We start from the raw sequence: 71,374 nt of genomic DNA on the forward strand, positions 1-71,374 counted from the left end.
GCAAAAGGAAAATTTTAAAGGGTAGATTGCTGAAAGATTTGGTGGAACCAGGAATGGTTTGTTTGGTTGACACCTTAGCTGCTCAGGGCTGGAAGGACATGGTCCTTCAGATGGATGGGAGATTGGCCAGAAATGAAATTATTGAATTCATGGCAAATGCTGAAGTCAAAGAGGGCAGGGTTACTAGCAAAGTCAAAGGAGTTCAAGTGACATTTGATGCAGAGAAACTGGGAGAAATTCTAGACATCCCTGCTGAGGGATATGATGATTACACCAGACAGAGATGGCCAAGTCTGGATTCTCTTCCTTCTGCCCTTGAAATCACTAGGAGATTTTGTGATGTTGAAGAAGTGAATAAGGCCAAGTTTGTGCACAAAAGTGAAATAAAGCCAACACACAAAGTCATTTTTGAGTTTGTCAACAAGTGCCTACTGCCCAGGCAGGAGAGAAGGCATATTGCAAATTATATGGACTTAGTTCTGATGGAGTGTCTTGAAAGTGGAAGGCAAATTAACTGGAATGCATTCATCATCAAGCTACTAGACAGGGTTATCAATGGTTCCAAGGCTCATGCTACCCCCTATGGCTTTATTCTGACTACAGTTCTGGATAGGTGCAATGTGCCTCTGAAGAAATGGGAAATGGCCTCAAGCAAGGACTACTTTGGCATTAACACTCTGCTTGCTTGTGACTACTTAGTCGATGCCATCCCAAATGAACCTGGTTCACCCGAGAAGACTCCTATCAACAGTAAAGTCAGGGCTATTGTTCAGGAAAGTGAAGCCAAGGATGCTGAGATAGCTAGGCTAAAGGCTCGTGTGGCAGAGATGGAATCTGAGAGGGATGCTCTCAGGACTGAGCTTGCTAAGGAAAAGGAGAATAATGATGGAATTCTTCACAATATGGTGAATCTTCTCCAAGCCCAAAACCAACCCTCTAGCTCCCCCAAGCCTTAGAAATTCTAGCCTTTATCTCCTGAACCTGTCTAGTACCTTCAGTGACCCGGATTAGGGATTTTTCTTTCTTTTTGCTCATGTTTTGAATCCAAGCAAGCGAAGGTTTTCGGGGTAATCGCCGCACGTCCTTCCCATGCTCCGTGACAACGGAGGTACCCCGAAACAAAGGGGCCACTCTTCATCGTGCCGAGTTTTTTGTTTTCTGGTTGTGGATTGTGGTAGCAACATATCTTCTATCAATGATATCTACTGTCTTTTGCTCTTGATTAATGTTAATCTTTCCTTGGTAGTTTAAATATGTTTGCTTGATTATTGATGATTAATCCATGATTGCACTTGCAGTTGGCCCAGTGGCCATGAGTACTTATTAAAATCTAGGACTCACACTCTGTATGCAACTTTTCAATGATGCCAAAAGGGGGAAGAGATTGTGCTTTACATATTCTGAATGAGTGATATTTATAACCTAATTAACCCGGTCCTTGATGATAAGGAATTTTCTAAAAACTTTGTATTGGTGGTTAAGCTGAGTTCTTACAGGATCCAAGTAAGTAAAAAGCACAGAGTTTGTCATCATCAAAAAGGGGGAATTTGTTGGCTCAAGAACAGGTGAAGTTTTGAAGACTGACAAAAGAACTCAGACATGGACCAGGTCCATCTTGCGAAACACAGTCATGATCGACCCAAACATGTGAGATGCACGTAAAGGAGATAAATCTAACTTATCAGAAGTAATATCTCCTGATCTGATCGAAAAGGTTGCATACTGGATAAGGAGAGAAAGCCTCCTTACATGAAGAGAACACAGTTTAAGAAGAGGATAGTGTTAGAGTATGAGATCAACTAGAACTCTTCTACGATAGGAGAGTAGAATCTGTATCCTAGTTAATCTCTAATCACTAACCCATTAAATATCAGTGTTGTTCTCTTTTACAGGCAATGCACATAAGCAGAAGTTAAACTTAAATTGAGAGCAAAAGAGCAAGGCGATTTTGCAAGCAATTTATGTGTGATTCAAGCGTGCAATCCTGAAGCTACTTGAACAAGATAGAAGTACCAGTTCCAAGTGTCTATCTTTTATTCTAGTTCAATTGTAGTAGGTGATTTTACATTGTATCTTTCAGCTTTCATAGAAGCAATTGTATTAGGTACCTAGAGTGTTTAAGTTAGAGTTAACTTGAAGTTGTCGCAACAGTTGAGGCTGTGTGCCACAACAGGATTAGAGTTAATCCTTAGGTTTACAAAGAGTTTTATAAATGCTGTTTTGGCTCAGTGATTTTAGTGGAAGTTTGGAAAAATCCTACTGAGTAGTAGGTCGTGGTTTTTTCACCTTTTGAGCCAGGTGTTTTCCACGTAAAAATCTCTGTGTTCTTTATTTTTTGTATTTATTATTCCGCAAACAGCAGTAGTTGGAACACCTAGAAGAACCAGGTCCTTCTATAGTTCAGATAAGCGAAAATTGGGTACCACACAAATCACCCCCCTCTTGTGTGGTATTGACGTTTAGAACATCACAGCGCACAGGTAACCCGGACAGACTCAAAATCAAAGCAAAAATGTCAAAAATTGGGGTTTTAGCATAAATCTACTAGGGCTAAGGCAAACTCAACATATATCGACCAAGGAGCACATAAGAACAAAAGGTTAAACATTCAAAGTCAGAAAACGTTTGGAGAAAAGGATTTCCAGGAAACCCTAGCTTTAGCAAAAATGGAAAATCACTCGAAAAACCAGAAGAGTTTTTATGAAAAACATGTGAAATAGGTCCGATTCTTCTCATATCTGTTCAGATATGAGAAGATTAAAGACAAAATTTAGGGTTTTCAAAAGTAAATCAGAGATGAGAACATAGACTCAGGAACCCACGGGTTTAAGACGAAATAAGAAGTTCTTACTCAAAATCGAGCCACAACAGCCTGAAACAGGCAAGAAAGACCTAAATGCGTAAGCAGACTAGCGCCGGTCCCTTGAGAATCTTCTCAAGGACCTTAGAGATGGAAGTACCCAGCATAGAAGAGCCCATTAGAGGCCTGGGGTGGTGAAGAACCGCCATGAAAGGCAGTAGGTGAGTGACGGCAGTGGAATTAGGGTTCGAGTTGGAGAGCATCTAAGAGACGGAGAGGAGAGGAATTTAGGGCGGCGGATGTAACAAAATGACTAGGTTGGGGGGGGTCGTTTGAATTAAAAAAGGTAAGAAAAGATAAGGGTCGTTGATCTCGGAGATCAACGGCCAGGATTGAAAGGGGTCTGGGCCGGGTTGTATTTAATTGGGGTTGGGTTAATGGGTTATTTGGTTTGGGTTCTAAGAATTGGGCTAGGGATTTGGGTGTTTGGCCCATTAATTTGGTCTGAAATTTTGGCTTATTTTGGGTCAGCTCTTGAAACCCTTGAAAATAATAAAAATAAATTATTAAAACTTCTAATAAATGTAAAAAATAGTATTTATGTTGTGAACTACTTTAAAATAATAACTCGATATTATAAAAATATAAAAATGATACTTTGACATAGATAATATAATAAATGCAATTACTTGTAGAATATAGGCCGTTGTTGCAAAATTAGTTAAATAGCTTAATAATGCTATTGCAATTATAAAAAATAGGACAAAAATATGTGAAACATGTATTACGGATGCAAATGATAATTTTGGGGTAATTAAGTCATCACAAAGTAATTTAAAGGTTAATTACTAGATATTTTTATAATTTTAAATATAAGAAAAATTAATTTGAAGCTCTAAAAAAAATTATGAAAAATTATAAAAAATGCTTGTATAGGTTTTTAGGCTAAGTGATGATGCAAAAATTCTATTTTGGAAGTATATACGTATATTAAAAAAATATGAGGGCAAAATTGGGTATCAACAATGACGCTAAATTTTCAGTGCAAAAACCACCGCCGCAAGCTCTAAGTCATGTGTTGGATAGTTCTTTTCATGATTCTTAAGTTGTGGAAGCATAAGCTATAACCTGTCCATGTTGCATTAATACACACCCAAGCCCGATCCTTGAAGCATCGCAATATACCGCAAACCCGTCTGTGCCCTCTGGTAGGGTTAACGCCGGTGCCGTAGTCAATCTTGATTTCAACTCCTGGAAGCTTCTTTCACAAGCATCGGACCATTGGAATTTAACCGCTTTTTGCGTCAATATAGTCGATGGAGAGGCAAGAGTAGAAAACCTCTCCACAAACTTCTTGTAATACCCTGCTAAGCCTAAGAAACTACGAATCTCTATTGGAGTTGCGGGTCTAGGCCAATTCTTCACTGCCGCAATCTTTTGAGGATCAACTATAATTCCTTCTCTAGAGACGACATGACCCAAGAATGTAACAGATTCAAGCCAAAATTCACATTTCGAAAACTTCGCATACAATTGGTGCTGATGAAAAGTTTGCAGAACTGCCCTGAGATGATCGGCATGGTCCTCTCGACTTCGTGAATATACAAGAATGTCGTAAATGAAAACTATCATAAAGGAGTCAAGAAAAGGCTTGAAGACTCGATTCATAAGATCCATGAAAGCTGTCGGGGCATTTGTTGCCTAAAAGACATTACCAGGAATTCAAAGTGCCCATACCGGGTCCTGAAAACTATTTTCGGAATATCCCGCTCCCAGATCTTCAATTGGTGATACCCGAACCGTAAATCAACTTTGGAAAAGTACTTAGCACCCTGTAATTGATCAAACAAATCATCTATCCTTGGTAGTGGGTACTTATTTTTTATTGTGACTTTGTTGAGCTGTCGATAATCAATACACATCCGTAGCGATCCATCTTTCTTTCTTACAAAGAGAACCGGTGTGCCCCAAGGCGACACACTCGGTCGGATGAAACCCTTTTCTGACAAATCCTTTAATTGTTCTTTTATCTCCTTCAATTCGGCCGGTGCCATTCTGTAAGGTGGAGTAGATATAGGTTGTATGCCTGGCATCATATCAATCCCAAAATCAATCTCCTTGTCTGGCGGAATCCCAGGGAGCTCATATGGAAAGACATCCGGAAATTCATTCACAACTGGTACAGACTCAATGTAGGTGCCTCAGCATCGGTGTCTGTAACTCGGACCAAATGGTAAATACACCCTTTCTTGATCATCTTTGTGGTCTTAAGATAAGAAATAAACCTGTCCTTTGTCACCACATTATCCCCCTTCCATTCAACGACGGGCTCATTTGGAAATTTAAGCCTCATAGTTCTAGTTCGACAATCGAGCTTGGAAAAACATGAATAAAGTCAATCCATCCCCATTATTATATCAAAATCAACCATCCCCAATTCAATGAGGTCAGCTATGGTATCCCGACCACACACAGTGACAACACGACCTCTATAAACCCGCGCGACCATAATAGACTCACCAACTAGAGTAGATACAGAGAACGACTCATGAAGATGTTCCGGCTCTATCCCAAATTCCATAGCAACATAAGGGTTAACATATGACAAGGTGGAATCGGGATCAATAAGAGCATACACATCATGAGTTTGGACAGTCAATATACCTGTGACAACATCTAGAGAAGCCTATGCACTCTGGAGACCACTCATAGCATAGAAACGGTTGGGTCCTCCCGAACTTTGTGCACTACCCCTAGCTGCACCACATCTGCGGGTGCTGGAGTGCCTCGAGCTGGAGAGGGTGCTGAAGATGTAGCAGTTGCTGAAGTGGATGGCTGTGATGTACCTCTGCCCGCACCTTGGCGGGATAAATGACATTCTCTCTGGATATGTCCCCTTAATCCGCACCCGTAGCAAATGGGTAAGTCCATGTAGCAAATCCCTAAGTGCATCTTCCCATACCTGGGGCATGGGGGCCTCCGCTGCTGCTGGGATCTCCCTCATGGTCGACCCTGCTGATGGGGTCCCCTGTTGCCCTGACTGGCATGAAATGACTCCACTACTACTACTGACTGGGCCCTGATGGTGGGGCACTAGCTTGGGATGGCCCTGATGACCCTCCCCTAAAAGTTGATCTCCCCCCACCAAATGACTCCCCAAAGTTTCCCGCGGACTGGGCCTTACTGCTACCCTCTCGCTCCATCCCGTTCTTCAACTTACGGTTCTTTGTGTCCTGAGCAAATGCCACCATCTTCCCATAGTTCATATCAGAATTCAAGGCAGCTGTAGAAGCCTCATTAATTACCAAAGAACTAAGGCCTTGAACAAACTGGCGTACCATGGCCTCCATAGTGGGCAATACAGCATACTTGGATAGGCGTGCGAACTCCATGTGGTACTCCCATATACTCCTTCTACCTTGCTTTAGATTCTCAAACTCAGCTGCACGATCTGCCTTTGTCTCAGCAGGCAGAAATGATCCATGAAAGCGTTAGCAAACTCACTCCACCTTGCTGGAGGGCTCCCCTCCTCACGGGAGTCCTCCCACAACTCAAACCACGAATAGGTCACCCCTTTCAAGCGGTAGGCGGCCAACTCCACTCCCCTCGTCTCAGTTGCACGCATAACTCTGAGAGTCTTGTGCATCTCATCAATAAAATCCTGGGGGTCCTCCTCGGGATTAACACCCGTGAACACTGGAGGATCTAACTGGAGGAACCTGTTTACCCTGGAACTGGCAGAATCCCCTTGCTGGCTAGAAGAAGTAGGGGCAACATTAGATCTCTGGGCCTGAGAAGCCATTATCTGAACCAACATCTGTATGCCTCCCCTAAGGTCCCTATCAGAAACACTAGGACCGGAAGCTGGGGCTGGAGGTGGAACCGGAATGTTAGTTGGAGGAATCGTCGTACCCTCAGCAGATGTAGGAACCGGTGTATTGGAATCCGGCAGTGTAGTAGTCGGGGGAATATCCTCACCCATCGGGTTCTCACCCATATCATCAAATAAAGAGTCGACTGCCACTCCTGGGGCAGCGTTAGCTCCTTGGTCAGTTCTTGCTTTCTTCTTAGGTGCCATTTATTGAAAGTTAGAGCAATGCATGAGTTAGAGGAGGAACAGTTTCACAACCAGCTCTATCGCACGATATAGAATATCAAACAAAGGTATTATTACTAAATGTCCAAGTAGCCTCCAACTTATAGATGTGGTTGACAACACACCGATAAGAAGGACCTTAGAAGACACGGCTCCGAGACATCCTAAGACACTTTTAAATCTTAGGCTCTGATACCAAGTTTGTCACGCCCCAAACTCGGGGATCGCGACCGGCGCTCAACCGAGTGAACCCGGCCGAGCAAGCCTATCATATTCTTTCTACCCAACTCGCTCACGCATTAAGAGAAGACATATTTTCATTAACTAGGTAATAGGGAGATCATGAACACAATTCCAAGTCATTTTCATTAGTTGCTTCATTAGTTGGTGCCTCCAAAATATACATCTTTTCATAACATGAAGTGGATTAAATGATTCAAACACAATAATATTTCGTTTGACTTTCCCAGCACCCATATACAACCCACATAGTATCTACGGAGACTCTAAATAGATACAAAAGAGTACTATAAAAGTGCCGGAAACAAGGCTTCGGCTATACCTCAGGTGCAATACACAAGGAACAAAAGATGTATGACCCCGAAATGAATTGGGGCTCACCAAGACTGCTGGGAGGAGGATGCCGCTAATACTGATCGATGCCGCCTGTTGTGGAACCACCTGTATCAATTAAAGATACAGCGCCCCTGACAAAAGGGACGTTAGTGCCATCGAATAGCACTAGTATGTATAATTAAACACCATCTCATTAGAATGAACAATAATACAAGAAGGAGTAATCACGAAATCAATAGAAGCATTAAACAGTACCATATCATCAAATTAAGAGTCACATAAGCTTTCATGTAATTTCCACGAATTTTGGTTGGGAGGTCTTTAGTACCAATATACCATCATTAACAATACCACCGTATTCTTAAACGGAGTCCGATCAAGACCCGATTGGCTAGGTCATCTCTTTTGAGACATCTACCATAATTCAATTTCAATTTCAGTTTCAGTTTCAATTTTTCAGCACAGTCGCCAACCATGTGTGCGGCATGGCGTCCGATCACGGCCCGATCGGCTAGGGCGTCTTGCCTAAGACATTACCATTTTTTATCCATTATCTCATTTCATACTTGGCTCTTGGCCGCATTTCATAATTCAAGTTCCTTTCCACATCCTAGCATTTTTTATCATCAACAATAACAAGACTTTGTTTTCACATGAGAGCAATTCAGAATCTAAGGCACATAGAGACTCCTCACACAATTGAGCATAACAATCTTCATTCAAACTTGACATGAAGTCTTAACATTTTTGTGACACGCAATCCATACTTTGAACACATTCTTAAGTAATAACATAGCACGATGAAAGCCTTGGAATACATATTGTACACATATTTTTCAACACAAGCACCTTTGGAATAGCAATTCTATAACGATCAATTTGAGACTTACACCGATTGCATGAGCACCATGGGGTTCAATTCTAAGAAGAGGATTTTTAGCCATACATACCTCGATTCAGCTCCTTTAAACTTTAAGATGTTCCGAAATATTAGCAACTTCAATCTATTTTAATAATATAGCAAAATCGAACCAAAAATTAGGAAAGCGATCATGCATCTAGCTCTCTCGAGCATTTTATCAAACACTATGTGTATATTAAGGTTTCATGGCCCTTTTTATGAAAGGTTATACCAACCCACACCCCATTCTTTTCCATCTTTACTCACAACCTCCCCGCATACCTTAAGAATACATGCATGCAAGGTAAACACTCCCATCCCTATGAATTACCTTACTAATGGCCCATTTTAGTTACATTTTGAAATTAGGAGTTTGGGTGGTAGACCTTACCTCTTGGGAAGAAGACCTAGGTGCCTCTCTTGATAATCTTCAAGGTTTAAGCAAGAATTGAAGAGAAATTTTTGATGAAGAACACTTTCTCCCTCTAGGACTCTCTTTCTCACTCTAAAGATATCAGAAAATTTGCTCAAAATGGCCCCTTACATCTATTTTAACGAGGTTGGGTCGGGTTTTAAAACCCCAAAAATGAAGCTCCGGAACAGGTTCTGCAGTCACCTATGCGACCGCATAATGGTTATGCGGTCCGCGAAATGACCGCGAAAAGTGGCCCTGGGAACTAGGCTGGTCTGCTTCACTCTGTAGCCATTATGCGCCCCGCAGACTTGTTCTGCGGTCACATAATGCGCCGCAGAACCTCCCTCCGCAAAAGTCCAAGGAAGATTATGCGACCAAAGTGCATCCCCGCAAAATGGTTTTGCGGTAGCATAATGGGCCGCAAAAGTGACATAAAAATGGCCCAATCACTGCCTCACTCCGCGGCCCGCAGAGTGATTCTGCGACCGCATAGTGGACCGCAGAAATGCCTTATTCTGCCAACATTTTTCTTTAACTCCTTGGTGCACTGTTTAACCCAAAAAGTCCATACCGCGGCAAGCTTGCGAGCTACGAAGAATCTCTATACCTTTAACACATAAGCCTAACTCGGCACCACGAAATTCTGGGTTTTTAAGCAAAAATTTTACGGGGCCTTACACCTATCAAGGGCCATGTCCTCGAAAATCTGAAGCCTCACCATGTCCTACCTGATCACCTCTCCCCAATACTTTTAAGGCCGTCCTCTACCTCTTCTCGGGCCCTCCAAAGCCAGTCGCTCACACCTCATTCCTGGAGCATCTGGGCTTCTCCTTTGTACGTGTCCGAACCATCTGAGCCTCGCTTCTCGCATCTATCATCAATGGGAGCCACGCCTACCTTCTCCCGAATATCTTCATTCCTAATTTTATCCATCCTAGTGTGCCCACACATCCACCTCAACATCCTCATTTTTGCTACTTTCATCTTCTGGATATGTGAGTTCTTAACAGGCCAACACTCAGCCCCATACATCATGGTCGGTCTAACCACTGCTTTGTAAAACTTACCTTTGAGTATCGTTGGCACTCTCTTGTCACACAGGATTCCAGATTCTAACCTCCACTTCATCCACCCTACCCCAATACGGTGTGTGACATCCTCATCGATCTCCCATCCCCTCTGGATAACCTACCCAAGGTACCTGAAATTACCACTACTTGGGATAACCTATGATTCAAGCCTTACTTCCACGCCCACTTCCCTCGGCTCAGTGCTCAACTTACACTCTAGGTATTCCGTCTTTGTCCTTCTCAGCTTGAAACCCTTAGACTCAACAACCTATCTCCAAACCTCCAACCTCTCATTAACACTGGTTCTTGTCTCATCAATCGAAACTATGTCGTCGGCGAATAACATACACCATGGCACCTCCCCTTGAATATGGTGTGTTAACGCGTCCATCACTAGGGCAAATAAGAACGGACTGAGCGCAGAACCTTGGTGTAACACCATAACAACCGGAAACTGCTCAGATTCGCCTCCTACTGTCCTAACCCGAGTCTTAGCCCCAATCATACATATCCTTAATTGCCCAAATATAGGCAACTGGCACGCCTTTTGCCTCCAATCATCTCCAGAGAACTTCTCTAGGGACCTTATCGTACGCTTTCTCTAAATCAATAAACACCATGTGCAGATCCTTCTTCCCCTCCCTATACTATTCCACCAACTTCCTAATAAGGTGTATAGCTTCCGTAGTAGAACGATCCGGCATAAAGGATACAAAACTTGCATTCATGAGGGCTCTACATCCCAATTCAGACTAAACAGTAGACCATAGTATGAAGTTGTAGAAGAAATTAAATTATTCATAAAATAAATTTTATGATATCCGGGAGTTCTTGTTGAGATTTTTCAAGTTGTAAAATATTTATGATCAAACTTTATGACCAAATGGTCGGAGGTGGTAGCAGGGGCGGATGTAGAGTTTGGCCGTCGGGTTCATTTGAACCCCGTACTTTCGACGCAGAGCATAAATTTATATGTGAAAATTCATTAAAATTGCAACAAGTGGTAGGTCTGAAACAATAACTTAAAAATACAATGAGTTCAATGCTAAAAAAATTTAAAAGTTGAACCTATATAATTTAAATTCTGGATCCGTCTCTGGGCGGTAGCATGAATTTTCCATTCTTCCGATTGTGAAAGCACATGAGTTATGTTTGCAAAACTTTTTAAAATAGGGACGAAATATAAACAGGGCCTAAGGAGGGGCTATTTGAGAAAATCAGCACTAGGCCCCATTGGATTTTGAACTTAAGACCCAAGTACCTCTAACGGGTCAAATGGACCAATCCAAAACCTATTGATTTCTGCCCCCAACGTCACATTACGGCATTACACCAATTCTACGGCTAAATTGACATCATTCTCCCTCGGCGGCGAAATTGTTCCTCACAATCTCTCTCCGCTGAACTCCGGTGGATCTCTCTCCGGCGAAATCGAGCTGTAAGTTTCTCTAGATTCCTTCCTTAATATCTCTCATGAAACCAAAACCCTAATCCCATTTTCAAATGATTTACGACGCCTGGTGTATACTTTCATTGCATAACAGACCCTAGAGTCCGATTTGTATAGTTCTTTGCGATTTGTACTGGAATGTGTATACGATTTGTGCTAATTGCCTTTCCGTTTCCGTATTGCCAAATGAATTTGCAAATAGCTGTTACTACACTAAATGAAAAAGAGAAGAAATCCTAAAAGATTATATTTTTTTCCATTATATTGTTGATGTTCAGCTCTTGGCATATGTTGTTTTGATGAAAGGTAAAATTTTATATATTTAATGAACTGTACCAAGAGTTACTAAACTGTAAAAGAGATCATAGAGCAAATGGCCTGCTCCATTTAATTCAGCTCTTGAAATGTTTCAACTCGTTTGGACAATATTTGATTGAAGTTGAAAGAAAAGTTTGTGGAAGTTGACAGTTAACGTGTTTGCGGAAGTTGGGTATCTATCAAGTAGTGGTCAAATTTCAAAATTATTGGTTAACATGTTAGGGAAAAGTTTCGTATCTAAGCATTGATCTCTTTTCTTGGTTTATCAATTATCTACTAAAATGGGCTCCATTTGCGGATGGTTGTAGGAGGCCAGCTTTATTTTGTTGTAGAACTACAGGGGTGACTTTTTGTGTGACTCAACCTGGTTCTGTAAGCAATATTTTTTAAGCTATAAATTGGTGTTCATAACACCTCTATGTGAATTTCGTAAAGTATAGCCTGTCCCAAGTTAAAATGAAAGGTTGCGATACATTGACTGCTCCCATAAATAGTTTTACTTTTTCTATCGTCTGAATACTGAATTCATGGTGGCATAGGTGATCTATATAGAAGGGGACCCTTGGAGCAACGGTCAAGTTGTCTCCCGCGTGACCTATGGGTCACGGGCTCGAGCAGTGGCTGATCCCACTGATGCTTGCATCCCTTGGGGGTGTGGCCTTTCCTTGGACTTGCCTGAATGCGGGATGCTTTGTGCACCGGCTGCCTTTTTTTTAAAAGGTGATCGATATAGAGGATCATATAGCCAATACCGATTAGTTTGGGATGGAGACTTAGTTTGTTGATTGATTGATAGATCAGAGTTCTTGATAAATTTATCAACATGTGCTGTACAGAAATTAAAGGCTGCTCTATGTGAAGATCCCTGGCAGTATTCCCAAATTGTGTGTCCCTAGAAAGTACTGTACACGGAACACGAGATTTTAGCCCATTGACCTAGAATCCTGTACTCATAAAGGACCATAACCACTTAGCTCTTTTCTAATTTTAATACAGGATTACAGTAAGAAAATATTAGCTAGCAGCCTTTTGGCAAATTTTCCACCAAGTGGCATTTGTTTTCTTCGTCCAAACCCCCCAAAAAAGTGCTTCGTCCCACCCCACACCCTACCTTATATCAATTTTCTTCCTTTGTTTCCCCTTGAGTTGTGCTGGTTTGGTCCTTTGACTTACACATACTCTGGTGCTTTTCTCACTTGTTTATTATTGCCTGTGGTTTCTTTTAGGGACAGGGAAACTGTAGCAGGACTAATACTAGGTTGTTGCCTGATGCAGGTCTTGTGGTTTCTGTTGTTTCTTTGAATTTCATGAAAGTGGAGCATAAATGGCAAACTATTCAGGGAAAGGATCTCCACTAAATGGTTCTGTGTATGTCTGTAACTTGCCCCTTGGTACAGATGAAGATATGCTAGCTGAATATTTTGGCACGATAGGGGTGCTAAAGGTATGGTTGTGATCAGGTACTTAAAATTATGTTTGAGAATTTTTCTTATAAGCTTTTCCCCCTTTCCCCTTCTCTTCTTGTGCAAGCTTTCTTTGTCTGCTTTTTTCTAAGGAATTTTTTGTTTCATGCTGTAGAAAGACAAACGAAGTGGTAGGCCTAAGATATGGTTATACCGTGATAAAGTTACAAATGAGCCCAAAGGAGATGCTACAGTCACATATGAAGACCCTCATGCTGCATTAGCTGCTGTTGAATGGTTCAATAACAAGGACTTTCATGGGTCAATAATTGGGGTATTTATTGCAGAGTCTAAGAACAAAGACGAGGCTTCCTATGTCACAGGGAATCAAATTAGCGACCCCAATCTGAGTAGTGTTCTCGATGTGCTGGAAGAAGGTTCCAAGGATATAGATGGAGGTGGTGGAAGAGGTAGGGGCAGGGGAGATGCTTCTGCAAAGGCATGGCAACAAGATGGTGACTGGATGTGTCCGAATACAAGGTCTGTGATGCGATTATTGGTGAGCAACTCTTTCTTGCTCTACTGTATCTTTTGATTGTCTGTTTGTACCTCGAATAGTCCAGTATTTTCCTATGCTTACAGTTTTTCATAATTTATTTTGATAACAGTTGCTCTAATGTAAACTTCGCATTTCGTGGAGTTTGCAACCGTTGTGGAACTGCTCGACCTGCTGGTGTTGGTGGCGGCGGGGCTGGAGCTGCCGGTCGTGGTAGAGGACGTGGTAGCCAGGACCAGGGAGCCCCTGCTCGTGCAGTAGGTGGTCCTCCAGGCCTATTTGGTCCAAATGATTGGTCTTGTCCGATGTAAGAATCTTCATTTGCATTTGCAACTTATTTTATTAAAAAATAATGTAACTTCTCAAAAATAAGCTGTCAGCTCATAATCAGACTTGGAATCCCCTCTATTGCTCTCATCTTGAAATTAGTAAGTCTTCAGGTGTTTTGTAGTCTTTTTTATTTTCATTATGTATTCTCCCATAAAGCCGTGCTAGCTCTACTTTCCTTTTTGGACAAGTTACTTACCTGTACTTTCAACTGCTACATTGGCTTTACTTGGGCATTGAATTCCTAGCCTAGATTATGATTTGTCATACAAAGAGCTACCTGGTCGAAGATGACTCGAATTAAAGTTATAGCTGGAGTTTTGAGACGGGCTTGATTTTGATGTCATTCTTTCTTATTTAAGGGTGCATGGGTCAGTGCAGTTCTTTCCCCAAAATTTATAACCAAATCCTTGCTATTATTTAGAATAAAAATGAAATTCCATCCGAGAAACGTAGGGACTGTTAACTCTGTGTTCAGATTTTGGTTCGGTTTATTTGTTTATGGTGAATTTTAATCTCTGAGTATTTCACTGTTCTTGAAAGATATTTAAAAAAAGGACAGCCTGGTGGCACTAAGCTCCCGCTATGTGCGGGGTCCGGGGAAGAGCCGGACCACAAGGGTCTATTGTACGCCGCCTTACCCTGCATTTGTTCTTGAAAGATATTTCCAAGGTATAATTTTAACTCTTTATATGTGGGAATCATTCCCTTGGTTTTGGCGGTTTAGCACCTTATTGCCTAGGACAGGGAAAGGCATCACCAAGCAGCCAAGTTGTGACCTAGTAATTGATGGAGTGGGCTAAAATAATGAGAGACAAGGGTTCAAATTCTAGCAGATACAAAAAATGCTTGTTGCTTTCTTCCCATATGTCTAGCCTTTGGTGGACAGAGTTACTTGGTACCTGTGCTGGTGGGAGGCAGTAGGTACCTAATGAAGTAGTAGAGGTACGCGGAAGCTTGTTCGGATGCCACCATTGTGAAAAAAAAGAGAGGGGAAAACATCCCTGTGCGATCATTTCCTGGTTTTATCGATGTAGTAACTAAGATTTATATAGGAGCATTAACATAGTCATACAGAGAAGAGTAGATTTTTTGTTTTTGGCAGATGTCATTGTCAAATGCAAAGCCAAATGGCATCATTTATTTTTTCGTCTCCATCTTATCCGGACCCCTTTTTTTCAGTTCCAAAAAATGGGGTTTGCCGTGTGACAGTTTATCTATGGTTAATTTCTCTTTGTTGTTTAAAGGAATGGGTAAGAGATAGAAGTGGAGATCCCTGTTCTTTTGTACCTTTCTCTTTTAGGCTTGCCTCTTCTCTTTTGGGGCTTTAGAGAAAGGATGTATCCTACAAGAACAACAGGGTCGACTCATGGTAGAATTTCATCGAGTAAGAGAATGGCCATTAGAATCATACTTGTCATTCTGAATTGAGGATCAGTGTCCTCCATTATTTTAACCTAAGTTGCTCCGACATGGCAGTTTAGGTGCCGCACCCGTGTCAACACGACACTAGTATGGGTGTGAGTATGGGATTCGTACCGGATTTGGTCAAACAATTTTGGGTACCTTGACCACGACGGACGGAAAATTCGAGACGAGATACTATTTGGTTCCCGAAATCAGAACCAAAATTAGGATAAATTTGAAGAAAATAGCATACATCATCTAAGAAATCAATCCTCGACTTATCTACAACTTGAGAATAAAAAATAAATCCACACTTTACAAGCTATACTTGAGTATGTCATTAAAAAAAATCATAATTTAGAGACATTTTTTATTATTATTTTTTTTTGAATGATTTTTAGCCGGATCCCCGCACCCGTATCCGTACTAAGATCCGTATCCCCGAATCTAAGAATTTACATCTCGAAGGATCTGACCTCTAGATCTGCACCCATGTCCGACACCCGTACCCGTGTCCGAGCAACTTAGATTTTAACTAGCTTGGAACGAATTGCTTTATTGCTATTGATTGGCATTTATTATGTTGCCCTTTTTTGATAGGTTGAAATTTACTATATTGTGTTTGCCCTATTGTTCAGGTGTGGCAACATAAATTGGGCTAAGAGGAACAAGTGTAACATCTGCAACACCAACAAACCTGGGACCAATGAGGGTGGTGTGAGGTATGCAAAAGACGATGCAACATTGAATGTTTATTAAGATTTCTAAGAACTGTTATTTTCTCTAACCGCAGTCTGATTGGGTCAATTAATTTGGTTGTGTATGGTTTTCACCATAGATGTCTTGCTTATTTTTATTACAATTGCATATTTCTTGAAACTAGGTCTTGAGGCCCTCCCTTCCCCCTTCTCCTTATTGCTCTGCAACAATTAGAAAGGAATTTGCTGCATTGCTAGCAGCTGGAAAAGGAACAGAGGTGCACAAGACATTATGTTAGGTGGCCTTAACTTAATGTTGATGATTGGCGGTATTGGAGCTACTGGTGCTTTAGACTAATGTGCTACATGAATGTTATCTAACGAAATGTTCTTTACTTGGGATTTTATATATGGGATGTTCTTATATCAAGATAATCAGTATAGCTGCGTTATAGGCCTGCCGTTACAATTGATATGTTTTTCTTTATTTTGAAATGGTAAGTATTATCGATATAGCACAAAGATTGTCCTGAATACATCTCCAAAAACCCAAAAAAAGGAAAACCTTGACCTGACCTATCTATCTATATAAGGTTTCTATACATTTTTTTTGAGAATAGTAACAGTGATATAAGCTTTCTAGTTTCTATACATTGTAACAAGGTTTCCACATCATTTACAAAATCCATATTACACCAACTGGCTAAGTTGCTCGGTCTCTTCATTTCTGGTGCCGCACCCGTGTCGGCATGACATGTGTGCTGGTGTGGGATCCCTACTGGATTTAGTCAACTGATTTTGGGTACTTTGACCAAAATTGACGGAGGAATCGGGACAAATACAATGATTTTTTAAATCAAACAAAAGATAGGGTGAAATTGGAGAAAATAGAATCTATGTCAGTCCTTTCCTTTTATCTCCTTCTCGGATTCTCCTCTTGATTAACATTTTCTCCTTCTTGAAATACCTTGTAAGTTTTCCACGTAATGTCTCATAATTTAGACATATTTTTATAACTCTATTTTTAGATATTTGAATTACTTTTAGCCGAATACTTGCACATGTATCCGTTCTTGGATCCATACAACTGAATCTTAAAATTTAGATTGTGAAGGATCCGATCTCTAGATTGGCACATGTATCGGACACCCGCACCTGAGTTCGAGCAACTTAGCCAACTCGAGAGCAAAAAAATAAAATCAGATCTGATATTCAGTGTATTGCTGACTTGTCCTTTAAAACATCTTCTATTCCTTTCCTTCCATAGACACCACCAAATGCATGCTGATATTGTATTCATATGATCTTAAAAGAACTTTTCACTTCTTTCCTGCTCCAGCAACTTAAGAAGTCTATAGTTGATCTTGGCATCACCTAGCTCATGCCCAGAATATTATTAAACAGCTGCTGCACCTGTGTTGCAACAGGACAATGCAAAAGTAGGTGGTTGATAGTTTCTATGTTTCCATCACACATCACATTTGTTGCACAATTGGTAACCTTTTCTTTGCAAATTCTCTTTGGCAAGACATGCTCCTTTGGACACCAACCACACAAAACACATTGATCTTGACAGGGGCCTTTGACTTCGCTATCTGTTTCCAGGGGTTCGAAAAGGAGAACAGTTGGTTCCCTGTTTGCACTTTGTAACAAGACTTCACAGTGAATTGTCCATCTCCATTTCCCTTCCATATCAGTCTGTCTACATTGCTATTGAGTTCCTGTAAATTGGATAACACTCTGAATATGTGATATCTTCTAACTCCCAGTCCTTCAGATTTCTCCTAAAAATGATATTCCATGAGTTATTGTTTCTGTTCTGAGCTACAGTCATATCACTGCCCTGTGCAAGCTGAAAAAGTGAGGGAAATTGGTCTCTTAAAGGGGAATGACCATGCCAATTGTCATGCCAAAGGATAGATTTCTACCATTGCATTGCAATTTTTACATATTTTCTTAGACAATTTTGGGATTGCTTTTGTGTTAGTAAGCATATAAAATATAACTCTTAAGCCAGTGTTCTAATATGAAAATAAATATATTTTGAAAGTGATTGAATACAGTTTAATTTGATGCCATATTTATAGTTTGTGCCTATAATCTTATGGCTATGGCAGCTTCGATTTGAGGAAAGTGTATGGTGATTTAGCATAGTCTATCCAATAAATCCTATTCTTTAGCAACTCGTTCTTATAATTTCGCCTTCTAGGTATTAACTTTGATCTGTTTTTATTGTAATCGACAGAGGAGGACGTGCAGGAGGTTATAAAGAACTCGATGAAGAAGAAATAGAGGAAACTAGACGTCGGAGGAGAGAGGCTGAAGAAGTAAGATAAGAATAGCAGAAGTATATGAGTTATAATGCTTTATCCCTGGTGTCATTCTGCCTCTGACTTTCTGGTAAAATTTTCATCTCAATTACAGGATGATGGTGAGATGTATGATGAGTTTGGAAATCTGAAAAAGAAGTTTCGTGCTAAAATGCAGCGAGCAGAAGCAGCCCAGAGCCTTCCCCCTGGAGTAGGACGCGCTGGATGGGAAGCTGAGGAATTAGGTAGGGGCAATAGTTTTGTTGTATGTGTTGTCCATAATGAAGGATATAAGGTTCTTCATTTTCTATGTCTATGTTTTCCGCGCAGCTTCTACAGTATCAACCAGACTCCATAGTATCCCTAGGTGTTTCAGCGAGCAGTATTTGGCTATTTGCTGGAGTTTAAAAGTTCTATGCATCTTGTATAATTTTTCTTGTCTAGTGGATCAGACTGGTTCATTTAGTAGACGGATTTCAGCTAGTGTCTACAAGATTGGTTGGCTTGATCCTATCCACCCAGTTTTGTGATTGAGGCGTAGTTAGTAGTAGTATTCTTGTTAGGCAGATTATTAAAGTAGGTTTTGCCTCTAACAATTGATAAATACCTTCACTAAAAGCTACAAAACTTCACCAAGAATCTGTCACTCACATGCCATTGGAAGAATGTTAGTGTGGTCAGCTGAGGAACCATTGCTTGAGAGGAGGGTAATAGGAAATCCCCACAATGGAGTTTGAGACGCCACCCGCTAGTGCTGGAGCTGTCTCTTACTGGCTTCTAATGTTCTAATCGGGGCCTTTGGCTGACGAAAGTTATGTAGATGACTTGATTCTCTTGCCTATGTATAATCTTTGTCGAAATAAAATTCTTTGTTAAAATCTTATTCCAATTTATTTTATTTTCCTTAATTTGCTTGGCACGAATTTGTATTTCCCTTGTTCTGGTTCAATGCTCAATTATAGGAAGTTTAGTTACTTTGCTTTAATTGATTTAGATGAGTTTGGATCTTGGAGCGTCTTAGAAGATGATACAATGACATAGCGGTGGATTCAAAGTATATATAGCTGTTATTTATTGATATGACTAGAAAATGGAATTATTGATGTCTTGAGCCACCACAGTAGGTCATTATGATGGGATAGAGACTGCATATTACAATTCAGCCTTGGTTATGTTGGATATAAATAAAGATGCAAAGCTTTGACATATCTCAATTGTTTTGTAATCCCCTCGCATTCTTGTTTGTAATGTTAGATGAGCACACGTTGTTGCCTAAATAGGTTAAAAAAGAGAGAGGTAGAATTACCTCTCTACCCTCACATAGCCAGGCATTTAACCTTCCAATAGCTTGTGAGGAATATGCAATTCTTCGTTCTGTGTTTTGGTATGGGCAATAACAATTGGAAGGGAAGAGCCGGATAAACTATGTGAGTTTTATCTGCCAAGTTCAGTGAAAGAGGGGCATAAGTAGGAGTTTCATACAAGTGGGGCACTAAAACCTTACTAAAATCTTCTTTATCTGATTAAAAGATGCCCAGTTTTTTCGGGTGTTGGTCCTCACTAGTTGCCAACTTCATTTGGCTTGATGAGCCCTTTACACCTGAGCCTCAAGAGATTCCATATGAAAGCGCTTAGCGTGCTTCTGAAACGTAATTAATGGAAGACCTAAGTGTTCCTGACGATTACCCTTTAATTTGGCAGGTGTGGCTGACCGAGATAGAAAGGAGAGAAGCAGAGGAAGATCAAGAGATTATGATGAGAGAGAGAGATCTAGGCACCGGAGCAGAAGCAGAGAGAGGGATAGGGGAAGAGACAGAGACCGCTCCTACGACTATGATCGAGACAGAGAATATGGCCGTGACCGAGACCGTGAGCGGAGCAGGCATCGTTATTGAAGAGGTTGTGTTGGTGATTCCATGAAAATGTTGTCCAGTTTTGGTATTCGTCAAACTTCATTTGTCTCATGTTTACATGGGGCTATATTAGTATGTCACCTTCTTAAGGTTGCTTCACCTTTGTCAAATTCATATATTTGACTATTCGACTTTATCTGGGCTATCTTTGTCAAACTCATATGTTGGATATTCGTTTTGCTACAACACTTGTTTCTAAGGAGGCAATCAACTTTCTTATATCTTCTGATTTCTTTCCGTGATTTCTTTGAAAATGATTCATATAGTCGATCACAACTAGCTAGGGATTGGCGCGATGTTGGTGTCGTCTCTCTGATACAATTAGTATGATAAAAGAGTCTCTCCGTATGTAAAAATCAGTAAAACTCTTGTGAGGATAATTTCTGAAGCATAGACTGAGTTGTTTTGTCTCTTGCTGTAAGAAGTTCTTTTTATTTTTGGTGGAATATTAGTATATGTCATTTTCCATGTTACAAATTCACTCTTCGTAATCTTTGTTTTTTTTTCTATCCGACGTCTGACACCTTGGATTCCGATTAATTTTGATTCTCACTATAAGACTCATTAAAGGAAAAGTCGCTACCTACTAGGATACTTTTTATTTCTAAGACTAGAACCCGAAATATATGATTATCATACCTCATGTCACGAACCCACTATGATCAATCTATAACATTTCAAATATTGTAAATTAAAATGCAAGTTGTCGGTTCACAAGGAAATACAAATGAATTTGGTTACTTAATTAATGAAATTAAGTAATTGCTATATTTATTTATTCAATTCAAATAATAAGGTGTGTCCTGTGACATAATTTTGTGATTTTCTTAAGGGGGTCCTAGCTCACATGTCCAAGAAGTGACATCCCACATAAATACAAAAGGGAAGGCAACCAAAAACAACCAAAAAGACAATAAAATTCTCCATTTTAATTATTTGATAGCTATAGCCTTTCTTTTGACTTCCAGAGTTTGGCCCCTACATTAAACAAATTCTCCACCTATTCTTCATATATTCTTTGTACCAAATGCTTTTTTTAATTTCTTTCTTTTTGTGCTTACATTTCCTAATGTTATAGATAATATCTCTCCTTCTTAATTAGAGGTTTTGGACGTAAACCTTATGAATAACAATAATTTTGATAGGAAACCCTTTTTCTTTTTAGTAAGCCTTATCGTCTAAGTTGTTTCGAAATCAAAAAAAGAGCAATTTTTCGTGCAGCTTACTCATAGTTTAGGTGCGTATATCGTTTTTGGCTGAAGAAGTGACGATGCGAATCCAAATTAGTTATAGCACCCAAAGCACATTATCGAAGATCAGCTAAGTAACCAAAAAACATTTTCTTAACCCCCCCCCCCCTACCCCCCCTCGGTGCACGAACGCGAAAACATCTTATTTCCGCCACGACTTCAGACATTAATTCCTTAACGTTTTTAATTAAATTTACATATTTAAAATTTATAGAAAAGGTAATCGGTCAAATTTTTTATAAGTACAAATATGTGAAAGGTATTTGAGAAATATTGTTTAAAAATAGTACACCTAAGATAAATACTTTTATCATTGATCATTCAATACAATATCTTCCCATTTCTCTCCAAAAATCTATATCGTTGGATTTGTGGACCTAAAAGAATCTTAGCTGTTATAATTAAAACTCTTGGCTTGTCAACAACATAGCATTTTCATGCACGTAAAATTAGTACAAATTGTCACATCTTTTGTTTCTGGCCAAACACAGTCCATGTCTTCATTTGTAATTATGGATTCTAAAGTTAACATCAAAATTATAACTCGTCTTAATTATTGAGTTCGTAATTAAATATTTACTTCTATTTAATATAAATACAGGGTCTGAGACTTTAAGCAAACATTATTGAGTTTATCCGAACTCATACCTAAACGTTCCCTGTTGACCTTGTATTATCTAACAATGATGGGTTTCAAGAATTATTTTAACTTTATAATTTGAACAGAAAATTAAAAGAAACGAAAAATTAGAGCAAAGATTGAGATTACATATTTTAATGTGGAGGGGATTTATATTGACATAAAAAGAACCAAATAGGTAACGGCCTAATATTTTGGAATTATAAACTGACAGTAGAATTTTGAACTATAGTTTTTTACTTTACCCAACTACAATAGACAAAATAAGGAAATTTTTGAAAAGCTAACATCTTTTAACTTTTTTGCATGTTTCAAAATTGTTAATGAATCAAACATAGTTATATAACTAGAAAACATAGACTAAATTCAATCTAATCTTGGAAATATTTCTAGGATAAATTAATGTATTTTTCTTGATGTGTGTTTTAGGGTAAGAGACTCAAATTCTTTTCCCTTTTTGTCAACTTTAACATTCCACTGATCCCAAAATTATGCTTCAATTTCAAGCGAGCGAATATCGGTTAAATGAACCTTTATTGATTGTGTCGCTCTATTTAAGCTCATCTCATTGATATTATTTAAAAAAAAAAAAAAAATACTTGAAATTTTCTATATTTTCAACCATCGTGGCTTGCATACAATTAAATCTTTGATAGGACTAAAAAATCATTAGAAAATATAATAAACGTACAAACGTAGCTAAAATATATTCCCAACTAATTGATATAAATTATAGTAATAGCAAACTAGTAGCAAAATTCACATGATTAGCTATAGTGCCCTTTTCATTTGTATTCACACACAGACAGAGGGACAAAAATACCTTAATTATTTATGCGTCAAAAATCCACATACATATAAATAATTAAATAGGACCAAAAAAAAAAAAAAAAATTGTAGGGACAGTAGAATCAATTTATCGATGTTGCTAAGAATCATACAACACGTAGCCTCCTTTTATCTTTATGCTTTGAACTGCTCCCCTATACCACCCCAACCCCCAAACATCCACATACTACCAAAAGGGCAATGATTGTATCAGTAGAGACGGATTCCGGATTTAAAGTATCGAACAAAAATTTGAACAGATTCTGAAATAGGAGTCGTACCCAGGCAGCGCACCAAAAGTCAAATTGTGCCCTCCCCCCTCCAAATCGACCAATACAACAACCTAAACTTTAAATTTTAGGGTGCTAATCAAAATATATACTTGATATTTCAAACATATATACATATATGTTTCCTAAAATTAGCCACCTACCCTAAGGGTAAGTCCGCATCTGATTGTATGCGAATATATAGTTAAACTTATACACAACTGTAAAAAAAAAAATTACATTATTAAAATTTAAATCACCTAAAAATAAATAATCTGTAACATAAAAAAAGGAGTTAATTTAATCCATGGTCATTGAACTTTTGTGTTTGTTGCGCAAAAGTCACTTTTCTTTATTTTTGTTACGTAAAAATCATTCAACTTTGTGTTCATTACACAAAAGTCACTTTTCTTTCTTTTGTTACACAAAAATCATTTTACTTTGCTCTAGTTATCACAAAAGTCACATTTTTACTTGAAAAGTCTATTATGCCCTTGATATTATATAAACCTTCATATTTATTTAATACCTTCTATATTATATATTATATAATATATTATTAACTATGTATTTTATTTATAAATAAAATAACTTAATATTATTTTATTTATTATTTTTATAATATATTCTCATATTTAATTTTTCCTTAACGTTAATTTTCAAAATATATTAGTAGCGTTATTTAATTTGTCAGTAACTTTTATATATTAGTAGAGAAATAAATCGGCAAGTACATTTTCGTGAAAAAATCGCAGTCAAACAAAAAAAAAACTGAGGAAAAAATCATATGTTAATCTGAAGGAAAATCCCTAGGTAACTCTACATGCGAATTTAGCTGGGGATATTTTCTTGGGAATTTACCTGGGCAATTGGTTATTTGGAAAATTGTACTACTAGAAATTTGGGAAAAATCGTCCAAAAAAATTGACCAAAATTGGTTGGTAATGGCCACTAACCGTCCAAAAATGCGGCCATTAACGTATGGTCGGTATTTTGAAGGTCAGAAGGGCATACTGACCAAAGCTGGTCGGAAATTACCGACCAACTTTGGTCGGTCAATTAAATTCAAAAAAAAAAAAAGAATTGCTGAAAAAAAAGTTATTTTATAACGCTAGTAATATATCTTGAAAATTAAAGATAGAAAAAACTAAATATATGAATATATTATAAAAATAATAAATAAAATAATATTCAGTTATTTTATTTATAAATAAAATAAATTGGTAAAAATATATATATAGTATATAATATAGGAGGTATTATAAATATGAAGGTTTATATAATATCAAGGGTATAATAGACTTTTCAAGTAAAAATGTGACTTTTGTGATAACTAGAGCAAAGTAAAGTGATTTTTGTGTAACAAAAGTGACTTTTGTGTAATGAACACAAAGTTGAATATTTTTACGTAACAAAAAAAAAGAAAAGTGGCTTTTGGGTAACAAACACAAAAGTTCAATGACCATGAATAAAATTATCTCTAGAAAAAGTAATGACGTGCTTCATCTGATAATTACAATGCGCAATATAATGATATAGTCAGAGGCGGTCGAATCGCGGGTCCGCCTCCGGTGATAGTACCAGGTTCATTTGAACTCATAAATTTATAAATATAAGTTCAATACAAGGATCCTAAAAATTGAACCCACAATATTTAAATCTTGGATCCGCCTTCGTTCCGATAGCGTAAAGATTTTTTATGCCGTTAATATATACTCCTATAGCGTATATAAATTCCTTCACATGTAACCAATAGCTTGTGAGAGGCTATTTGTATCTTTCAATTACTAAACTCAAAGTACTGTTCTTTTTTCTTTCACTTGTCTTAGTTTCATTCAGTGCAAAATTAGCCATGCCACTACAAGCTCTCTGTGATCTGCAAATCCATGTAAATGGTCAACACACATTCTTTCTCCACCAGGTAAAAACAACCAATCTTTTAACTCTCCATTTTTCATTCTCTCAACCAACCAATCTGCAGCGAAGTCAAGAAATTCAATAAGGACGTTGCAATTTTAAACATCATTTACTAGTGGGTCGTGCAAGGATATTCAAAATCTATTTTTTATCAATAATAAGTACATTTTACTCGGTATACGATATAATTTTTTGGCGAAAGGTGTTCAGTTGATCATTCTTGCCCACGTATAGTTTCGCCCCTGAATTAACTAATTTACTAAACAATTTTTTTTTTTTTTCTGCAGAAAGTCATTTCAAGATTCTCTGGAAAGTTGAAGAAAATAATCAAACAAGAAAAGAAGAAAACACAGATAAAGAATTCAGGAATAGAGATTCTTGATTTTCCAGGTGGAGAAGAAGGTTTTGAATTGGTTTCAAGGTTCTGTTACAACAATGGAAACATTAAAATCACTGTCTCAAATGTGTGCTTACTCCACTGCTGTGCAAATTTTCTTGAAATGACAGAAAAGTTATCAACTTTCAATCTGTTACATCAAACAGAAAACTTTTTTGAAGGGTTATTTTATTGGTCATGGCATGATATAATAACATCACTTAAGAGCTGTGAATCTTTCTTGAATTATGCAGATTCTTGTGGTTTAATTCAGAAACTAATGACTTCACTTCTAGCCAAGATTGCTCAGAATTCAGATATTAATAATCTTTTTGGTTTATCAACTTCATCAGCTTCCTCTTCTTCATCATCTTCTGAACAAATGAAGTCAAGTTCAATATCAACAAACAAAGTTTGGTGGTTTGAGGAAATGACCATTTTATCCCCAAAAATAATTGAGCATTTTTTGAGGACTTTAGGAGCATTTGGAAGTGAAAATAATAGTTTACTTCTCACAAGATTTTTGCTTTATTACTTAAAAACATCAGCCCAATATTGCAAAAGTCAGAATCTGATTTCAAGAATTGAGTACAGTGGCTTAGCTGATACAGCAGTTAAAGGTGTGATTTTGATGGGGAAAACAGCATTTTCTTGTAGAAATCTTTTTTGGGTATTAAGAATTGTTTGTGGATTTGGGATTAGTAAAGAATGCAGAGGTAATTTGGAGAAATTGATAGGTGGGAATCTTGATCAAGCTACACTAGATGATATTCTTGTTTGTGGACATAATGGAGGTGTTTATGATGTGAATCTTGTGTTGAGATTGATTAAAGTTTTTGTTCATATTAATGATAAAGTTTCTATACAAAAGTTGAAAAAAGTTGGAAGATTGATAGATAAGTATTTGAGAGAAATTGCTCCAGACCAAAGTCTTAAAATATCAAAGTTTCTTGGCATAGCAGAGAGTTTACCAGATTATGCAAGGGATTGTTTTGATGGGGTTTACAGAGCCATTGATATCTATCTTGAGGTAATTATTATTCCTTCCGTCTCAATTTATGTGATACTTTATCTTTATTTTTATTTTTTTGGTTCCCACTTGATGTCCGGTATCTGCATTAAGACCGGACTAAATCCGGATTCGCGCCGAGAAGTCCCACATTAAAACCTAGGAGTTCGAACCCGAGACCTCTGGTTAAGGATGAATCTCTTTCTTTATTAGTACTCCTTCCATCTGAAATTATACGTCGTGTTTCTTTTTTATACGTCCTTAAGAAACATTAATTAGAAGGAATTTTAGACTATTTACCCTTATTCATATCTTAAGTTATGATCTCCCTTTATTAAATATTTATTCTATTTATGTGCTATCTCTTTTTTCAAGAACAATTATAATTTAGGGTAAAATAAAAAAAATATAATTTATTTTGTCTTGAACTTCCAAAATAATAAATAATTTGAGACAATTATTTTTAAAAATTACGACAGATAATTTAAGATAGAGGGAGTACGTTACAAAAAAAAAAAAGCCCTCTTTCCTAATTTAAAAACAATTTACACCCCAAATATCTATTGTTTGTTTTATACTTCAAGTTTCAAAAGTCTTCATTTTTTTCTTGAACTCGATTCTAAATCAAACATCGCCACATAAAATGGGATGGAGGGAGGTCACGGGTTCGAGCTGTGAAAACAATTTCTTGCAGAAATGAAGGATAAGACTGCGTACAATAAACCCTTGTAATCCGGCTTTTTCCCGTTTCTCGCACATAGCGGGAACTTAGTATACCGGACTACCTTGTCTTTCTTTTTTCCCCCTTCTTATCCATGAAATAATAACTGCTACTGATTCACTGGTCAATAGTAGTTTAAGATGCCTCTAAGATAAAAAGTTTTTAAGGTTTGGACAAAAAGCTAAAGATATGGGATAAGACAAGAAGATGTCTTCCCAATAAGGCAATACTTTTCACTTTTGCATTTTTTGTTATGGTGAAAAGTGTGTCTTTTTGTGGAAATTTTTTGAATCTTTTTGGGAAAACCCCACAAGTGTGCAGAAAGTTTCACTTACTAGTTGCACCACTTGTAATAAATGCAAGTTTTATTTTTCATTTTTTTCAACAGATAAATATGCTCTAGTACAATTTTAGTTTTAGCTAAATGAGTAGTACATTTTACTATGGTGATATACTGATATGCATAACATGCAGTGGGGCCTTCTAATCATACTTATGGATTTATCTGTTATTGCCTTACTGTGAACTGCAGATTTAACATAGTTTTCATGATATGAATACTATGCAAAATATACCTCTATTTTCTTTTTATGTTTTTTTCTTTGTTGGAAGGTACAAGGCTTTTAGCATATGAGAGAAATACCTCATAATTCATTTTTTGAGTTGTTTGGTTGGGAACGAGTTATCCCATGATTAATTATTCCGGAACTAGTTATCTCATCCTCTCATAGGGATAAAAATAACACTACAAATTCCGGGATAATTAATCTATTATTCCGGGATTGTTGTCTCACCTTCTCATAGGAACAAAAATAACACTTTCATTCCGGGATAACTAATCCTAGGATTAGTTATACCGCGATATTATCCCAACCAAACCTGGGATAAACTCATCTCAAATTTAATCCTAGGATTATTTATCCCTTATCCCTCGTACCAAACAAGCCCTAAGTCATCTGTGTAAGATTATAAGGGGTCATTTGGTAGGATGCTTTAGAGAAAATAATGCATGCATTTAGCTTTTGTTATTGCTAATCCTTTGTTTGTACTAATGCAAGTATTAGTTATACAACCTATTTGGTATTATCCTATATATAACTAATATATAGCAAACCATGGTATTAACAATACCAAGGCTATTAATGCATGGATTAGCATGGTTAAAGATAAAATTATCCTTAAAATCCCTTAAAGCTAAAGAATATGGAGGGCATTTTTGTAAACAACTAATTTTCTTTAATATCGTGTAATGCATATTAATTTTTAATACACCATATCAAATACTGGATAACAAATAATCTCGGCATAACTAATACTTAAACTACTAACTCATATATTACTAATTCCTACATTACTAATACACCTTATTCAGCACTATTCGTATACACGCTACCAAATTACCCCTTAGCATTCATGAGAAGACTCAAATGTAAAGCATTTGAATTTCGCATGGCATATGAATTTTGGACTTAAAAGGAAAAGTAGTAGGGTAATAATAAAAGTTTGTCATGGGAACTTGTGAATTCATTAATTCATGAGAACTTTTATGTAAACCAATCAGTGATCTGCATGGGACCCTCAAAATAGTTGCTGCAGCATCTTTCATGGACAGTCTTGAGTTAAGTCATTGTAAGATTTGTACTAGAAACTGTTTTAGGTAGTTATAATTGATTTTACTTTGTCATTGTGTTCTTTCTATTTCTTATTGCCTATGTCCTTTTATGTGCTGAATCCTTTCTATAAATAACTCTTTCATTCTAAAGAAATTTCCTCCCCCCTAACATGATTAAGGTGCCATTTGTTAATTATGTACTCCTCCCATTTCATTTTGTATTGTACTCCCTCCGGTCCAAAATAAGTCATTTTTTGGCCTTTTTTTGTCGTCCAAAATAAGTGATTTTTTCAGATTTCAAGAATGAATTAATCATTTTTTTCCTACATTGCCTTTGGAGTAAATAGTGTTGGAGTATGTGTTAGGAGTATTTATGTGAAGAGATAGTAAAGGTTAATATGGTCAATTTCATTGCTAATTAATGTTAAATTAATCTGCGTGAAAACAGCTAAAAAATCACTTATTTTGGACCGGAGGGAGTAGTGTTTTGATTGAGTATAGAGTTTTAAAAAAGAAAGATTTCTGACACATACACTATTAGAATTTGTGATCCTTAACTGTGAGAGCATGTCACTAAAGATAAAATGTGAAATTTAAACTTTAAGGATTTTCAAATATAGAAGAGTGTCATTCTTTGTAAAATAAATCAAAAGGGAAAGAAAGAAAATGAGCAGCCTGGTGCACAAGGCATTCCGCATTCACGTAGGGTCCGGGGAAGGATCGCACTCCAAGTGGTGTGATGTAGACAACCTAACCTAATGCAAGCATTAATGGCTGCTTCCACGGCTCGAAGCCATGACCTATAGGTCCCACGGAGAAAACTTTACTGTTCCAAGACTCCCCTTTAAAAAGGAAAGAGCGTCATATAAAATAAAACAGAAAGAATAGTGTTTCTGCTATCGTTCTTCTTTTCATTTTGCCTTATATATTATGTTTCTTGCATCTAAGATGGCACATTATATGGTTTAAATTTGATTGCAGTCTCATCCAACCCTTTCATTAGAGGAAAGATCAAGACTATGCAGATGTCTCAACTATGAGAAACTAAGCCTTGAAGCATGCAAAGACTTAGCAGAAAATCCAAGAATTTCACCAAGAATTGCTGTCCAAGCACTTGCTTCTCAGAATTCTTCAAGTATCCCAACAACAGACAACAACTTTGTAAAGGAAACAAAAGTCAGCAATAGCCAAATGGTTTTGTACAAGAAAAACAAGAGTGACAGTTCTAGTTCAAGTGATCAACATAGCTTGCAAGAAGAGGAACATGAATATATGAGGCTAAACTTGCAAAAGATGCAGTGGAGAGTAGTGGAGTTGGAAAAAATATGCAAAGATATGAAAGGCCAAATGTCTAAAATGGTGAAAACTGGGGCAATTATTCCTCCTGCTCATACTAGAGCTTTGCCTAGGCTTTGTAGAAGTCAGGACTTCTGAGAAAAAAACAAAGCAAAAAAAAGCATATGTTGATAATTCACAAGTGGAATTCATCCTTTCCTAGTTTTCTACTGTAACAGAATTAAGTATTAATTTCTTCCTAGATTTTTTGCCTGTAAAGTTGTCCTTGCCAATGTAAAGGTTCTCACTTTGAAGAAGTGTTTCATGGCTTAAATTCTTCCTCCTTAGAATTATTTTCACCCTGTTTCCATTAAAAAAGCTTGATAAATGACGATGTATCATATGCAAGGCTGACAGTCTACTTGACAACATTCAGAAAATTGCATCTATTTGGTGAATTGATCAAGATTTTGCTAGACAATTCGTTAACAAACTCATTAATATAGCAAATGCTACAATATTGGAAATTAAAAGCTCCTCTCTAAGACCAACTAAAATCTGGATTAAAGTTTGCAGAAAACTCAGTTGAATTTGGTCTCTTTCGAAAAGGAATGAATCCATTTCCTACCAAATTAACATTTAAAAACTGGATCATTGCTCCCACTAAATCTGGCTCTGCAATTTATTTAAAATGTAACTAAATTCTGAATCTAACAAGGGTCAGATATTTACCAGCAAGTGATCAGTGATGAATACAACAGCAACAATAGGGTACAGGAAAGGAAGCTAACATTTTATCTGCACAGTGAACCAATGATGAATGAAACATAGAGGAGCACTGAAAAATATGACAGGGCATCCCCTGTATAGCCCTATCATACAGAGAGATTTAACAAAAATGAATATTTGGCTATACATGTGGAAAATAAGCGGCACTGCACTACAGGGTATCGGAGCCACCTTGTTATCCTCAAGATGATCTCTTTCTAGGGTGGGGTCTTTCTTTTACAATCTTATACCAGCAACTATTAAGGATTTTGTCAAACTATGAACCTCTCTCTCTCTCTCTCTCTCTCTCTCTCTCACAGCACAAACATGTACCGGTAATTAGGTTACAGGATAAAAAAATGAGGCATCTTTAAACTTGAGCAGAGTACAGAGGGGCTCGCTCCTACAGTATAATCCACATGGAAATTGGTCGTGATCATCTATCAGCTACTGTTCTGAACTGTCTGTGACTGGCATCTCTCATCTGCTTCCTGGGAAGGACCGATCTTACGCAGAGACCGGTACTGCAACCGGACATTTTCTCCACTGTCAATAATCTTAAGCAAATACCTGCAGGAATTGAGAAGATCATTTTAGGGATCCCTAAACAAGGAGAACTTTTGAAGCATGACCAATGCATCTGTCTAAAAGTATTATTGTCGCAGATATCCAGCAAACCAGCCAAGGAACAAAACAGTTGTTTAAAACATACTGCAAGGGAAATGGTATTAATCTCTTATGACACTAGAGGAATGAGAAAATTTGCAGGAACTAAATATCACTAGCAACTGAAATGCTTTAATGTATTAATCTCTTATGACAGCAAAGAAATGAGAGAATTTGCAAGAACTACACCATCACTAGCAACTGAAATACGACTTCTCAATAAAATGCAACATCATTTTTTCAATATAATGCAACAACATGACAAGCTAATCGCTTTTATCTCAATTACTTGATAGATATAGAACAGACTGAGAGGTCGAGAAGTCTTCAGATAACACACATGCTTTCATGAAGAAAGATTCATTTTGTCACATTGGACTAAAAGCTCCTAAAAACTTGATTTTATTGAAAATTTTAGATGATAATTGTTACTTGAATATTTCAATTTGACATACCAATACACACTTTTCCTGTAATAAGGTATATCTATTTCTTATTTTATTATAGATATGTGAATCGGACAAAATTGAATGACAGGATATGTCTGTAAACTTAAGTGGTTAACTATGAAACAAACATGGACCTTGAGTCCTTGATAGACTTACAATGATTCACAGATTACAACTAGCAAAATAATATCCATAATGTCTATCATATTTATTCTAATGCAAGACACCATAAACTACAATTGGGACTTCCTTGCAGACCCAATAATAGCTTAAGTTTTGAGCTGTCAAATTGGTTACTTCCTCTAAATGGATGGCTCTTGCAGCAGTATCACTTAGATTTCAGTAATTTAAGCTAAAACACCGCACTGGATATTCCATGCAACAACTGTAATGATCTAAATTGACATTCAAACTGCAGTAGGTACGCAAAATATTAAGGAAATGCTCCGGTAGCTAACCAGCCATTAAGACACTGTGACGTGATTACAGCTTCCTTTCCAACAAATTTATCTGGTGTCCTCCTATTTCCCTGCACAGTTTAGCATTCTCATCGCTGTAATTCGGTGAATTCTTTCCTATAGCTTTGAAAATTTAAAATGCAGTCTCACAAATATCTCACCCTTATAACAACTTTCTCATTCACCGAGTATGGATACTGAACACCTTTATGGGGTCCATTTTCAGAAGGAACCTCTCCATTTTCCTGGAAGGTTTGAAGTAGTGAGGATTTCTACGAATCATTAAGAAATTCAAATGTGAAACATTTATAGGTAAATGAAGCAAGAAATTTGAGATTTGCCTGAGACATCTCCGTGCGGTACTCCAATGCATTAAGTTCAGCTTGCTAATGTGAAATGTGATTTTATCTAACTATATGTTACACAGAGATGATAGATAGCAATTCAAATGACAAATTTCCAACCTCACAGGATCATTAATTATCAGAGATTCAATAATACTTTCAATCCACCTCCCTAAGGGGGAGCTCCGAGGATATGGGCAGTGTTGTGCCGGTGTTTCAGATTCCTAACCATTCCAGCACTAGCTTAACTGGGGAAAAGCATCCCCCTTCCCCAACAAAGGGGAACGCTACTCAAGGAACCTCCCAAGAATACGAGAACGACCTATCCTTAAGTTAGGTACATGACATCTCTTATGAAGAAGTCAATTGTCGAAGAATATTATAATAGGTAAAAGCAACAGATATAGTAGGACTGGTGTCTAACCTAGAAAAACAGATTCGTGAGCAACAGTGTCCTAGTAGTTCAGCAGATTATTCAACTAATTGTGTGTCTTCTGTGGTTTCCCTTATTACCTAATCTAGAACAGCATATAAATATGGATGAAGATCAATACCATTAATTCCAAGCTTTTTTCTATGCCAGAAAAGGATTGCAAAAACTGCATTAGACTTGCTTTTTCAATATCACCTATGAAATCTGTCAAAATCTACCAAAATTAAGTCCTTCAACTAAGTTTCTTTCTTTTCTTTTCTTTTCTTTTCTTTTCTTTTTTATGAAAAGTCCTTCAACAAAGTTTTGACTTTACCATTAAAAGAAAAAGATATAGATGAGAAAAGTACATATAGAGGAACGTGAATTATACTATTTTCCAGGTACATATTCTACATCATCATTTTCGCTTGGTGATTTCAAAATACATAATCTTGCGTGCACTTGAGACGGAAAATTATCCAAAAATCGACTAGGATATATTAGTTGTGATGTCATTGAATAAAACCAGATTAAGATAGTTCCTTTTACCAAAAAGCTGAAGACAATGAGTTCTAATTAGCAGTTTGGATGGAAAAAGCTGCAGCAAAATGGGAAGATCAAAGCTTACCCTATTGTCTCCCACTTCTTTTCGGCGCTTTCTAAGAGCTGCATTGTGGAAGAGTCTTCGATCATCCTCATGCTTCACCGCCGCAGCCGCAGCTCTTAGTACTAAAGATGAAATCCATATTGTAAATCAGATTGCATAATCAATAAGAATAATCATCAAAAATTTAATAAGAGTTTCCAGAATGGTAGAGTGCATAAGAAAATACAAATTAAAATAACAAGCCTGAAGGGAAAAAGATAGCGGGTAATAAATGAACATGAGCTCACCAAGGTTGGGAATTAACGAACCACGCTCAATTTCCGCATTGCAGAGGGTACATCTTGCCTGCCATGAAGAGATGAATGTGATCATTCACCCAAGCAAGTGAAGACAGCAGCATGAAACCAAAAAGGAAAATGATTTCAAGCAAGAGTGGCTTTGTAATGAAGCAATTATGCCATTTCATAATCTCCACCTTCTAAGGAGAACAGAAAAATGGCTAGCTAGAAACGAAGACAAAAATCATGCCAACTCCTACCATATCAATAACCCTTTTCAGCATTAGACCACCAAAGGAATGTCCACATGAAACAAACATAGCATCTTCAAGGAATGCGCCACTGCAATGTTTCACATTGTAACGACGAAGTTATTATATTTGGCAGATGAAATAAACAATATTCAAATTAAACATTCATATGTTAATATAGATAATGAACAGAGCGAGAAGAAGACAGATAAAAGCTGGTGAAAAAAAACAAACAAGAGACTACAACTATCAAGTTCAATTAATGAGGCCTACAAACTTTCTAGATCAAAAATTGATTGGAGAAGTTTATAGTAACATGCTTAGTCTAACCGCAGCACACAGTGGTCATGCACTAGTTAACTAGTTTAAGAGCCAAAGAAGAGTAGGTAATGTAGCTTTTCTAGAGAACAAGATACTCCTACCTTTCCATGGGAAAACACAGATTCATGTTCCAAATTATTTATCTACTTCTTGTCCTTATTCAGGTTAAGTCTCAGTATAACAAATGTGGTGTGCAACAATGAGAATCAAATATGTGAAATTTGGGGATACAGGAATTGACATATATGATCGAGTTCCTCAGGGCCTCATCATGAGTGAAGCCACTAAAAATTTGCGAAAATAGCACTAAGATCATCTGAAGGCTTTTTGCAACATCTCACAACTAGTATGAGATATTTGTAGCCTGTAACCCTCAGTTCTGCACATTCTGCAACATGTAATAGCTCTAGCAATATACATGTTTTAAAAATAAAGCTTCACAATTGAAGATGCGGCTTTCAATTGTTTCTTAAATTTTGCCAAAAGCATCATTTTGCTTTACTTAATATCCCTCTATTTTCAGATGGCAGAAGGAACTCACAACAGCTCAACAAATGGTGGTAGAGGTTTTCACTTATCTGCTTACTGTTTTTCCGTTCTTGGGGGTAATGGGGTGTGAGCTGCAAGTAAGTTGGACTTTGTTATACCTCTTTATTAACTCCACATGATCTAGAGTAATAAAGGTATCTGTAAATATTTCAAGCATAAAACACTTTTCTATTGAACTAGCTCAGTTCCATAGAGTCGTGCATGTTTGTTCAATAGCTCATAGCTCCTGTAACCAAATTGCTTTTGTTATAAGAATACCATTTATAGAGGGCATTCCAACTCTTTAGACCATCTTAGTGGTTCTGTTTGCAAGTATAAGGCATCTACGCGGTAATGTTATGTCTCTGTTAGGTTTACAGATGTCTAGCATTTTTTTCCTTTAAACATCCCCTATCCCTCTCTAGCCAGACTGTCCATATGATGCATGGAGGAATTGTCTTCCATATATTTCTTTTGTAAAATATAGATGTTCACAAAATTTGACAAGGGAGACTTTGTAATTAGCATGACAAAGATTATGGACTTGTTAGACTCTATTTTTTAGTGGAGAACAAGTCCTGATATTGTACTATCTACAGTACCCTCCTGGTACTGTTTATTACTAAAATGACTTTATCACATAAAAAACAAAAACAGTTATCTAGCATTATTTTCTTCCTTTTTATTTTTTTGATAATGTTGTCTAGCGTTATTTTTTTGCATATTTTTGAAGAAATATAAACTTGAAAACTTCTGTTTAACCTTTAGTCAAACTAGGAAACTTTAGTAGACTAGAGAAGTGTTTGTTGAACTTCTTGCTATAAGTGGAAGTAAAGGATGTCCATTTACTATGTTAAAAATTTGAGACTGAGCAAGTATAAGATTTTTTATTTACTCAAACAGTAAATATGCTGCTATATCTAACCAGTAAAGAAGGGGAAAAGTCCACAAGACAAAATAAAACTTACGATAAAGGATCCGAAAGAACACTTCTGAGTGATGGTTCCTTATTTAGATTGTCTCGAGTGACCTGCTGATCCAGACAAAGAATGAGATGTCTTCTTATGTTGTATGCAGATCAAGATATCCATTGTCCAATTCATGTGGTATGCAATGACCGTAAAGAATATCTAACATCAACTGCTTTTATTTGCATCACAAGGAAAAAAATTCACTTTTTTATGCAATTAAACACATGTTATGTACGGAAGAGTATATCCAACTGAAGCTTCATCCATATCAAAAGAGAAGGTTATCCCAGGCCTAGTATGTAAAGAAATAGACAAATTTAGAATTTATAAATTGATATTTCCTTTTTTAAGATTGTCTCGAGCCACATGTTTCTCTTGACCTCGAATGAGATGTCTTCTCTTCTCCTAGAATGAGATGTCTCTTCATGCTGAACTCAAATGAAGATATTCATCCTCCAGTTCATGTGGAATTGATCAGCAAACAAAGACTTCCAATCTTCCAGTGATTATACCCATCACAAAATATATTTCAATTTTTCGTCCGATTATTATCCAAGGAAGAATATTCGTCCAAATAAAGCTACATAATGTAGCATGAGAGAAGTGTCCCATGCCCAGCATGCAAAAGGAGAGAGACGTTGAAAGAGAAAAAAGTGACTTGCGAGACAAAAGCCCCCTAGAAAGTGTCATGTTTTTGCTGAGTGACTACACATGAGGCATCCTTAACACTAGATGCTCATGTGCAATGAAGCTGTTGAAGACAACTGTTTTTAAACTTCTTTGGGATGTACTGAGTCGCCTAGCACTGTAAAAGAAACTTTTTGAGGATGGACTGGTTACAACATCATGAATGGGATGAAAGAGCAGTGGATTATCATTCTTGTGGTATGCTTGGTGCTAGGGAGAGAATGAACCAGAGGTGCTTTCAAAGGAAAGCCACACTTACAGTTGCTGAAAAAGTCCCACAATGTTCTAGCTCTCTGCTGGTGTAAATTAATAGATGCAGACGATGAACATAGTTTCACTGATGTCAGTAGTCAATTACAGGGAGAAAAATGATTGTTTAAGGGTGTTTTGCACTGACCAACACCATCTTATTGCTGGCTTTTGCCATTTTAATGAGATATTTTTGTGCACTGATCGGGAAAAAAAGTTGATAAGAAAAAAAGGAAGAGATTTTGATATTGAGGCACTCGCATCTATATTGATTTTTTTTACATTTAAAGCTTCATGTGGATGTAAATCCATAGCTTACTTCAAGTCCATCTAAATTGAAATTTACTCAGCACAAAACCAAAACAGACCCCACAGCATTAAAACTTAGCAGAAAAAAGGCTTTTTGCTGTGCCATTAACTTCAAGAAAAACAATTTGATCATATGTAAGGAAATACTACTTACATAAGCATTATCAATATTGCTAAGCATGTCTTCCTCGGCAGAAAGGTCATCCATAAACTGGCTTACAGAAATTGGCACGTAGCTCTGAGGAATAACATGACCAGCAGCTGCAATCGGAGAACAATCCAGTATCGCATTGCTCTGAGGTATAAGCCTAAACGCCAGTGATGTCCTACAAGATGTAGCTGTACAGCTCAGTAATTGAGTAAAACAGAAAATTCCCCTAGCAACAATTTAAAATCTCTACAACCAATGTCACTACCTTCCACCACAAGCAGTGCCCACATAGTTATCAGCTGCACCCCTGTATACGGCTGCAGGACGAAGGCCGGCGGTAGCATGGCTGAGAGCCTTACCAGTAAGCAATAGTAAATCCCCAGGACTCAAGCCACTATCTGCTAGATACCAACGACCATTGGGATCACAAACCTAGGGATAAAGAAGAAACAAACAAGGAAAATGATTGATGGCACAGAGAATCCAGAAAAGAAGTGTTTTTGTAACGAGGAGTCAGAAAAGAAGTTATAATGTATTAGTTGGAAGTTATGCACAATCCAAAACTCAAACTAAAGATCTGGAATTAACAGGAATACCTGAAGACCAGAAGCATCAGATGAAATTAGTGTCAACAGCCCCTTCTCTACTTCACCATTTGCGACTTGCTTCCCTCCACCAATAGCTCCCTTCCCATTTTGAGAGGTGGTACTGGAGAAGGTTGCAACAAGAATGGACGAAGAGGCCTCATTAATGGGCAACGGATTATCATCAAGCAAGTGATCGAAAACACTGCAGAGCACGACGTATTTGGTCAGAATCGCATTTTAGACATAAAGAGGATTTGAATGATATGATAAAGCCTAAACAAAGTTCCTTACTCGCTGCGCAAACGAAGGTGCCTTGCGATTGCACTTAAAGAAGCACGAGCTGCCCTTCCCATGCAGCGAAAAACTTCAGTCATGCATGGGGGAGAAGAGTCCATGTCTTCTAAAGGCCTAACATGTAAGAAGCTGATTATCAAATCTTTAATCCCATAAGGAAAAGCTTCTAACATCTAGCCTTAAATTTGAGGAGAAGTTTGAGACTAATAAAATCAAACTAGACAGTCTTAGAAATAGCAAGAATGTACTCAAATTCAAATAGAAGAAACCTTTAAATCGTTGAGTTCAGCATAGGGGAACTGCTGAACTGTGTCGCAAGCTAACAGTCCATGGCTTTAGGTACTTCTTATCGTTTCGAGCAAGTAAAAATGGATTACTATATTGATTTTTAGCTTCATACCGGAGATCTCTCCTCGATATCATATTCTTCCAACATTGTACTGACGGGGTATATAATTTAAACACAATAAATAAAAATCACATTTGCTTCTACTCCTTACCTTCCTGCCCTGTATATATAAACCCCACGACCACTCTTGCTACCAGTGCCGGCCCCACCATTTTGAGCTAGCGCCCTCGTCTTAAAAAAATACCTGACTGACTCCAGCCCACACCGTAGGACCGCGGTGCCTTCACTGCCGAGCTCAATCACGGCCGCGTTATGCCGCATAAGCGATCCTGAGAGGGCCTCCACGGCCCGCAAATATGGCCCAACCGGAGCTCCATCGTAAGGTGCAATATCGGAGAGCTTAACTCGGGCCAACGGCGGCAGTCCAAGTTCTACCGGCGGCCCAATTACATGGTCCCGACCCAAAGAAAGTGGTGAAGGTGAAGGAAATTGAGTAGCAGCAGTGTTGGGGGATCTAAGAGTGGGTGGAGGAGTGGGATTGATTGGGTGTGGTGAGGGTGCAGTGGACTGATGCTGATGCATCATGATCATAACCATCGATCATTTCCGTATGTAAGTATAGAAGAGAGAGAGAGAGTGTGTGTGTGTGAGAGAGAGAGAGAGTTGAATTAGGGTTTATGTAGTTGGAAAGATGAATTTCGTAGCTGGAGAACTCTGGAAATGGGAAATTGTTGAGATTTGATAAAGGAAAATTTGAGAGGTTTTGGGAGGTTTTTGGCTGCAGAAACTTGAAATGGAGTTGAAGCGCTCACAGTGGTAAAGAAGACGAAACTGTTCCTCTTTTGAGTTCTTTTTCCTTTCTTTTTTCCGCCTAATATTTGGTACCCGCATACCAAGTGGGCGTTTGGACATAAGAATTGTAAAATTCCAAAATATTAAAATGGTATTTGAAATTTAATAGAGTTGTGTTTGGATATGAATATAATTTTTGGTTTTTTTTGAAGTTTTGTGAGTAACTTGAGTGAAAATTTTGAAAAATATATTTTTGAAAATTTTATGAACAAATGCTGATTTCGAAAAAAAGTGAATTTTTTTTTTATAAAAATGGAAAAAATTTCTTATGTCCGAACGGGCTCTAAGAGTCCGTGGCCATGAATTCTTTTTCACTTTATTTTCGAATCTTTTTTACTTTTTTCGAAATCGGTGTTTGGCTATAAAATTTTCATTTTTCACTTAAAGATGAATTTTTGAATTCTCGAAAATTTGAAAAACTCAAAAAAAGTTATTTTTCAAAATTTTCACTCAGATCACTCACAAAAAATTAAAAATAACCCAAAATTATATTCATGTCCAAACACAACTCTAATTTTCAAATATCATTTTCAGTTAAAAAAAATTTCACTTTTTCAAAATTTTACAATTCTTATGTCCAAACGCCCACTAAAACCGGATTCAGCTGAAAAGTCCCACAGAGAATAAAGCACGAGCCCAAGACGTCTCGTTATGAAGAATAAAAGACTACTTACCACTCCACCGCAATCTTTGTTATTTCCTCTAAACTTGCTATAAATGAGGGAGAAATTCAAAAATAGCCAGATTTACCACTGGTCGTTGAAAAATAGCCAAGTTTCAAAAGTCATCGAAATTTAGCCACTTTAAATCTGAGCGAAAACACTGTTCAAAATCCGGAAAAATACGCCCGCAAATTTTACGGGAGTTCCAGCATAAGTATGCTTGAACTCCCGTAAATTTTACGGGAGTTCCAGGATAACTATGCTGGAACTCCCGCAAATTTTACGGCAGTTCCAGCAAGTATAATTGTCCAGTATAATATACTGGAGTTTGGAGTACTGGTGCTCCAGTCTCCCGCAAATTTTACAGGAGTTAGCAAAGTATATCGGTCCATCATAATATGCTGGAGTTCGTACACAAATGCACCAGAACTCCCGTATATTATACTGGACCGGTCCCTGTTGCAGCAAAATAGTGGCTATTTTTCATTGACTTGATAAACGCTGGCTATTTTTCATTGACCAGTGTGAAAACTGGCTATACCATGATATTTTAACTATAAATCACTCTAATAGTCCAACGAATCCTTTTTCCTCCGAACTTAAAATTACTTTAATATGTTTTTAGCAAATTATTTTGTAATTTTCCTTACCATAAATCATAAGTAAACTTTTGATTATGATTTAAGATTATCTTTAAATTGAAGTTTTATTACGACCAAGAGAAAATGAGACTTTTTTTTTTGGGCAAAATATAAAATTGGCCATTCGGCCGAAACTACTAATATTTGCTAGACAAAAAATTAGTAAAAGGAAAATTTGACCCTTCTCACTTTTTTCCTTAATCCTTGATAGTAATTGCTAAAGTTGACAAGTTACCACTTTGACAGTGGTAATCTCAATACTTGTGATAGTTGGCAAGTAGCAATCTAGTAAAGTAAAACTAAGTAGCCTGTTTGGCCAAGTTTTTTTTAACCCAAAAGTGCTTTTTTGGGCCAAAAGTGTTTTTTCTCAAAAGTTGAGGTATTTGGCGAAGGTTTTAGAAGGAAAAAAATACTTTTAAATAGAAGCAGAAACATTTTTAGAGAAACAGAAAAAAGTAGCTTGTCTTGATAGTAATTGCTAAAGTTGACAAGTTTACTGCTTATTGCTTGCTTCTTTTTTGTTTTTGATTGAGCCGATGGTCTATTGAAAACATCTCTACCTTCACAACGTAGGGTAAGATCTGTGATTACCCTCCCCAGACTCCACCTATGGGATTACGCTAGGTTTGTTGTTGTTGTTCGTATAAAAAACAAGTGTAATTCAGATCTTTTGCAAACAGGGGGGCAAAAGGTACAATAATACACAAATGCACTTATCAGTGCGCCTGGCAATTTCCAACATAATGTGTACTTGAGAGTCAAGATCACTCTATAACTCCTCCAACATATGAAGAATTGAATTCAGAAGAATGACTTGTTTGCAGTTAGCACAAATAGCAAAGAGTAACTCCCACTTAGTCTTCATCTTGAGAGGACATAAGACACATCAGATTTCGTCGCAAGATCAATAGAAGTGCTTGAGGCATTTCATTAAAGCCTCTGTGTGCTCAGGCTTGCCTACAGACACACGAACGTATCCTTTCAGTTCTTTGCTATTGTAGTGACGGATCATCACTCCCATTGTCGCAAGATCTTCCTGCAACACAAGTTTTTACTGTTAAAATGTAGGAGAAACAGGAATGCATTATGGACTTGCCAACTGATTCACAATCTCATAACAATATTTCCATAAACATAAGTAGTACCAAGAAAGGGTGAGCATAAGGTAGTATAGGATCAGTTTACAACCATGCCTTGGATCCTACTCTATAATGTTTAATTATAACTGAACTTCATTCTACCCATCCATACGTCTCTATTCGCTTTGCAGTAAAACTTATGGAACATATAATCCTTTTTATTTTTTTGGTGCATTTGTTAGTAGGCAATGACAACTGATATGATACAACACTTAAGAAAACTTGATACATATTGAATAGTATACAAACTCAATATAATCGTGTGTATCCAACAAATGTTGCAAAACCGCCTAATATAACTTTAACTTGGGTTTTGCATGAGTTATTAAAATACTGAAATTAGTCATTAAAATTGAATATAATCAACTAGCATTCATAATCTCATATCAGCAAATTGCTTCTTAAAAAGGGTGTTCCAGTTAGCCCACAAGTTCTCCTCAAATGTGTCTATCGTGCAACTTCCAACCTATCCTCGCCCACTTATTCCAGCATAATAAAGACCTCAAATACCTCATTTGCCTGCTCTCAGTAATTCTTGATACTCAGTATCTACTACCAGGTCTACATTTTCCCCACATTCAATGAAGATAAAATTCATTCATATATCTAAATATTCTCTTATAGGTGATCTTCATATATACAATCTTATATTAATTCACTACTTCTGCATGCTAGTATTTCGACAGTCCAACTATGCTAATCCATCATACTACAATAACATAACAGAAACCACGTAGTTCGTTAAAATGCTTTTATTTGATTCGTGTTCTTTAATACTTCTTTCACCTTGGTGTCAAGCTTCTAACATAGTGATGTTCAAGCCACAATGAAAGGACATGAGGCCAATTAAACAAACGATATATCGGAATAAAAGAAGCAACAGAATTGACTTTAAAAGAACGGAACTTAGTGATATAAGCACATTTACCTTCAATTTCTTAGCATCCATTCCAGACGTAACCTTACAGAGAATGAAATTAGAATAGCTAGGGTATGGATCAAGAAATGGGACTTCTTTCAAGAGATTAAAGAGCCTCTCCCTCTCTTGCACCAGTGCCACTTTCACATTCTGGCATAAAATGACACAATAATCAGTGAAGCTTTCAAGGAAAAGGTATGATTTTCTTCACCTATAAAAGAAAACAGAATTTGGGCAAAGTTAATCAACAATGATCAACGCAAATGTTCCATTTCCTAAAGTACCTCCAGATAAGCAGGATTCTTTAGTGCAGCACATGCAGCAACTTCAGCAGCAACAGACACATTATATGGTTGCTTTGCTCGCCAAAGGAATTCAATAATACTCTTTGGAAAAGCTCCATACCCTACTCTGAGTCCAGCTAAGCCTGAGGATTGGGATACCACTTGTATTAGTCAACTATACTTAATCCAAACACTCATTTAAGACACCACTTAAAAACACTAATTTCGCGAATAGGAACATATTGAAAGTCTTCATTACTATTACAATTTGATTATATGACAGGACCGATTGAGATGAGCATGTTGTAGCCACAAGTGATAAGATTTTGCACTAATCAGCAAAAAATAATAAGGGGCATATGGGTTTTCCAAGCCCACATACTGAATATTTTCATAGATGTTAAATAAAAAAGAATGAACCTACCAGCTCTTTTGCTGAATGTGCGAAGAACAATTAGATTCTCATGCTTCTTCACCCACTTCATCTTAGACTCCATTCCAGAAAACTCAACATATGCTTCATCCAGTATAACCAATATGGGCAGATCAAGTATTTTCAACAACGTTTCATCATCAATTATACTGTTCAATAACAAGATAAATTGTCACATTAGAATGACAACAATTAAAGGACGTTGGTATCAAAATGTATAACGCCAAACAAAGCAGAAATAATAAGAAGTCAACACATTGGAAAGCGAGCAAATTTAGAAAACAAATTTCAATTGTCAAATTCCCTGAGGTGCAGAAACACATGCAAAAATCTGGAAAGCATACAGAAAAATATGTGTAAACATACTATTTGATTATCTCAATAATAAGTTTCTAATCTTTGCTCATTTTTCTTCATAATTGCTTATAGCTACTTTCACACCAATGACGTCATTCTTTTAACTCCTTCATAAAGTGCATTAACTACTTAACCAATTAACTGTTTAAACAGTATACTGTGCAGAACAACAATGTCTTCAAGCTACATAATTTAAACTAACACTAACTGATGAAAGCCTTCTAATATCTTTTGAAGTCCATCAGAGTTATCCCAAAGAACAAGGCATAGACATAAACCATAAAGAAACCAAAAACACTACCCAACACAGTAGCAGGACGCATATACTATCTTAAACAGTCACAGGTTGCCTCAGTCCAAATGCTACAGATAATTGCTACATGCACTCTTCCAAAGACCCTTCACTGATAAAAGTCATTCCAGCCAGTAGAGTATTCTTGTCCACTTAAGATACCAAAAGAAGGCCACTGATTATTTTGTCCTTGCAAATGCACATGTCCGTTTCAATACAAGTTTACAATTGCTACTCCTTGTTGAACTTAATATTGCTTATTGTGCCCAGTCAGCTGTAACGCAGAGATACTGTAGTCAAGGACAATACCAAAAAGACCTCTTTTTATTGGTAATAAAAAAGGCCAATTTTTCAAGGCTATAAGCTCTAGAAACTAGTAATAGTTACCTTTCACAAAATCGGCAACAAATGTTTTGGGTACAAGTGTAATCAATCTATATAAGGCTCAAGACAAGGTAAAGAATGACCTTGGCAATAAAATGGGGAAAATGGAGCAAAGAGAAGTTGAAGGAAAAGAGCATTTTCGCAGGAGGGGTGTGCGTAGAAGTTTCCGTGGAAAATGATGCTTCATCCAGAAATTACAAAGCCGCCATTTATGATGTGAAATACAAGAAAAGGATTTTTCGCTTCCATATTTACAGGGTGCAGTATAGAATTACTGGCTAACTTGAAATTCTAGCAATAATTTCCTAGTACTCATTTTCTCCTTCTCGTGGACTTAGAGAATAATGAAAAAAAGAAGAAGAGAAGGTGCAACTGAAAGTTTTGAAGATGATTTTAACTTAGACAGGAAGAAAAGCAGAGAGAGACTCACAGCAGTACGTTCAAGAGAAGCAAAGTACAACCACAAAGAGAAATAGACCAGAAATACAATGCAGCAATACCTCCCATCAGGATTATTAGGCGATGTCAGAAATATGCACTTTGGTTTCTCATGTTCAACCACTTCGGCAATCCGTTCTACATCCAGGCTAAAGTCTGGGTTCCTAGGCACTGCCAGTTTGACATAGCTACAGATTAACAATTATCGATGAAAGACTCAACAATAATCATTGCATTGAAGAAAATTAGAAGTATCATTTTATTTCATTTTGCTTCCATTGTTTAAAACATTGCTTTGTCTGAATGTAGAGTCTCTGGATTTTAATTGTACTCAATTCATTTCTCTCTTAAACTTGACATTTTCACAGTACGATATTACCAAGCAGTACGTCATTGATGGGCCAAGGCCAGATGATTAAGTAACAGCAACAACTAACAAAGCTGCAGTTATGCCTATGCAACTACTTGTTAAGAAAACTATAAGTCCACCAAAAGCACTTAAATAATCAACTTAGGTCAACAATGTTGAAAGCTAGGATTCAAACCTTCTTTGGGGTGAAAATGATTAGATTCCGGTAATTGTTTCACGAATCAAGAAGAGCTGATACCAAACCATAAATAGATGCCATCAGATATTGTCAAGTTTTGGTCTTTCTGTATACCATTTATATTTCTAAGATCACTTATGTCCAATTATATTTAACCAAAGATGATTTGCTGCACGAAAACAAGTTCAAGACTCCTCTAGAAGAGGAAGGAACTAAAATTCGGTATGATAATAATAAAGAACATAAGTAAAGCTCGTATCTACCTTTGATGACATGTGCACCATTTACAGCTGCATCAAATTCATACATTGTGAAAGTGGGTGGGCAGTCAACAATCATGTCGCCAGGATCCAATACGCACCTGCAGCAGAGAACAGTTAGATATCCAAACTGTAGGTCAAACAAGGACTAATCTTGACATGAGTCAGCATTTAGTTAAACTTTAGATAAAAGGGTAGACTAATCATAATGCTTACCGCATTATCAAATCAATGAGTTCATCTGCACCGCACCCTGCAAGAATATACTCAGATTCAAGGCCAGAATCTTCAGCAAGGGCAGCACGCAAGGTACGGCTTTCAGGATCAGGATAAATATATGGAAATTTCATAGCGCCCAAAGCCTCGATTACCTGCAAGAAATTCAACAGCTCAATATTGAGAAGGCGAAAAATAACTACACAAAATGGACTGTCCCAAAAGATTATTTTTTTCCATTAAACAGTGGGCATTGCAAAAGATACTAACTTGCCTCTGGAGGAGGGCCATATGGATTCTCGTTAGCATCTAATTTCACAATGTCCTCCGGCTTTCTACCAAGACGAGTGGATAACACCTGTACAATTGCAAGCAATTTTTTTAGATGCCACAAGAAAATAAAGAAAACATCACATCTAACAAATTATTACCAATCATGTGGTGGTTATTAACTCATCATATCCCAGATAAACGAGAAGGAAAACAACAAGTAGCTCAGATTTTTACCACAGCACCTTTTCTTTATATAACAGACACATTATTCGATCCTTAAATAGAAACCATTTTTTTTCAAGAGAGAGAGAGAGAGAGAGAGAGCTAGCTTTACATGTCATGTCTACCAAACAAAAGGAGCAAAAAGAAATGAAAATTATTAAGAAAAAATTATAAAAAGTACTTCTTGATAGCCTTTTGGCCTATCTAGTTAAGTAAAGAAAAAAGTATCAACACTAGTTCACATACAAAATAGAAACATGACATAATTAATTCCTCTGTGCCTCATGATTCAAGACTCAAAGGGTCTTTACTTATATATAATGTTTGAGTGCCCACTCGGTGCTTTATTGTATAAAATTCAGCTTACTTCTCAGAAAATCATTCAAGACCCAAAGGATGATTACTGGAAAAAATTGTGCCAAGAAAATACATTTTTCATTAGGCAAACTTTATTACTGCAAATATCACACATTTTGATTACAAACAGTGAGCAGCACAACTTGAAATCATAAAACCTGCTAAGCTGATAAGCCAACAAGTACCTACTAAATAGTGGAGAACATCTGATGTCCCTAAGGCTAAATGTAACAGAGATAGATAGACAACATAGTCAATGACAAAGATCAGACGCCGGGTGGAAGCTGCTCCCCCCTCCCCCTCTCCGCACTCAAAAAAAGTGCTTTTGAGGAGGAGCAGAAGCAGTTTTGGAGAAGCAAAAAAAGGTAGCTTCTCTCCAAAAGCACTTTTTTGAGAAGCACTTTTGAGAAAAATACACTTAGAAGCAGTTTTTTAAAGCTTGGCCAAACACTAATTGCTGCTAAGAAGTGTTTTTCAAACTAATTAGCCAAACACAAACTGCTTCTCACCAAAAGTACTTTTGAGAAAAGCACTTTTGGAAAAAAGCACTTCTCAAAATAAGCTGATTTTTGCAGCTTGGCCAAACGGGCTATTACTCAACACAACACAAGGTCAGCTATAATTGGTGCATTTTCTCCTAAATTACAATCAACTTAAGCTCTTTCACCTATAAATGTGGTAAACTTATGTAATCACCATACTGAAAGAAAGTACAAATTGGTTCCTGCTGATTCATCTCAAGAAAACAAAAGGTCCTAGCTGTAGAACTGAGCATTGTCAGTAGTAAATTCAAGTAACTGAGCATTGTCAGTAGTAAATTCAAGTCTTCTCAGTCTTTTTGGTTTAAAATATTTAACTCGATTTACTCAACACACCACCATCCACCCTTAACCAAATGTCTTGTTTTCAAGCCCTCGGAAAGGAGAAACTCCTAGTGCTTCCCCCCTTCTTGGCCTTACGCGGAGCGAATTTGGATTAGTCGGGCCAGTGGGTTTTGGATACCGAATAGTTATACCCAAAATATATATATATACATATATATATTACTCAACACAATATACGGTCGACTATAATTGGTGCATTTTCTCCTACACAATTAACAAACTCATTCACCTATAAAGAGAGTAAATAACATGTAATCAACCATACACAAACAAAATAACAAATGAATCCTACATATTTACCTCAAAAGGCAAAATGGGCTGATAAGGTGACAATTTAAGAAGATGGGGCCGGATAAAAGCATCCCCAGTCACACGTTGTTTCTGCTGACTCTCTTCTTGCACTGGCACTGAGGAGGCCATGCAAATGATTCTCCTCCTCTGATTTCTTTCAATTGAACAACAACTGGGTTTTGCTCTACCAATGCAAATAGATGAAGTGTTGCATAATTCAATTACACCCATCAATTGAAACTTTTTATTCCCTGCACTTAAAAGTTTATTCGAAAAAGTTTAAAGCAGAAAATGTCGAAGTAAGAGCTAAAAAACAACATAATGATAAAAATTCCACCTTTTTGGCCTTATTCTTGTAAAAATCACAACTAATAATACAAATTGGAGTGGATGCTTTGATAGTTACACACAGAATTTCAATCCAATTCACAATCCAATGTGTGTGTATATATATAGAGAGAGAGTGTGTGAGAGAGAGAGAGAGCGTACAACTTTATTCGCCGGCGGCGGAGAGAGTGGTGTCTGACTTGGACAAAGAGTGCGCGTGAGTTGAATTTGGGTAGCCACTTTTAGGATTGTTGTTTAAAACATAATCAACATTTGCAATATTATTTAAAATATAGCCACAACATAAAAAGTATGGCACAGACCTGCTTCTTCAGTTCAATTCTTTTGTTACAAACTTCAGGATAGTCTTGCAAGATCAAACTCAGGATAGCGTCCTGAATTTCAGTTCTTGTGGTTCAAATTCCTGAAATTCATTTTCGATATGGTGATTCACGTTTTTATAATGTTTTGACTTGTAATTGTAACACTCCTCAAATCTATAAAAGTTTTCCGACGCGCTAAATATAGAATTTAATTTAATTTTTTTTAAATCTTAAATTACACTTTTATTACGGATTTAAATCCTTGTGATTGATTTTCGAGTTACTTTTCTATTTATAAATAATTGGATATACAATTAAGGAAATATTAATAATTTTAATATTATTAATTATTAAAGGTGAGTATCATTAATTATTAGTTAAGTTTAAAAAAAATAAAGAAAAAAGGGCCTAAAAGTCCATAAAAGGGCTGTTGGAAAACAAATGGCTCCAAGCCTTAAAGAAAAACAGAACCAAATTTCTGTCATTCACCAAAAAGGACGGAAGGCAAAAGCCTTAGACGAAAAACAGAACTACTGTTCTGTTCGCTCACGAAACAGAGGGTTCTTATCACGCAGGCAACGAAAAATCTAGGGTTCTTTACAAATCACTAATTCTTGAACTCAGGTATATAAAATTCCCTATTGTCAATTATCCTACAGTAGTAATAGGTAAGAACTGAATAATTATTCCCTTCCTTCTCTATATCAATAGTAAATTTCATGTTCAGGTGTGAAACTTTAAAATTGATTAAAATGCACTGGTTGTTGTAGAATCGATTGTTTGACGGGTATAAATTGGACTAATGCCTACGTATTGGCTCAAGGAGTTTTGAGGTGAGTTGATATAACCCTTTACCAAAGTGGCTTAACTCACAAAAGCACGCATACAAGGTGTTTGATGAATTGCTTAAAAAGAGTTTATATTTACTTAATTGGAGCGAGTGAGTACCTATTTGTAACTCCCCGGAAAATTTTTGAAGTGCTATTAAGAAAATTGATGTGCGCTAATTATATTATTTTGTCTGCGAACGAGGACTATTAATATGATGGATATCAATTGGATATGATAATAAGTGTACGGGGCATATTATAAGTGATTTGGGGTCTAAAGAGAGGCCTAAGTCCAAGCCAAGTTGAAAAGTTTCATTTTAGACGAAAGTTTCGAATGAACAGCATAAGACCAAACTTTGGACAAGAATATCTGAATAAATATAAGGATTTATGTGATGAGCAACCTATCAAATGAAAGATTTTCGAATCTAATTTCTACTGCTTCAAACCGTTCGTCATTCGGACACTCCTACAAGAAGTTATGACCAAATTACCAAAAGCAGCGCATAATTTTACACTACCGCGGCGCCCCATGCGGTGCCCTATGCGGCGTGGCAGTACAAAAATGGGTTTTTAAGACCCGAACCCCATTTCATTTAACTCGTTTGGGGTTTGTTATTTTGGGGTTTTCTGGAGCTTTTAGAGAGAGGGAAGAGTAATTCTAGAGAGAGGAAGAAGCTCAAGTGCCTTGTTCATCAAAAAAATGTTGTCCAATCCTTGAAATCCAACAAGAAATCCCTCAAGTTCTTCATCAAAGAGGTAAGGTTCCATACCCTAATCTTCAATTTCGTTTTTGGGTGATTGTTGAGTAAGAATTCATGTGAAAACTAGAGATAAGTCACTTGCGGTCATTGTTAGTCAATAATATGGGATTATCATCAAATATCCTGACTAGATTACTTGTTTTTGGGGTGAAATCCGAAGGTTTGGGGCCTAGGGATTTGAAATTTGATTTGGGGATTTGAGGGATCATTTGAGGTCGGATTTGAGAACTTTTGGTATGTATAGACTCGTGGCGAGATAAGGAATCCGATGATATTAAATTTTCTTATTTTCGAGAAGTGGGTCCGGGACTCGGGTTTTGCAAATTTCGTGAATTTTGATATTTTCGAGTCTTTTCGATTGGGTTATGTTCCCTTAGCCTATTGTAACGTATTCGTTGTGGTTTTGATCAGATTCGACGCGCGAGGAGGTCGATTTGCGAGGCAAGGGCATAGCGAGCTAGGATTTTGGCCGGCTTGAGGTGAGTAATGATTGTAAATGATATCCTAAGGGTTTGAAACCCCGGATTTGCACACCGTAGTGCTATATTGAGGTGACTTGCACGCCGGATAGCGAGCGTGGGGTAGAGCACCGTTGGGGATTGTGACTTAGCCCGTCCCGATTGATGAATTTACTGCGTATTTGACTGAAATTTACTTGTTATCATCATAATTTGGGCTGATTGCCATATTTGGGCTTCGTGCCAGCTATGTGAACCCTTCAGGGATTGTTGTTGATAATTCCTCACTGTTTGATTTTATACTTGGACTCAGTCATGTACTTTTACACTATTTTCAAAACTCAGCCAAGATTACTTGCTTTAACACTTGAAATGATATTTCTAATAATATTTTGGGCTGAGCATCATGTTTATTGTTGCTCGAGTGGCTTATGTGATTTTGTTGACTGAGTGAGGCCGAGGGCCTGTATTGTGAGGAATACTTTTGGATCGGGCTGCACGCCGCAGTAGTGTTATACTGATATTGATATGAGGCCGAGGGCCTAGATTGATGCCACGAGATGGCTTGATATTGCGCTTGGGCCGTAAGGGGCCCCTCCCGGAGTCTGCACACCCCAGTGAGCGCCGTCGACGATATATGGATCGGGCTGCACGCCGCAGCGATATGTGGATCGGGTTGCACGCCGCAGCGTTACTAGTACTGTTCTGTGTGTTTACTTTATTTTATTTGCTTGCCTTACCTGTTGTTGTACTACTTCATGAGATATCTACCAGATTGTCTGACATTATCTGTTAATTGAGTGCGGTGCCCGAGGGGCGGACTTCTGTGCTTATCTGCACTATTTGAATTGCATTCGTTTGCATACTGTTGAAAAAGTCATTTTCAAAGGAGTTTTGAACTGAGCTAAGATATTTCTAAAGATTTCACAGCTTCGCTGTTTTTCTCAAAAGGTTTTACACTACTTCTGTATAGCATGATGATGTGACATACGTGATTTCTTACCGCTCAATTATTATTTACCTTTATTACTCACTGAGTTGGAGTACTCACTTTACTCCCTGCACCTCGTGTGCAGATGCAGGTATTTATTCACCCGGTAGCGGGTTTGGCTGATCAGAGTCAGAGATATAGGATTTTAACGAGGTGACTGCCAGCGTTCGCAGCATCGTTCTTCTCCCTTTGTTCATTATTCTTGATCAGTGTATTTTAGACCTTGAGGTTGTACTTACATCCTAATAGATGCTCGTGACTTGTGACACCCCGATTAGGGCTGTGTGGGGTTGTAATTCCTCTAATTAATATTTTTAAGTCATATTTTAGCTGTTTATTCATGATTAAATTATTTTTGAAAAGACGAGTTGGGTTAGTTGGCTGGCCTCGTCTTCACGAGAGGCGCCATCACGACCAGTGCGGGGTTTGGGTCGTGACACTATTAACTTAGAATTGTTCTAGCAAAAGTTTAGATGATTTATTTGCATAAATTTTCAGATTTTGTATTATTCTTATATGCCGTTTTCATGTTAATTTTTTTTTAATGAAGAAGCAAGAATCTTTAGAAATACTTTTGCATGTTTATTTTATTCTGATGTCATGCTTTACAATTAGAGATACCGTCAGGAGTATGTATATGATGTTCCAAAAAAGAAAAGATTTAGACTTGAAAAGTCACAAGAAGAAGTTTTAGAAGGAAAAGATTTTTGGGAGTATCCTTTATTCTGAGAAGGGGTCATCGTCCAGGCCGCGGGTCCTGGCCGAGGGGTTGACTTCCTGAAACTACTTGTGCCAAAGTAGGGAGCACACGAGCCGAGGGTCTCATTGCTGAGAATTTACTTAGCCAGGCTAAGGTATGATACATGAGCTCTGAGAACCATGAAGCGAGTGGCACCTCGTGGATTGGGCTATTCGATCAGGTTGGGATCGAACCCGTGCCGATCACACGGTGACTAAGACAGAAATAGGTCAGGATAGTTGGAACTCCCGAAGTATAAAGTGAAGTATTTTTTTATATAAGAAAGAAAAAGAAAAGAATTTCTTTTAGAATGCTATTATGCAATTATTTTAGAATTGTTCTTATAAGCTTTTTGTTTTAGATGCATTTAGAAGCTTTGCTCGTAATGTATGTGTTATTAAAGTTTCGTCCCCTGTCATTGAGACTCATTGAGTACAATGGATGGTACTGACGTTCTCTTTTGGGAACCTACATTGGTCTGCGGTACAACGTAGGAACCAGCTTTGCAGGCGAGCAGGCTACGGGTTAGGACTTCCCTCTCTTCCAGTGCTATTGGTGAGCTTCGCTCTTGTTCGCGGAGTACTCCTTTGAGTCGTCATTCTTTAGCTATTTTTTTGTTTACTTAGAGAACTGGCCAAGAAATCTCATGTCCTGAGCAGTGCGTGAGTTTATCAGTAGGGGCTTCATAGACACGATCGGTGGGTTAAGATTCAGTATATTTTTTTAGATTAATANCGAGATGTGATCTCTATGAGTTTGATGTTGGGCCAGTCTGGAGGACTTGGGGCCGGATCTTTGCCTATGGCTTGAGCACTGAGGTGCTGATTGTGTGAGTAAGTGTTTTGAACTTATATGTTCGGCAGTGTCCCTATTAGTGGAAGTGATGGTTGAATAGCTATGTGATGAGTATGTTAGTACTGCGGCATGTATCTATGTAACTTGGAAGTGACGAGGAAGGCCCGCGGGATGATAAATGAACTATTAAGTGTATGATTCCATTGTGATTGGATGTGTAGCTCCGAGTTATGGGCGCGTGAAGAATCTTTTCGTGTCTCCTAGATGGGAGTGAAGTAAATGTCATGTTGCGGTATGAGTTCAAACTCAGGAAGACTAAGTGGCTGTGTAATGTGTATGACGGTGGAAGGTATACGGAAATGTTATATTGAGGCGAAGCAGGTGGGTTATTCCCTGCGGAGTGTTCCGAAGTGGTGTGATCCTTATGTGTATGTTAGAAGATCTCATGTGTAATGGAAGGGTACGGGTTGAAATTTGAGATTTCGGATTGCTTAAGAGAGTGGGCTTAACTGTTGCGGGGATGAATGCGAGATTTGCAGAAGATTTACAGTACTGGATGACCTGTGTTTTCACAACTTATGAATGATTTTAGTATAATCTCACTATGGTATTGTGGCATCAATAAAGTAAAAGTGTTATGAGATATTGAGTGTATCTTGATCTATGGCTTCGAGCCAAGTGGGGGAGTCTGCTGTGAGCAGTCGACTGCACGGTTAGGTGCTATGTTGGTTCCAGTTTGGGGCGTGCGAGTGAGTTAGCTATGGCTAGAGTAAAGGAAAATTTCGACAAAGGCTATACTATGCTTCATAGGGTATGAGAATCGCGGAATGTCTAGAGTGTTATTGGTGAAGAATGCTCGGCGCATAGAGCAGGAAATTGCTGGGTTGTCTTGGGATGAGGATTTCATTTTTTTGCGGTGTCGGAGTGCCAATGAGGCACGGGTGGTTCGGTTCGTTAGGTCAGGTAATTTGTGGTTTGAATAAGAGTGAATGACTTTCGAGAATGGTTCTAATGTGTTCAAGATTCTGCAGGAAACAATCGGGTATCACAAGGATTGTGTATGTGGTTAGAGACTGTGTTTTCATTGGAAAAAAAGGTCAAGACTTATGGTATTTTTATGTTAATTATGGGATCCTATGTATCAGTATCTGGAAGGTAAAGGTAACGACAGATTCGCAGGAAGTTCTTCAGAGTAAAGTATTCTGGAATGTGGTATTTCTGGGGATATTGAGAGAGTATTAAGCGGCTTATGGGTTTTAGACAGTATGGTCTTGTGCTTGGGTCTCGGGTAGTGAGCCTGGGTTGAGAGGTTGTGGTACTACAGCAAGAGGGGATATCAAGTTGAAAATGAATCAGAAGGAAATCTAGATAGATGAAGTAGCTTGATGGTAGACCGGATCGGTATGGAAAGGATATGATTAATTCTTTGTGTGTGCTCGAGGTAATGAGTTCGTACAGGTATTTTGCAGCAAAGCTCTTGAGTTCTGACAGCTTGCTTAGCTTGGTCTGGTTAGAAGGATTCAGTCCTGGCAGTTTAGCTTGTGTAAATGGAATTGGGAGAGAGTTCTTGTTGGGTTTTACCGTGGTTTGGAGATGTATATTTTCTATGGGCATGCGGAGCATGGGATGTGTAATGATTTTTCCTCAAATGGGATCAATGGAAGTTCTTGGCTAGATGAGTTACAGTTCAGTTCTGAAAAGAAGTTCATAAAATTCTTAGGCAACGGGTAGCCTCAGGTAATCAAGGAAATGGTACTGCTAATTGGAAGTGATTTGACGGGAGTATATGTTTTAGAGGAAGGGTAATGTGATTAAACTGATGATACTTCGGTAGTATTGCTGCACTTTCTTGTTGGGTCAACTGGTGATATTCGGGTTGCTTGGTGGCACAGGGAAATCTTAGAGTAAATGATTGGGTATTAAAGGTGTGGCATGGGTTCGGACGGCGAAATTGGGATCGGATATGGTGATTCATATGCTGCGTGGATGTGGAGACGGAAGTTCTCATAATCAGGCTATGATGGGATATGTTAGATCCGGATGTGATGTTGGGGTTTAGACTGGTTGTCTCCGTGTTGGGTTATTCAGGACTATTGCGCTATGGGCTATGCCGGAATGCCACGGGTTGAGTGGCGAGGTGTGTCGGAGTATATCATGGTAGAGTGGTTTTATATTTCGAAGACCCAGCGGACTGCTGGGAAGGATTGTCTTTCTTACTTGGGCTCTTGTGATGAGTGTCAGCGCTGAGGCTCCTTATATTGATTCAGTTCCGGTATTGAGGGAACAGCTTCGGGATTTCCTTAATAAGGAGTTCTTTGGTAGGCCAATGCGGATGGTGTTCTAACTTGAGTCGGCTCGGTTGGCTCCGAATTGCATTGTGAGGAATAGGTTGATTTGATCGTTATTGAGCTTGTTAGTGATCTGGGGAGATCTATGAGTTGCTTTTCTGTGTTGTGAGACGTTATGATTTGTTGGTTATGGGCACATATGGTGCGGTTCTATTGGGGTTCATAGTGGAAGTCGAGCGGGGAGAATAATTGGGTGGCGCTCAGTGAATGACGTACCGGTTGCGTTTTATCGGGTTTGCGTGGTGTGTGTTATTTGTTTCACCGTGGGTGTAATGATCTGCTTTGGTTCCAGACATCAAATTTTGCGTGGCCGTCGATTTTGAGCATAGTGACTTGAGGTGTTCCATGTGTAGCAGTATTTGGATAGGATCGCGCATTGTAGCGAGGCTACGTGGAGATATGACCTTTCGGGGTAGATTCATGTGTTCTATTTCTATGAGGTGAGACGGGGTCTCAGCCTTGTGTTGTGATGGTACTGATGAGCTTGAGGTACAGCTCTTTCGTTTGGGGGTCATTTTCATGATTTGAGTATGTTCAGATTGTTTCTTATTGGTGCGCGAATTATGCGAGTTGTGGCTTAGGCCTGCATTGATGTGTCATGTCACCAGAGTGGTGCGTTGGATTCGAGGTGATCGTTGGGGTCATTAATGAATACGAACGGATTTGATTTCAGCTTGTTGGAAGGATAATATCGAGGTTCGGCTCGGAAATCTGCTGTGGTATTAGCCAAAAAAAGGAAGTGACTTCATGAATGGTTGACCTGAGAAATGGTTATGATTTGTTGCGTGTTTCCTTTATCATCGGCAGTATGTGAAAGTGTTAGAATGAGAATTTAGTTGATAAGAGGTTTCCTATCGATATTCGGTTGTTATGTGCAGCTACTGTGAATAGAAATTATCGTTTCGAGTGTTTGAGTTATGTGGTATATCATGTAATTGCACCTGAGGTTGCAGGTATGGGTTATTACAGCTGGTTCGGGATTATTCAGAGTATATATGTGAGGTTCTAACCTTGTGTGTGATTTCGGAAAGTGAAATGTGGTTCTGTGACTTATGGGCTAGATTGGATTNGTATAGTTTGGTAGGCCTTGTCGACTGGTTTTTGTTGTATAGTCTCTCATGGTAGTGTGGTAGCTCGTACCTTATATACAGTTTCTTGATTGTCTAGTCATCCCATGTTATGTATGTTCATGCCATCATATTTTATTGTTGGTTGTCCATGACCCATGTCTACCATTTATATTGATCTTGTCAGCCCTAAAAGATAATAAAGAAGGTTAGATAAAATGTATGTTGGTGCTCGGTAAGTATGACCGGGTGCTAGTCATGGCCCTCCAGTTTGGGTCGTGACAATATGACCTAAATACATGATTTAATGGTAGAATTAATATAGAAACTTATGGAAATTCATCAAAAAGGGGGAAAAGCTAGGGCTTGGAATTTGATATTTCAAAGTGGGATTTGATGGGTCATTTGGGCTCGGATTTGGGAGTTTTGGTATGTATAGACTCGTGGCGAGATAAGGAATCCGATGATGTTAACTTTTCTAATTTTCGAGAAGTGGGCCCGGGGCTCGGGTTTTGCAAATTTCGTAAATTTCGATATTTTTCGAGTCTTTTCGAAATGGTTATGTTCCCTTAGCCTATTGTAACGTATTCGTTGTGGTTTTGATCAGATTCGACGCTCGAGGAGGTTAATTTGCGAGGCAAGGGCATAGCGAGCTAGGATTTTGGCCGGCTTGAGGTGAGTAATGATTGTAAATGATATCCTGAGGGTTTGAAACCCCGGATTTGCACACCGTAGTGCAATATTGAGGTGACCTGCACGCCGGATAGCGAGCGTGGGGTAGAGCACCGTTGGGGATTGTGACTTGGTCAGTCCCGATTGATGATTTTACCGCGTATTCGACTGAAACTTATTTGTTATTATCATGATTTGGGCTGATTGCCATATTTGGGCTTCGTGCCAATTATTTGAACCCTTAGGGGATTTTATCACTGTTTCCTCACTATTTTGACGTATTATTTGTACTCAGTCCTGTTGATATTTATAGTTTTACAAAGTCAGCCAATTTTACTCAGATTTGAAACTTAAATGATATTTCTAAATGATATTTTAGGCTGAGAACTACTGTTTTACAAATGCCCGAGGGGCTTGTGATGATTTTCGGACTGAGTGAGGCCGAGGGCCATATGTGAGGATATGCTGAGTGATATGAGACCGAGGGCCTGAGATACTTTATGTGCCACGAGGTGGCTTGAGTGACGTGAGGAGGCTTTCAGGCCTTATGAGTGATGTGAGGAGACTTTCAGGCCATATGAGTGATGTGAGGAGGCTTTCAGGCCTTATGAGTGATGTGAGGAGGCTTTCAGGCCTTGTGAGTGATGTGAGGAGGCTTTCAAGCCTTATGACTGATGTGAGGAGGCTTTCAGGCCTCGTGTGTGATGTGAGAAGGCTTTCAGGCCTTATTTTATATGCCACGAGGTGGCTTGATATTGCGCTTGGGCTGTAAGGGGCCCCTCCCGGAGTCTACACACCCCTAGTGAGCGTCGTCGATGATATATGGATCGGGCTGCACGCCGCAGCGAGTTGTGGATCGGGCTGCACGCCGCAGCGGTTACTATATGATACTGTTCTGAGAGTGATCTGAGAGAGAGAGCCAGAGGGGCTGAGAGTGTTTCTGAGAGTGAGCCCGAGGGGCTGGTACTGTTTTGAGATATTGCCCGAGGGGCGAACTTTTTTGTGCTCATCTTGCATATTTACTTGCCTTTTTACCTGTTATACTGTGATATTTGTGCCTGAGGGACGGTTTTTCTGTGCTTATCGGCACTAACTATTTTGAAATCATTTCGTAACTGTTGGAAAGATCATTTTAAAAAGAGATTTAAACTGAGCCAAGAGATTTCCAAAGATTTCACAGCTTCACTGTTTTTCTCAAAGGATTGTACCCTGCTTCTATACAGCATGTTGGTTGCTTTACATGATTTCTTACTGCTCAGTTGTTATTTACCTTTATTACTCACTGAGTTGGAGTACTCACTTTACTCCATGCGCCTCGTGTGTAGATGCAGGTATCTATTCACCCGGTAGCGGGTTTTGGGCCGATTAGAGGCAGAGTTATATGAGTTAAGGAGGTGGCTGCCAGTGTTCGCAGCACCATGTCTCTCTCTTTTGTTCATTATTCCGGTTTTGTACATTTTAGACCCTGTAGTGGATTTACATTCTGATAGATGCTCGTGAGTTGTGACACCCCGGTTAGGGCTGTGTTGGGTTGGCTTTCCGCTGATTAATACTATTAAGTCATATTTACGCTGTTTATTTATGTTTAACTATTTTTGAAAAAGACGAGTGGGTTAGTTGGCTGGCCTCGTCTTCACGAGAGGCGCCATCACGACCACTGCGGGGTTTGGGTCGTGAAAAGTTGGTATCAGAGCCTAGGTTACTAGCACGAGTCATGAGCAGGTTTAGTAGAGTCTCGCGGATCGGTACGGAGACGTCTGTATTTATCCTCGAGAGGCTGTAGAACCTTTAAGAAACTTCACATTCTTGAATTCTTATCGTGCGTCCTTGATTCAGCTTGAAAAGAAACTCTTGAAATTCCTTCCACGCGTTTGTATGTGCGCACGAGCGCTCAGTATCAGATGTGCCTTGATGGCTTGTGATTCCCCGATCAAGGGGCGAGATGTGATCTCTATGAGTTTGATGTTGGGCCAGTCTGGAGGACTTGGGGCCGGATCTTTGCCTATGGCTTGAGCACTGAGGTGTTGATTGTGTGAGTAAGTGTTTTGAACTTATATGTTCGGCAGTGTCCCTATTAGTGGAAGTGATGGTTGAATAGCTTTGTGATGAGTATGTTAGTACTGCGGGATGTATCTATGTAACTTGGAAGTGACGAGGAAGGCCTGCGGGATGATAAATGAACTTTTAAGTGTATGATTCCATTGTGATTGGATGTGTAGCTCCGAGTTATAGGCGCGTGAAGAATCTTTCCGTGTCTCCTAGATGGGAGTGAAGTAAATGTCATGTTGCGGTATGAGTTCAAACTCAGGAAGACTAGGTGGCTGTGTAATGTGTATGACGGTGGAAGGTATACGGAAATATTATATTGAGGCGAAGCAGGTGGGTTATTCCATGCGGAGTGTTCCGAAGTGGTGTGATCCTTATGTGTATGTTAGAAGATCTCATGTGTAATGGAAGGGTACGGGTTGAAATTTGAGATTTCGGATTGCTTAAGAGAGTGGGCTTAACTGTTGCGGGGATGAATGCGAGATTTGCAGAAGATTTACAGTACTAGATGACCTATGTTTTCACAACTTATGAATGATTTTGAGTATAATCCGACTATGGTATTGTGGCATCAATAAAGTAAAAGTGTTATGAGATATTGAGTGTATCTTGATCTATGGCTTCGAGCCAAGTGGGGGAGTCTGCTATGAGCAGTCGACTGCACGATTAGGTGCTATGTTGGTTCCAGTTTGGGGCGTGCGAGTGAGTTAGCTATGGCTAGTGTCAAGGAAAATTTCGACAAAGGTTATACTATGCTTCATAGGGTATGAGAATCGCGAATGTCTAGAGTGTTATTGGTGAAGAATGCTCGGCGCATAGAGCAGGAAGTTGCTGGGCTGTCTTGTGATGAGGATTTCATTTTTTGCGGTATGGGAGTGCCAATGAGGCACGGGTGGTTCGGTTCGTTAGGTCGGGTAATTTGTGGTTTGAATAAGAGTGAATGACTTTCGAGAATGGTTCTAATGTGTTCAAGATTCTGCAGGAAACAATCGGGTATCTCAAGGATTGTGTATGTGGTTAGAGACTGTGTTTTCATTGGAAAAAAAAGTCAAGACTTATGGTATTTTTATGTTAATTATGGGATCCTATGTATCGGTATCTGGAAGGTAAAGGTAACGAATTCAGATTCGCAAGAAGTTCTTCAGAGTAAAGTATTCTGGAATGTAGTGTTTCTGGGGATATTGAGAGAGTATTCAGCGGCTTATGGGTTTTAGACAGTGTGGTCTTGTGCTTGGTCTCGGGTAGTGAGCCTGGGTTGAGAGGTTGTGGTACTACAGCAAGAGGGGATATCAAGTTGAAAATGAATCAGAAGGAAATCTAGATAGATGAAGTAGCTTGATGGTAGACCGAATCGGTATGGAAAGGATATGATTAATTCTTTGTGTGTGCTCGAGGTAATGAGTTCGTATAGGTATTTTGCAGCAAAGCTCTTGAGTTCTGACAGCTTGCTTAGCTTGGTCTGGTTAGAAGGATTCAGTCCTGGCAGTTTAGCTTGTGCAAATGGAATTGGGAGAGAGTTCTTGTTGGGTTTTACCGTGGTTTGGAGATGTATATTTTCTATGGGCATGCGGAGCATGGGATGTGTAATGATTCTTCTTCCAAATGGGATCAGTGGAAGTTCTTGGCTAGATGAGTTACAGTTCAGTTCTGAAAAGAAGTTCATAAAATTCTTAGGCAACGGGTAGCCTCAGGTAATCAAGGAAATGGTACTGCTAATTGGAAGTGATTTGACGGGAATATATCTTTCAGAGAAAGGGTAATGTGATTAAACTGATGATACTTCGATAGTATTGCGGCACTTTCTTGTTGGGTCGACCGGTGATATTCGGGTTGCTTGGTGGCACAGGGAAATCTTAGAGTAAATGATTGGGTATTAAAGGTGTGGCATGGGTTCGGACGGTGAAATTGGGATCGGATGTGGTGATTCATGTGCTGTGTGGATGTGGAGACGGAAGTTCTCATAATCAGGCTATGATGGGGTATGTTAGATCGGGATGTGATGTTGGAAGTTAGACTGATTGTCTCCGTGTTGGGTTATTCAGGACTATTGCGCTATGCGCTATGCCGGAATGCCACGGGTTGAGTGGCTTATATTTCGAAGACCTAGCGGATGGCTGGGAAGGATTGACTTTCTTACTTGGGCTCTTGTGATGAGTGTCAGCGTTGAGGCTCCTTATTTTGATTCAGTTCCGGTATTGAGGGAACAGCTTCGGGATTTCCTTAATAAGGAGTTCTTTGGTAGGCCAATGCGGATAGTGTTCTAACTTGAGTCGTCTCGGTTGGCTCCGAATTGATTGTGAGGAATAGGTTGATTTGATCATTAATGATCTTGTTAGTGATCTGGGGAGCTCTATGAGTTGCTTTTCTGTGTTATGAGACGTTATGATTTGTTGGTTATGGGCACATATGGTGCGGTTCTATTGGGGTTCATAGTGGAAGTCGAGCGGGGAGAATAATTGGGTGTTGCTCAGTGAATGACTTACCGGTTGCATTTTATCGGGTTTGCATGGTGTGTGTTATTTGTTTCACCGTGGGTGTTATGATCTGCTTTGGTTCCAGACATCAAATTTTGCTTGGCTGTCGATTTTGAGCATAGTGACTTGAGGTGTTCCATGTGTAGCAGTTTTTGGATAGGATCGCGCATTGTAGCGAGGCTACGTGGAGATATGACCTTTCGGGGTAGATTCATGTGTTCTATTTCTATGAGGTGAGACGGGGTCTCAGCCTTGTGTTGTGATGGTACTGATGAGCTTGAGGTATAACTCTTTTGTTTGGGGGTCATTTTCATGATTTGAGTATGTTCAGATCGTTTCTTATCGGTGCGCGAATTATGCGAGTTGTGGCTTAGGCCTGCATTGATGTGTCATGTCACCAGAGTGGTGCGTTGGATTCGAGGTGATCGTTGGGGTCATTAATGAATACGAACGGATTTGATTTCAGCTTGGTGGAAGGATAATATCGAGGTTCGTCTCGGAAATCTGCTGTGGTATTAGCCAAAAAAAAAGGAAGTGACTTCATGAATGGTTGACCTGATAAATGGTTATGATTTGTTGCGTGTTTCCTTTATCATTGGCAGTATGTGAAAGTGTTGGAATGAGACTTTAGTTGATAAGAGGTTTCCTATCGATATTCGGTTGTTATGTGCAGCTACTGTGAATAGAAGTTATCGTTTCGAGTGTTTGAGTTATATGGTATATCATGTAATTGCACCTGAGGTTGCAGGTATGGGTTATTACAGCTGGTTCGGGATTATTCAAAGTATAGATGTGAGGTTTCTAACCTTGTGTGTGATTTCGGAAAGTGAAATGTGGTTCTATGACTTATGGGCTAGACTGGATTGTGTGATTTTTAGTTAAAATGTGCTATCGGACCTATATGAGATAGGGTGACGTGGGATCACCCCCGGGTATATGCATGGTAAGGTTATTCAGCGATTGGTTGGCTTTTAGAACAGCTCTGGGTACGTTCGAGGACGAACGTGTGTTTAAGTGGGGGAGGATGTAACGACCCGGCCGGTCGTATTGAGCTTCTGCACCTTGATCACCAGTTCTCGGGCATGACTTGCCCCGTGTTATGCATTATGACTAATGTAGATCGTTGGTTTTGGATTTCAGGAAGAATTGGAATGAATTTGAAAGAACAGTTTCAGTTGAAAGCTTTGAATTGAAAGGTTTGACCGAGAGTTGACTTATCTGTATATGAGCTCGGATCGGAGTTTTTACGATTTGGTTAGCTTCGTTAGATGATTTGTGACTTAGGAGTGTGATCGGAAGTGATTTTGGAGGTCCGGTGTAGAACTAGGCTTGAATTGGCGAAGTTAGTATTTTGGCGAATTCCGGTTGATAGGTGAGATTTTGATCCGAGGGTCGGAATGGAATTCCGAGAGTTTTTGTAGCTTCGTTAGGTGATTTGGGATGTGTGTGCAAAATTTCAGGTCATTCGGAGGTGTTTTGGTCGGATTTTTGATCAAATGCGTATTTCGGAAGTTTTAGAAGAACTTAGGCTTGAATCCGATATAATTTGATGGTTTTGGTGTTGTTTGTGGTGTTTTGATGATTGGAGCAAGTTTGAATGATGTTTTAGGATGGGTTGGCACTTTTGGTTGAGGTCCCGGGGGCCTCGGGGTGGTTTCGGATGGCCATCGGGGTGAATTTTGGACTTGTGGCATTTCTGAAGTTGCTGGTATCTGGTATTTCCGCATCTGCGGAAAAGGGGCCGCAGATGCGGTGATGGGGTCGCAGGTGCGAGTTTCCTTAAGGAGTTGCCTTTCCGCAGATGCGAGCTTGGAGCCGCATCTGCGATGCCGCAGATGCGGCGTGTGGACCGCAGAAGCGGATAAGGGCCATTGGGTGTTCCGCAAAAGCAGGCAGGTGTCCGCAAATGCGGTGTCCGTAGAAGCGGATTTAGACCGCAAAAGCGGTCCTGAGCGCAATAGTATATTTCCGCAGAAGCGGTAACCGCATATGCGGTACAGTGATCGCAGATGCGAAAAGGGCTAGACAGAAAAGGTTTTAAAGGTTCATTTTGTTCCGCGAGCTAAGGCATTTTTCCTCCATTTTTGAGCAAACTTAAGAGCTTTTGGACGGGAATTGAAGGTGATTTTGACTGGGTGTGATTGGAGGTGAGTTCTATGACCTAAATACATGATTTAATGGTAGAATTAATATAGAAATTTATGGAAATTCATCAAAAAGGGGGAAAAGCTAGGGCTTGGAATTTGATATTTCAAAGTGGGATTTGATGGGTCATTTGGGCTCGGATTTGGGAGTTTTGGTATGTATAGACTCGTGGCGAGATAAGGAATCCGATAATGTTAACTTTTCTGATTTTTGAGAAGTGGGCCCGGGGCTCGGGTTTTGCAAATTTCGTGAATTTCGATATTTTTCGAGTCTTTTCGATTGGGTTATGTTCCCTTAGCCTATTGTAACGTATTCGTTGTGGTTTTGATCAGATTCGACCCTCGAGGAGGTCGATTTGCGAGGCAAGGGCATAGCGAGCTAGGATTTTGGCCGGCTTGAGGTGAGTAATGATTGTAAATGATATCCTGAGGGTTTGAAATCCTGGATTTGCACACCGTAGTGCAATATTGAGGTGACCTGCACGCCGGATAGCGAGCGTGGGGTAGAGCACCGTTGGGGATTGTGACATGGTCCGTCCCGATTGATGATTTTATCGCGTATTTGACTGAAACTTATTTGTTATTATCATGATTTGGGCTGATTGCCATATTTGGGCTTCGTGCCAATTATTTGAACCATTCGGGGATTTTATCACTGTTTCCTCACTGTTTTGACGTATTATTTGAACTAAGTCCTGTTGATATTTACAGTTTTACAAAGTCAGCCAATTTTACTCAGATTTGAAACTTAAATGATATTTCTAAATGATATTTTGGGCTGAGAACTACTGTTTTACAAATGCCCGAGGGGCTTGTGATGATTTTCGGACTGAGTGAGGCCGAGGGCCATATGTGAGGATATGCTGAGTGATATGAGTCTGAGGGCCTGAGATACTTTATGTGCCACGAGGTGGCTTGAGTGACGCGAGGAGGCTTTCAGGCCTTATGAGTGATGTGAGGAGGCTTTCAGGCCTTATGAGTGATGTGAGGAGGCTTTCAGGCCTTGTGAGTGATGTGAGGAGGCTTTCAGGCCTTATGACTGATGTGAGGAGGCTTTCAGGCCTCGTGTGTGATGTGAGAAGGCTTTCAGGCCTTATTTTATATGCCACGAGGTGGCTTGATATTGCGCTTGGGCCGTAAGGGGCCCCTCCCGGAGTCTGCACACCCCCAGTGAGCGCCGTCGATAATATATGGATCGGGTTGTACGCCACAGCGAGTTGTGGATCGGGTTGCACACAGCAGCGGTTACTATATGATACAGTTCTGAGAGTGATCTGAGAAAGAGAGCCCGAGGGGCAGAGAGTGTTTCTGAGAGTGAGCCCGAGGGGCTGGTATTGTTTTGAGATATTGCCCGAGGGGCGAACTTTTATGTGCTCATCTTGCATATTTACTTGCCTTTTTACCTGTTATACTGTGATATTTGTGCCCGAGGGGCGGTTTTTCTGTGCTTATCGGCACTAACTGTTTTGAAATCATTTCGTAACTGTTGGAAAGATCATTTTAAAAAGAGAATTAAACTGAGCCAAGAGATTTCCAAAGATTTCACAGCTTTACTATTTTTCTCAAAGGATTGTACCCTGCTTCTATACAGCATGTTGGTTGCTTTACTTGATTTCTTACTGCTCAGTTGTTATTTACCTTTATTACTCACTGAGTTGGAGTACTCACTTTACTCCCTGCACCTCGTGTGCAGATGCAGGTATCTATTCACCTGGTAGCGGGTTTTGGGCCGATCAGAGGCAGAGTTATATGAGTTAAGGAGGTGGCTGTCAGCGTTCGCAGCACCATGTCTCTCTCTTTTGTTCTTTATTCCGGTTTTGTACATTTTAGACCCTGTAGTGGATTTACATTCTGATAGATGCTCGTGAGTTGTGACACCCCGATTAGGGCTGTGTTGGATTGGCTTTCCGCTGATTAATACTATTAAGTCATATTTACGCTGTTTATTTATGTTTAACTATTTTTGAAAAAAGACGAGTGGATTAGTTGGCTGGCCTCGTCTTCACGAGAGGCGCCATCACGACCAGTGCGGGGTTTGGGTCGTGATAGCAGACCTGTCCAGTGGAACCTGTACAGATTGAATTTAACATATCAAAGTATTAAGTAGCCTCTCAAATCTCAGCCAAAAGAAACGTTTGATAAGGAGTGGCCCCAAACAATCCTTTCTCTGTTTCAGAAATATACACTGGCAAGAATGAAAGATTAAAATACACCTTGTGTGTCATCACTATAATCCATCTATAAAAAAAAATACAGAGAGTTCTTCTAATATTCCTCTATGCATCCATAAGATGAGTCCCATGAAATAACCCAATTCTCCAGACCCTGAAAATTCAATTGAAAGTAGCATGATCTACTACATTTTGATTCAATACTATTTATAGGCTGACATTTTAAAATCAGATAAAATGTTAATGTACATCCAGAAAATAATATACGCAGTTGAATAGGAAAACTTTACTACCAGAAAGAACCATGAAAAGCTTCAAATATCTTGTCCATAAGTATTAAATTTCTAAACTACGTAAAACGGAAAAGTGAAATAGCATAAATAACTTGAAATGATTTAAATACATTGTTCATAACTAATAAAACTACTAATAAGACTAATCAGACAGTTCTTGGTTTCTCCAAGTGTTACATTTACAAATACCTTATGCTGTTTTCTTCTTCTTAAATACTCTCTTGATTTTATTTCCTGACAACTGTGTATTCGGATCTTCTTCAACCACTGTTGCGGCGTTAGTTAAACTTATCTTGGCAGGTGTATTTGCAATATCGATTAACTCGTTCTCTTCAGTAGAATCCTGCATATATAAAATACAAAAATTTGTGAAAATAAGTAGTGAACTTACAGTTCCTATAGATTTATTAATTTATATCCTGCAAAGAATTTATTTAGAAGAATCAATAATGTAAAAAATATTAATAATGAGTTTGCACCTTCCTATAGAATAGACAAAGTGAACATTCACAACTTTTAAAGTTATAAAAAAATCTCCAGATCTGAAAATTTATTCAGAAACATATCCTTCCAGATATATAAGTCTGTGTCATCTTAAAGAACCAATTAAAAGTGAGCGATGTATTTACCTCGCATTCCTTCTCTCCATCAAAGACTTGATTATTATTGAAGTCGGGATCCTATCAAAAATTAATAAATAAATGAGTTTGAAATTATGATTCAAATAATACAATTTAGATGAAATTTGCAATTTAAATATGTTATGAAGTTTGTGAGCAAATATGACATACAGTTAAGTCATCTGAAGGTGGATCAGGACTATATTTCTTTATCAGTTGCTCCTCATCCGTAAGCTTAACAACACTATAAACTTCCTGTTGCAGTTGAATGTTCGAGCTCTTGACAATAACCTTAAACATGAATTTTCTTTGGAGAATATTGTTCAGCTCTACTGGATAGGGATACTTATCAACAGCGCCAGTATTCTAGAATGAAATTTTGTGTTAGAATTTTTCAAATAACAAATATGAATTTAATTAGTTGATATTGTCACGACCCAATTCCCATACCCAGTCGTGATGGCGCCTCTCGTGAAGACAAGGCCAGCCAACTTACCCAAATCATTTCTTTAACAGTTACTAAACATAAGTGAATAGAATAATACAACTTAACGGCCATAATAATCAGTATTTTCAACCCCACATAACCCGACCGGGGTGTCACAAGTCACGAGCATCTAAGAAGTAGGAACACAACTACAGGGTCATATATATATAAAATGAAATCTGGAATCCAAAAGATGAAGTCCGGTGCCGCGAACGCTGGCGGTCACCTTGCTCAGCTACATTAGTATTACCTTCAGTCCGCTAATCACCCGCTACCGGGTGAACAATACCTGCAACTGCACGCGAGGTGCAGGGAGTAAAGTGAGTACTTCCAACTCAGTGGTAATAAGAGTAAATAATAACTGAGAGGCAAGAAATCACGTAAGAGCACTCCATCATGCTATATAGGACAGTACAACCCTTTTTAGAAAACAGTTAGACCGTGAAAAATCCTTTAGAAAATATCTGGCTCAGTTTAAAAACCTCTTTCGAAAATATCCTTTTCCAACAGTCAAGTATATGAATGCGTTATCAAATAGTGCAAGTCCGCACATAAGTTAGCCCCTCGGACACAGCACTCTATTAACAAATAACACCAAGGTATCTGGTACGCAGTGCAAGAACAGCATGGATGCCAAGGATATGAGAGTGTTGAATGTCATGCCACGTAGTACAAACAGGAAACAATGCATGAATGCAATGCAATGCACATGACCGCTGCGGCGCGCAGCCCGATCCATTTGGGTACCCGCGCTCACTGCGGGGGTTCAGACTCCGGAGGGGCTCCTACAGCCCATGCGCTATATCATCATAGCATCGTTGCGGCATGCAGCCCGATCCATCATCAGTCCAGAACATGCAAATGAGCCACTCGGGCAATGTCAAGTAATAGCTTTTAACTCAAAACATCAGAAAAATGCAATTTAAGTCTTTAAACTTTAGCAATATGACTACTCATTTCAAACAGGGTTTAACTCAGGACTGAAATCATTTAATATGCTAAGTGTCATGAAAACAGTGATAATGACCCCTACAAGGTTCAAATAACCGGCACGAAACCCAAAACATGGCAATCAGCCCAATTCAAGATAGCATCTAGCAAGTTTCAGTCGATTACGCAGTAAAATCCACAACCGGGACGGACCAAGTCGCCATCCCCAACGGTGCTCTACCCCACGCTCATACCTGGCGTGCAAGTCACCACAATACAGCACTATGATGTGCAAATTCGGAGTTTCAAACCCTCAGGATATCATTTACAAGTATTACTCACCTCGAACGGCGAAATCCCTAGCTCGCGATGCCTCTGCCCCTCGAATTGGCCTCCACGCGCGTCGAATCTAACCAAAATCAGAGCGATACATTACAATATGCTAAGGGAACAACACCCAATCGAAAACAATCAAAAATTAGCAAGAATCTCGAAACTAGCAAAACCCGAGCCCCGGGCCCGCTTCTCGAAAAATTACAAAACTCACATTACCCAATTCCTCGTCTCGCCACGAGTTCATACATACCAAGAACTCCCAAATCCGAGCTCAAATGACCTATCAAATCCCAGTTTAAATTATCAAAAACTCAAGCCCTAGCTTTACCCCCTTTTTTGAAGAATTTCAACCAATTTCCATGTTAGATCTATCAAAGTTCCATGTATTTAGGCCAAGGGACTTACCTCCAATCACACCTAGTCGAAATCCCCCTTCAATTCCGTCGAATCGCTCCCAAGCTCGCTTAAAAATGGTGGAAATAACATAACCCTCGCGGAGCAAAATGAATATAAAACTCCTACTGGCTTCAGGGGTTTCCGCTTCTGCGGTCCCCACGCCCGCTTCCGCGAAACCGCTTCTGCGGTTTTTGTCCGCTTATGCGGAATTTCATTAAAACTCAAGGGCCGCTTCTGCGACACAAATTTTCGCTTTTGCGGAAGCTCACCTCCTGGCCAATCCCGCTTCTGCGACCGCCTGTCCGCTTCTGCGGGCTCGCTTAAGCGAAAAGTGTTCCGCTTCTGCGGAACTGCCCAACTCCACTCCAGACCGCTTTTGCGACCAAGATTACGCTTCTGCAGAACCGCTTATGCGGTCCATTTCCGCAGAAGCGAACATACCAGATACCAACAAAATCTGCCATTTCCTCCACTTGAATTTCATCCCGATAGCCGTCCGAAATCACCCCGAGGCCCCCGGGACCTCAACCAAAAGCACCAACATGTCTTAAAGCATCATCCAAACTGGTTCCAATCATCAAAACACATCAAACAACACTAAAAACATCAATTCTCATCGGATTCAAGCCTAAGTTCTTCAAGAACTTCCGAAACACGCATTCGATCAAAAACCCAACCAAATGACGTCCGAATGACCTGAAATTTTGCACACACATCACAAATCACATATCGAAGCTACAGAAACTCTCGGAATTCCATTCCGACCCTCTGATCAAAATCTCACCTGCCAACCGGAATTCGCCCAAATACTAACTTCGCCAATTCAAGCCAAATTCTACACCGGACCTACAAAATCAATTCCGATCGCACTCCTATGTCACAAATCATCCCCCGAAGCTAACCGAATCACCGGAAATCACATTCGAGCCCTATAACTCATAAGTCAATGTCTGGTTGACTTTTTCAACTTAAGCCTTCCTTAAAGAGACTAAGTGTCTCATTTCTTATCAAAACCAATCCAAATCAACTCTAACACACCACATACCGATAACGAAACATGAAGAAGCATAAAATGAGGGAAACGAAGCAGTGACACATGAGACGACGGGTCGGGTCGTCACAGATATACCTCAAGAAATCCTTCCTTCAATTCTTTTGCGGATTGGCCTATGAGAAACATGGCTTTGCGGTCCCAGAGCAATAGGAAACAGATCCAGTAGTATCTATTACCCTAACCTGAAGCTTGTACCTAAATGCACACTTGATATGATATATAAATGTACATTTTTGTCACGACCCCAGTTCACCCTCCATGAACATGTCGTGATGGCACCTAGTTCCTACAACTAGGTAAGCCTAACAGTGCGGAACAAACAACATAACTTGCAAAAATAACTAATTAAGATTGAACAACTAAAAGAAATCTGTATATAACTGCCACTTGGAACATACAACTCATAATAAATGCGGAAGTCTAAAATATCATCCCAAAACACGAAAACTCACGGGAACACAAGCTAATGGAAGCAACATACAGCTCTAATCTCCAGAATTCGTCTAACAAAAGTGCGAAAGAGAGACTAACTACTACAGATAGAGTAAAGAGGGAGACTCCATGGTCTGCGGACGTTGCAGAAGTACCTCAAAGTCTCCGTAGCTCTCCTGGCCTCAAGAATAGTGCGCCTGAGTGGAGGTACCTGGATCTGCACATGAAAAACATGCGCAGGAAGGGCATGAGTACACCACAGCGGTACTCAATAAGTGCCAAGCCTAACCTCGGTTGGGTAGTGACGAGGAAGGTCAGGGCCCTACTGAGGTAAAATATAATAATAAATTAATAGTATGAAAAAAAACTAACATTAATAATGAGTACAGCAGTGAGATAAGACAGGTCAA

General features: G+C 38.7%; 4 protein-coding genes across 8 annotated transcripts; 2 read left to right on the forward strand and 2 right to left on the reverse strand.

Moving 5' to 3' along the window:
• On the forward strand, window positions 11,130–20,465 carry LOC109243308 (transcription initiation factor TFIID subunit 15). Its single transcript, XM_019410220.1, has 8 exons — window positions 11,130–11,296; window positions 12,902–13,070; window positions 13,205–13,569; window positions 13,698–13,892; window positions 15,958–16,041; window positions 18,263–18,344; window positions 18,442–18,571; window positions 20,028–20,465. The coding sequence occupies exons 2-8, from the start codon at window positions 12,951–12,953 to the stop codon at window positions 20,219–20,221; spliced, it is 1,170 nt and encodes a 389-aa protein (XP_019265765.1). The 5' UTR covers window positions 11,130–11,296; window positions 12,902–12,950; the 3' UTR covers window positions 20,222–20,465.
• LOC109243317 (BTB/POZ domain-containing protein At3g19850-like) lies at window positions 24,984–30,470 on the forward strand. Its single transcript, XM_019410228.1, has 3 exons — window positions 24,984–25,147; window positions 25,431–26,549; window positions 29,843–30,470. Exons 1-3 carry the CDS (start codon window positions 25,079–25,081, stop codon window positions 30,293–30,295), a joined length of 1,641 nt encoding a protein of 546 aa, XP_019265773.1. The 5' UTR covers window positions 24,984–25,078; the 3' UTR covers window positions 30,296–30,470.
• On the reverse strand, window positions 30,909–39,704 carry LOC109243326. 2 transcript variants are annotated; one of them, XM_019410238.1, is made up of 12 exons: window positions 38,967–39,704; window positions 38,464–38,580; window positions 38,182–38,374; window positions 37,851–38,017; window positions 37,589–37,760; window positions 36,187–36,251; window positions 34,379–34,460; window positions 34,128–34,185; window positions 33,862–33,962; window positions 32,639–32,722; window positions 32,478–32,548; window positions 30,909–31,474 (listed from the first exon to the last, which is right to left on the reverse strand). In XM_019410238.1, exons 1-12 carry the CDS (start codon window positions 39,410–39,412, stop codon window positions 31,348–31,350), a joined length of 1,683 nt encoding a protein of 560 aa, XP_019265783.1. In that variant the 5' UTR covers window positions 39,413–39,704; the 3' UTR covers window positions 30,909–31,347. The 2 variants fall into 2 exon arrangements, with proteins under 2 accessions (XP_019265783.1, XP_019265790.1); XM_019410245.1 differs by having other exon boundaries at window positions 36,187–36,248; window positions 38,967–39,703.
• LOC109243340 (histidinol-phosphate aminotransferase, chloroplastic) lies at window positions 41,615–49,009 on the reverse strand. Of its 4 annotated transcripts, XM_019410272.1 has the most exons (11): window positions 48,918–49,009; window positions 48,757–48,833; window positions 48,277–48,523; window positions 46,515–46,598; window positions 46,241–46,395; window positions 46,028–46,125; window positions 45,279–45,387; window positions 43,737–43,894; window positions 43,313–43,455; window positions 43,038–43,178; window positions 41,615–42,006 (listed from the first exon to the last, which is right to left on the reverse strand). In XM_019410272.1, the coding sequence occupies exons 3-11, from the start codon at window positions 48,496–48,498 to the stop codon at window positions 41,875–41,877; spliced, it is 1,242 nt and encodes a 413-aa protein (XP_019265817.1). In that variant the 5' UTR covers window positions 48,499–48,523; window positions 48,757–48,833; window positions 48,918–49,009; the 3' UTR covers window positions 41,615–41,874. The 4 variants fall into 4 exon arrangements, with proteins under 4 accessions (XP_019265817.1, XP_019265806.1, XP_019265799.1 ...); XM_019410261.1 differs by lacking the exon at window positions 48,918–49,009 and having other exon boundaries at window positions 48,277–48,518; window positions 48,757–48,847; XM_019410254.1 differs by lacking the exons at window positions 48,757–48,833; window positions 48,918–49,009 and adding an exon at window positions 48,605–48,750 and having other exon boundaries at window positions 48,277–48,518.

This window comes from Nicotiana attenuata, chromosome 2, assembly GCF_001879085.1.
Source record: "Nicotiana attenuata strain UT chromosome 2, NIATTr2, whole genome shotgun sequence".
NCBI classification, from domain to species: domain Eukaryota; kingdom Viridiplantae; phylum Streptophyta; class Magnoliopsida; order Solanales; family Solanaceae; genus Nicotiana; species Nicotiana attenuata.

Excerpts from the sequence above, each read along its gene's own strand:
- LOC109243340 (XM_019410272.1), bottom strand. The coding sequence starts at position 48,498 with ATGGGTGTAATTGAATTATGCAACACTTCATCTATTTGCATTGGTAGA. Across the intron at positions 46,396-46,514 it reads CATATGGCCCTCCTCCAGAG|GTAATCGAGGCTTTGGGCGC; the intron begins GCAAGTTAGTAT and ends AATTTCTTGCAG. Across the intron at positions 43,456-43,736 it reads CACATTCAGCAAAAGAGCTG|GCTTAGCTGGACTCAGAGTA; the intron begins GTAGGTTCATTC and ends CCCAATCCTCAG.
- LOC109243326 (XM_019410238.1), bottom strand. The coding sequence starts at position 39,412 with ATGGTTATGATCATGATGCATCAGCATCAGTCCACTGCACCCTCACCA. Across the intron at positions 36,252-37,588 it reads GCAATATTGATAATGCTTAT|CAGGTCACTCGAGACAATCT; the intron begins GTAAGTAGTATT and ends TGTCTGGATCAG. Across the intron at positions 34,186-34,378 it reads TGAAAAGGGTTATTGATATG|GCAAGATGTACCCTCTGCAA; the intron begins GTAGGAGTTGGC and ends TCTTCATGGCAG.
- LOC109243308 (XM_019410220.1), top strand. The coding sequence starts at position 12,951 with ATGGCAAACTATTCAGGGAAAGGATCTCCACTAAATGGTTCTGTGTAT. Across the intron at positions 13,071-13,204 it reads GCACGATAGGGGTGCTAAAG|AAAGACAAACGAAGTGGTAG; the intron begins GTATGGTTGTGA and ends TTCATGCTGTAG. Across the intron at positions 13,893-15,957 it reads AATGATTGGTCTTGTCCGAT|GTGTGGCAACATAAATTGGG; the intron begins GTAAGAATCTTC and ends CCTATTGTTCAG.
- LOC109243317 (XM_019410228.1), top strand. The coding sequence starts at position 25,079 with ATGCCACTACAAGCTCTCTGTGATCTGCAAATCCATGTAAATGGTCAA. Across the intron at positions 25,148-25,430 it reads ACACATTCTTTCTCCACCAG|AAAGTCATTTCAAGATTCTC; the intron begins GTAAAAACAACC and ends TTTTTTCTGCAG. Across the intron at positions 26,550-29,842 it reads CCATTGATATCTATCTTGAG|TCTCATCCAACCCTTTCATT; the intron begins GTAATTATTATT and ends ATTTGATTGCAG.